Below are 68,838 nucleotides of genomic sequence, written 5' to 3'. Positions count from 1 at the left end.
AAGCCTAAATTCGAAAGGGATGATGAGAAGAGAAGGAATGAGCAGAATAGCGTCAAAGAAAAAAAGTTGAAACAGATCCAGCAATGCACCATGAAGGTGTATAACAGACACGCAGGTGTATCGTTTAAGGAAGCTCTTACAGGTGCTAAAGATGATAAAGAACTTGATGACGAAACCTTACAGTTCCAGACGAAGGAAGAAGACCTGGTTTGGCTTAATGGGGCTTTTACAGGTTACATTAAATCTGAGTTTCTCTGGGAGGAAGTTCGAGAGGAAATAAATAGTGAATGCGCAGGTTGTTTTAAGTTGAACTCCCTCGGTGGCAACATGGTCCTAATCCAAAGCAGCAACGAGCAGACGACCGAGGAAAATCTCAATAAGCTCAACGAATGGAGAGACTTCTGGTTGCAGTGGTGGAGGCCTTGGAAATCTGTGGATATCAACTATCAAAGAGTTGTCTGGACTAAATGGACCGGAGTCCCGCTACATGTTTGGAATTCCCGTTTCTTCAGTACGGCAAGCGCGAGGTTCGGGTTGCTTCTGAAAATTGAAGAAAAAACAAGAACGAAAGAGAGGCTGGACGCGGCTTATATAAAGATGTCTACTGGGTTCAACTCTATCGGAAACATCATGAAATGTAAAATCGACGGTGCTTCGTTCCAAATCCGGGTGGAAGAAATGCCCGATAATTTCGTTTCCCCGGAGGAGGAGGAGTGGTCTTTGGACGAAGATGCTGACTCAGAATGTTCTTTACTAGATATCTCACAGTCTCCGGCGAAGGCTTCCATCGTCGAGTCGGAAACAGAGGACGGTGAAGGAAATGATTCGGTTACTCAAAAAAAAGGCGTCTCAGAACTTGAGAGGAAGGTTGTGGAAACTAATGGCCCATTCCCACATTACTCTGGCACAGATAAAGGGAGCCAAGTACAGATGGTTTCCTCCAAAGGGACTGATAAATCACCTTCAAATGAGCCAGAGAGTAGAGGTAGAGAGATCAGCGAAGGGAGTAGAAACGAGAAAGAGAAGGAATTTCAAAATGAACTTGAGGGGGTGGAGTGCGATCCCTCGAGGGTATAAGATTCTCTCACTGCGGGGGTTGTTTATAAGAAAGGAACGGCGAACAGACGAGGAGGAGTTTCGAGGAAGAAAATTCATAAATCAAAAGCCACCGAAAATCAGCATCAAGTTTGGGGCAATTTCATTGCTGATATTGAATCAGAGGGTGAGATGGGCAAGAATGGAAGCGGTTCGCGATCTACTGAGGCGGATTGGGAGAAGTCGGACAGAGATGAAGATACAAGAACATGGCTCTTTGCCAAGAAGTTGGGTTTATCGAGCAATCACCAAGACGCGGTCATGATCGAGCAATTAAAGGAGCAAAGAGCGAAGGCAGGAGATCCGAAGGTCGTGGGTGATATTGAAGCAGGTTCTTAATGAATATTTTATCTTACAACATTAGAGGCTTGGGGAGTTCCATTAAACAGAGTGATATCGGAGAATTGGTTAGGAAAAATGCTTTAGATTTTTGTTTTGTTCAGGAAACCAAAATGGAAATTTTCTGTTCCCCAATGTGTGATAAGTGGTGGGGGATGAGTAATTTTGATTGGGCTGTGAGGGAGTCAGAAGGCAGATCGGGTGGAATACTATCGGTCTGGAACAAGGATAAGTTTGTGGCAACTAGTAAATGGAACGTGACGGGGGCTGTTATTGTTAATGGGATTTGGCTACAAGGAGGCCTGCATTGTTGTTTTGTTAATGTGTATGCGCCCATGGGAACCACCGAAAAGGAATCTTTGTGGGATACATTACAGCTTATTGCTCTTCAAAACAAAGACTCGTGCCTGTGTTTTCTTGGCGACTTCAACGCAGTGCGTGATTCGGGAGAAAGGGTGGGGAAAGGTGCTGTCTTTAATCAAGCAGATGCAAGGTCTTTTGACGCTTTTATTAGGCAAAGTAATCTGCTGGAAATCAGAACACAGGGAAGAAAGTTTACGTGGTATCAACCTGGTGGAGGATGCAAGAGCAAACTAGACAGATTTATGGTCAACGAGAAATGGATGCAGGAATGGCCGGAAACAGTCGGAAGGGGGCTTCAGAGATCAGTGTCGGACCATTGTCCGATCTTCCTGACTTCAAAAACCAAGAACTGGGGACCCAAACCTTTTAGGTTCCTTAATTCTTGGCTCTCCCACCCAGATTTCTGCGCGTTGGTAAGGAAATCTTGGGATGAAGCTAAGATTGAAGGATGGAGTTGCTTTGTGTTCAAAGAGAAATTGAAATTGGTGAAGAGTGCGTTGAAAGAGTGGAATATGAGGATTTATGGCAACATTGAGCACGGCTTGACAGATCTTAAGGATGAACTTCAGGAGCTGGACATTTTTGATGACACCTTTGGTCTTGAGGAGAGTGAGACAATCAGGAGAAATGAATTACGAGCAAAGATTTTCCTTAAATCCAAAGAAAAATGTAGTCTTCTCCAACAAAAGGCGAAAGTCAAATGGGTCAAGGAGGGCGATCTGAATACTACTCCCTCCGTCCGCCAAAAGTATGGCACTTTGGCTGGGCACGGAGATTAATAAAATTGGTGATGATGTTGATGTAGTGGAGAAAGGGTCCCACCACTTTTTGAGATGTGTGGTGGAGATTGAATTTGGGATGGGTTTTTTGTAAATAAAGAGTGTTTGTAAGGATAAAATATAAAGGTGGATGGTGGGACCATGGCTTAAAAAGGAAAGTGGAATACTTTTTGCGGACGCCAAATATAGTAATTGTGCCATACTTTTGGCGGACGGAGGGAGTAGTTTTTATCACAAAGCAATTGTTGGGAGAAGAAAGAAGAATGAAATTGCAGGGCTTGATGTTGGGGATTGCTGGATCGAGGATCCAAAGATCATTAAGGAGAACGTCAAAACGTTCTTCGAGAATCACTTCAAGAAGACGCCGCGCGTCCTACCTATGATACCGGGAGATTTCACTGCTCGGAAAATTTCTGCAGCAAATAATGCGGAGCTGATCAAACCTTTTTCAGAATCAGAAATTAAAGAGGCCATTTGGAGCTGTGACGGTGACAAGAGCCCGGGACCGGATGGCTTTAACCTCAAGTTCTGGAAAGCGTCATGGGAGATTATCAAGAAAGATTTTTTAAAGGTGATGATTGAATTTCACTCCAATGGCAAAATCCCTCGTGGATGTAACTCTTCATTCATCGTTCTCATTCCTAAAAAAGAAGGAGCTTGCTCACTTGAGGAGTTTAGGCCTATTTCACTTATTTGTAGCCTCTACAAAGTCATTGCGAAGGTTTTGGCGAATAGGATGAAACAGGTCATGGATTCAGTTATTTCGGATAATCAGAGTGCCTTCATTGGCGGCCGTTACATCCTAGATGGGGTGGTGGTTCTAAATGAAGCAATCGCGGAGGCTTCTAAGAAGAGAAAGGGGAGGATTATCTTCAAGGTGGATTTCGCGAAAGCCTATGACTCCGTTGAGTGGGATTTCTTGGATTTAATGCTTGAAAGAATGGATTTTGAGCCATTATGGAGGAAATGGATCCGAGGTTGTATCTCCTCGGCGACGACGAATATTTTGGTAAATGGATCTCCATCTGGTGAGGTGTGTTTAGAAAGAGGATTACGGCAGGGGGATCCGCTTTCCCCGTTTCTCTTTCTTGTTGCAGCGGAGGGGCTCCACTCTTTGATTACGAGAGCTGTTGAGAAGGAGCTGATTAAGCCGGTAAAGGTAGGAAATGATGACATTTCAATTCCGCACCTCCAATACGCCGATGACACGGTCTTCTTGATGGAGGATGATGAAAGAAATGCAGTGGCAGTTAAAATGATTCTCAGAGTGTTCCAGCTACTATCAGGGCTTGCCGTCAATTTCAAAAAATGCTGTCTCTTCGGAGTTCGGGTCGAGGAGGATACGATCGAGAGGATGGCGGCTGTTTTGGGTTGTGATGTGGGCTCCTTACCTTTCAATTACCTCGGTATTAAAGTGGGCAGCAAGGGCAAAAAGGTTGCTGATTGGAAATACTTGGTTGAGATGGTGAGAAAGAAAATCGATTCGTGGAAAAATGGGAAGTTCTCTCTCGCGGGCCGTGTGACCTTGGTGAAGGCTGTGCTTCAATCCATACCGATTTATCAGCTCTCTTTTACCTGTTTACCAAAATCAATTGTGAGTTCTCTCAATGCTTTACTTGGTAATTTTCTGTGGGGAGGGGGTGCTAGTAAAAGTGCGATTGCTTGGGTGAAGTGGAAGGTGCTTTGTGCTTCAAAAGATGAAGGAGGCTTGGGGCTTAAAAATATTGAGTGGTTTAATCAGGCACTAGTCGTTAAATGGTTGTGGCGGTACCTTACTGGAAGGGACATGCTTTGGGCAAAAATTGTTAGGTCCATTTATGGTGAGGTTGAGTGGGGAGAGACAGGTATGGAAAACGCGGGGAAAGGTAGATTTAGAGATGGGTGGTGGCCGAAGATCGTTTCTGCGGCGGGAGGGGCGAGCAATTTTTGGTTTGTTCAAAATTTGAAGCCAAAGGTGGGGGATGGGAAGACCTTTAAATTCTAGACTCAGTGGTGGGTTGGTCAAAAGCCGTTGAAGTTTACTTTTCCTAGACTTTTTCAGTTGAGTGCGAATAAAGAAGCTGCAATCTGTGAAGTTGGGGAATGGACTGATACCGGATGGTGTTGGGATTTAAGGTGGAGAAGAGAGCTGTTTGAGAGAGAGAGGGAAGGAGTTTCGGAGCTGCTTAGCCTTGTTTCTGGTACTAATCTGTGTGCAGGTAACAAGGACGGATGGACATGGAATGGCGACACTGGGAGAGGCTTTACAACCAAGTCCGCTTATGAAGCTATTAAAGATCAAGCAAACGAGACTACGGAGGCGGTGGAGGAAACTGATACGAGTACGAAGGTGTGGAAGATCCCTATTCCAAACAAAGTCAAGCTTACCGCATGGAGAATTTTGAAGAACAGAATTCCGACGTGTGACAACCTCTTGAGAAGAAATGTGATGTTGTGTGAAGTCGAGGTGGGATGTAACGCCTGTTTTCATCGGCAGGAATCCACGAACCACGTGTTGATCCACTGTCCAAAGATCTCAAAGGTATGGGAAGCAATCTTTCAATGGCTCGGAGTTAGCATGGCGCAGCCATATGACGTGCCCTCGCACTTTCAGTTCTTTACTAGTTTGAGTGGCCGAAAAAGAAATAAGAAGCTCTTGATGGCTCTTTGGTGTTGTACTACTTGGCTTATTTGAAAAATACGGAATGAGAGTAGATTTGAGAACAAAATATGGGAGAGTGCAAACTTGTTTGGAGAAATCAAAGCTAGAGTGTGGAGTTGGGGTAGAATTTTTGGTTTTGTTAATGATGGAGTTGAGTTTCATAGGTGGATGTCGAATGATGAATCCCCGATGATTTTGTAATCTTCTTGGTACTACTGGTGCCTTTTCGTTCTATAATATTTACTTTCCTTATAAAAAAAAAAATTCAACCATGAATGAAATTTACTCGAGACTTGTCTACGACCAAAATGTAGAAACTATATATCCAAGCTTATAATGTACTCACTCCGTCCCATGAATCTTGACACGTTTTCCTTTTAGGGCCGTCTCATGAATCTTGACACATTTTCAAATAAGGTAATAACTATTACCTTCTCTCTCCTATTTTATCACATTTATATACACTCTTTCTCCTACTTTATCACTTTTATTACCTTATCTCTCATACTTTATCAATCTTATACTTTATTAATTACACACTTAAAATACTAATCTACAACTTCTTAATTCTCGTGCCAAAACCAAACATGTCAAGATTCGTGGGACGGAGGGAGTACTCACTACCATAATATACTAGTATATCACAATGAAGTGCATATAATTAAGTTGGTAAGACGTTCTCCCTCTAATTAATAAATCGGGAGTTTGAGTTATCAAGATGAAAAATGAGAAATTATTATTGATCCTCTTTTTTTTTAAAAAAAAAGAAACAAAAAAATAAAATAAAAAATTATAGTGCTATTGTCTACATCATCATAAATTCATGTGAGCATTTCATTTTTCTTTATTTATTAAAATATTCCCCATGTGTTTTGACATGCTTCTTCGGGGTCCCCCACACTAAATAATTCGATAGGTGAAGGTGGCTTTTTTGAAGTGGACAAAAAAGAACAGATATAGATGTGATGTGTGAACGTGTGAGTGGTCAAGATTGAGTCTTCTTATTTCCTACCTTCCCCAAAATAAAAATAAATAGTCTTCCATTCAAGTCATGCTTCAAAATCATTGAGTCAAAAATTTCGTGAACTATGTTTGATTTTTCACTCCCTCTCGCTGTATTTCATTTTTTTTGAAGTCTATACATTAATCGTATTTTTCTTATTGAATTGTAGTAGATGAAATGAGCACCAGGTAGATTAAGTGAATCGGGTCGATGTTAAATTTTGTACAGATTTGTAAATCCAAAAACATAGTAGATAAGTGGAGTGCTTTATAACTGCAGACTATACGAAATTTCGTAAGAAATCGATCAAATCAAAGCATGAATTCAAACTTGTAATAATCTCAATAGTTTGAGATAAAAGATAAAGAGGCAGCGTGGAGCCCAGGCAGCGACGTCCACTTTCACCACTGGGAAAATAATTCCCACGTGATGTATGTGCAAGTCAAGTTAGGCGTGTCATTAAATAATCGAAAAGCAATGTAATAATTGCCACTCTTTTTTTGCTTCCGCCAAAGAATCTCACCACATTCTTTAGTGCCCTCCACAACGAGAGCGTTTACATTGCGGAAAGTCGTAAATACGTCTCAAAAGGAAGGGCATTTTGGGAATCGAGAGTTATATATAAGAGGATCGAAGTTGCAGTCATTCTCCACAGCCAAAAGCAAGTTTAGTAGCAACACAACACTTAGTGAAATCTGCAGAGTGAATTGAAGAGAGAAAAAAAGAAATAGAGGATTAGAGAGATGGAAGGAGGACGCAGAGAGATGATGAATCTGAACATCAACGGCGGGAACTCGGGGCGGAGGACGGAGTACGGCCGTCCGATCCCTAAAAGGGGGCAGGTGAAGGCGGCGATTGTGTCGGGCTTGGCTCACTCCTTGTCGTCTATGTTTTCTTTGAATTCTCGCTCCCAATCCTGATTGCTGCCTCACGCCGATTCTCTAGTGTCAGAGATCACCAAATTTTGCCGGAATTTATTTGCGAACCATTGCAGCTTGTTTTGTACAGTTTTGCCTTAATGAAGATTTTTCTAATTTGCCCTTTATTTTAAGGTCTGACGCATCATGTTCACTGTAAATTTAGTTTTGAATTTGAGTTAATTTAAATTTAAAAATTACAATAATTAAAATATCATAAAATTACAATAACAAACATAAATAAAAAAATTACATAAATTTAAAAAAATCCTTCATCTTTATACATATACTAGTTTAGAATTTCAGTACTTCAAAATCTAGACAAAAAAAAAAGCTACATAAAAAAAGTTAAAAAAAATAAGGAAAACAAAAAGAATATTTTAAAAAATAATCAAAGCAAGTATGAACATGAATTTAACTTTAATTTTTCCCCCCTCCTACAAGAACGTGCCATTTTCCAAAAGTTTGTCCTCTCTCCCCAAACCGCCTGCAACTCCCCAAAACTCCATTTTTTACTTTTAGAGTTTCTGCAAATTGCCACAATACTTGCACCTTTTTTTTTTTTTTTCATTTTCTTTTTTGTTGGGTATCTTCGCCTAACCAGGATTACACCACTTGGTTCCCGAACCTCCTGTCTTTCCCACTTCGTGCTCAAGCACTTGATCTTCCTTTGTGCTGAAGCTTTGATCCCTCTGCTCTGCTCCTTCGACTTCTCTGGCAGCAGGAGCGCCTCGATTCCTCTGGCACTTGGCAGAGAATTCACGACTTCTCTGCTCTGCCCCTTAGGACTTCTCTGCTCTGCCGGGAAGTGATTTCTCTGATCTTCGATCCCTCTGCGACTCCTCCTTCCCTCCTTCAGATCTGCACAAAAGGGAATGAAAGGAGTAAAAGAGATACAGGAAAGATAATGAGAGAAATAAAGAGAGTTAGGGTTTAGAGGAGGGGAAAAGTGTCCTCGGGACACGGTGGGGCTCAGATTTTCCCCTTGAACTCGGCAACCCTTTCGGCAGCAGTTCGATCAAGACCAGGTGGTGGATATGGAGCAGCTTCTCAGATCTCAGCAGAGCCACCAACAGCAGGAGCCAAGTACAGAACTCCGGCGGCTCAGATCTACTTCAGGTAACCACCAATCAGGGCTCCGATGGTCTGGAAAGCCCGGTGATACCTCCACTCACACAGGGAATCCCGTACTACCAAAGAAACAACAACACTTGAAAGGAATAGCAGAGCCTTTCTCACTTTGATAATAACGGTACACCCAGCATGAGGAAGCATCAGGGTTTTAAGGGGAGCAGTAGCAACGGTAGGGTGGAACGCCATTGAAGGCGCTGGAGAAATCAAGGCAAAAGGGCGGTGGGAGGGTGGAGGAGCCGAGGAGTTGGGGAGAGAGAAGAAAGGGAAAGGGAAGCGGCGCTGAGGGAAGTGAGAGAGAGAGTGGGGCTCGGGTGGGGTATATCAGAGGGGTAGTAGGCTAGGGTTTGGGAATGGGCCGGGAGAAAAAAGAGAGGGCTCGGTTCTGGGCTTAAGTGATAGCCCAGAAAAAGAATGAGAAATGGGCCAACCTCACATTTTTCAATTATAGCGTGTATGAAGAAAAATGAGTATTAGCCCGACTCATTATCAAGCCAGAGCTCAAGACGCCGCCCCTCTTCGCATCAGTTGACTCATAGCAAAAGCTGACTCGAGTCAGTCTTATGAGCCGACCGATGTGAATGCTCTAAGAGCACTAATAAAATGAAAAAATTGTACAAGGACTAATAGGAATATAAAGTTAAAGTATAAGAATCTCTAAATGCGGTTTGCTTAATTAATACTATTTAATAGTAGTACAAACGAGTGAGCTTTAAGAGATTTTAAATAGAGTTAATAGGTAAAAATGCTTATACTTATAATTTTGAATTAAAAATGTTCATATTTATTAAAAAAATTGATTATATGCCTAAATTAAAGTGAAGGTTTATATTGCCCTTGAATGTTAATGATTTTATATTATTTTTTGTGTAAAGACTTATATTTTTTTATACAAATACAATTATGTAAGAAAAATGTAAAAAAATTATGCAATTATTGACTAAGGATGTTGATGTCAGTCAATTCAAAGTGATATTTGAGATTTTTATTTTTTTTCTTTATTAAACAATACATTAAAATCTGGAAAGCAAAATTACTAATTATGAAAAAAAAATCATTTTCGCAATGATATTAAGCAGCTACTTCCTCGGAGACTACTTTTCCAACCAACTACCTATTTTTTTTTGTAGGAAATTAAATTTCTTAATTGAAAAAGTAGCCTTTTGGGGAGGTAGCCTCTCGGGCGACTACCTAATTCTCCGACCGACTACCTACTCTTTTTTTGTTATATTATCAGTTATTACTATAATATTTTTAAATAAAACACTTATTAAGGGAAAAAATAAAATAAAGTATGACACATAAAAAAACTCTCACGCACTCGAAATACCGAGTCCGATTGACATCAAGAAACAAGGTCCATAATTGTATATATAGTGAATGCAAATATGCAATAACCCCAAATCATCCTTGATATTCGGCGGGATTCACAGACATCCCACAATTCCATGCTCACCTTTATTCAAAAATTAGTAAATAAGTGAATGAATAAGATATAAATCCCCTTGGAACCCACAAACAAAAATCTGTTTCCGGAAAAAAGAAAAAAAACAACACAAGAGGTGGTGGGGAGAGAGTCCAAAGCAGCGAGGAGAGGAGAAAAGAAGAATGGGATACCAAAGCGGAGAAGAAGAAGAGGGAGTCATGGCTACTGACTTTTTCTGGTCTTACACAGACGAGCCACATGCCTCCCGCAGAAAAATCATCCTCTCCAAATACCCTCAAATAAAACAACTCTTTGGCCCCGACCCCTTTGCTTCCCTCCAGGTTAATTTCAAAATTTGGATTTTTTTCTATTTTCTGTTGCGTGCATTGTATGTCTTCTGATGCAGAATTTTTTAGATTGCTGCGGTTGTATTGATTCAACTATGGACCGCAGCTTTCCTCAGCAATGCATCATGGTTGAACATCCTAATCGTAGCTTACTTCTTTGGCTCTTTTCTCAACAACAATCTCTTCTTAGCCATCCACGAACTCAGCCACAACTTAGCCTTCAGCACCCCCCATTACAACCGATGGCTCGGCATATTCGCTAACCTCCCCATCGGTGTGCCAATGTCCGTCACCTTCCAAAAGTACCACCTCGAGCACCACCGGTATCAGGGCGTGGACGGCGTCGACATGGACATTCCCAGCAAAACTGAGGCCTTTCTCGTTCGAAACGCCTTCACCAAATCAATCTGGGTGATGCTGCAGCTCTTCTTCTACGCCCTTCGCCCTCTGTTTCTGAAACCCAAGCCCCCGGGGCTGTGGGAGTTTGTCAACTTGATTGTGCAAGTAGGGCTGGATGTTGGCATGGTGTATGTGTGGGGGTGGAAGGCATTGGGTTATCTGATACTGTCTACATTTGTTGGGGGTGGGATGCACCCCATGGCTGGCCACTTCATCTCCGAACACTACGTTTTCAACCGGGATCAAGAGACGTATTCGTATTACGGCCCTCTGAATCTCATGACATGGAACGTGGGCTACCATAACGAGCACCATGACTTCCCAAGGATCCCCGGGAAGAAGCTTCATAGGTTGAGGGAGATTGCACCAGAGTATTATGATACCTTGGATTCCTATAAGTCTTGGAGTCAGGTCATCTACATGTACATTATGGACACGGCTGTCGGCCCGTATAGCCGGATGAAGAGAAGCCTATCGGTGAAGACCAACACCAAATCTCACTAGCTTGGAACTACTCATATGCTTTGATGAGATATGTGGTCGTTTTGTTTTAGCTCTCATTCTTTTAAGTTTCTTTGGAGGATTAGTGTTTGTTTAGCTTTTTAGTCGTTTGTGTTGAGAGACAGAATGAGTCGGTGGAGAAATGTTTCCCCAGCCCGGCCTCCATTAATCTTGAATACATACATATACTTGATTTCGATCTCAATGTTGACTGTGATGTGTATGGAGTAATTTTCAGACGATATAACGCTCCGAGTGTTGCCATCGAGCTACGGAGTACAAAAGTGGTTGCTCATCTTGGTCTTGGTATTCACTTTCATAGCCATCAACCTCCTCGTCTGTTATATTATCATGAATGCTTAGAGCTGCCAATAAGACGCAGATAGCCTGCACTTGGAGAAAACAAATTAAGTAGCATTCAATTCTCACCCAAATGTGACCACAACTTTGTTATAATGATTTAGTCTTTTTGAGGTACGTACCTGTAGTAGGAAAACCATGAAAGCCAGATATTTCAAGACATACTCATCCAATTTGCCAGATTGGTTTACTGGTACTAGTAAGTCCTGATTAGCAAGAGAGCAAGTCAGACACTCAGGAGCGTTTATTTTGAAAGATTAGCCTTGATAAATAAAAATTGTAAGGCTATCCCTTGTTTACTAATTATTTTGATGAATTGAAACTTTGGCATACCTCAAGACTCTTAATTATTTCTATCATTTAAGCTAGTTTTACTTAATTCTTATCCCATTGAAATGATGAAATTGAAGAAATTCTACTCTTGAGGATAAAAATATTCAATCATGCAAAATAAACGTAACCTTAGTCTAGAGTAAATTCTACTCCAGAGGAATATGAATATTGGAGAGTGATAAGGTACGTACCTTTATCCACTTAGGATTGAAGAATGCATCTGTCATCATCACAAACTCCAATGTGAGCAGCACTAGGATAATACCTACGTACTGCTTTTGTGTTAAGCCCCATTAATAAATCAAAATATATATACTCCCTCCGTCCCACGAATCTTGACACGTTTTCCTTTTTGAGCCGTTCCACGAGTCTTGACACGTTTTCTTTTTGGGTAATAATTATTACATTCTCTCTCCTACTTTATCACATTTATTATATTCTCTCTTCTACTTTATCACCTTTATTATATTATCTCTCCTACTTTATCACTTTTATTATCTTCTCTCTCCTACTTTATCAATTTTATACTTTATTAATTACACACTTAAAACACTAATCTACAACTCCTTAATTCCCGTGCCGAACCCAAACGTGTCAAGACTCGCGGGACGGAGGGAGTAGATATACAAAACTAGTGGATAAGATGAAATAAACAAATAAAAGAATGTAATGTTGAATGGAAAGATACAGTAGAGAGGCAACAGGTATTTGCAGTCTTTGCAGCGAAATGGCCTAAGCAGCTTACTGCGCACAACACAATACCCACAAAAAGAAACGCATGAAAAAACCTGCAAAACACCACAGATTAAACATACAATGCAAAAACACTACCTCTCTCTATTCTCTACCATGCATTCACTTTGCTTCTTCAGACCAATCAACATAGAAATAGTCAAGAAACACAGAGACTTGACTTAACTATAGTAATTACCATGGTATAGTAATATGGTGAGAAGACGAACTTTGTGCTCCAGCAGCTCTGAAGATCAAAATGCCATAAAAAGTTGTAGCAACGCCGCCCAGCCCCATGCCCGAATTCCACACTTGCAGAGATAATCTCAGGAGATTATTAGCCATTTCTGCTCATCTATGCTTCTCTCTTTATGGGTTTTTGCAAACCAAGACAAGAATAATTGGTAGGTAAGGTTTGTTGGTGAGACTACTATAACTAGTCTCGCAATAGTTCGACGATTATATGCATGTTTTGCTTGGGTTACTATTTTTAAAGGGCTGCAAACTGCAGAGTTTGAGGTAAGGTACCATTTTTGTTGCAAGAAATTATAGACATGAATAAGGCATCGTAGCCAGGAAATTTCCTAGAAATTACTGTTGGTGTTTGTATCTGGAAAACGAAAGGTGGTTTGGAATCGCCACAGTCCAGCAACTGATCATAATCATTCATTAATTGTCTGTCTGATTAAACTCTATAGAAAAATCTAGAAATAACGTTCGTGTGATGCTGTGGTGTAGTGGTTATCACGTTAGTCTTACACACTAAAGGTCCCCAGTTCGATCCTGGGCAGCATCATAGTTCATCTCTGCCTTTATATTTTTTCTTTTCTTGTATTTGGTTGTTTCGATTACGTTTTTGGGCTCGGACTACATAAAACATGGCCTACACAAAGCTTCCAACATTATAGGTAGCCCAAGCCCATTCGATAATAGTTTTGGGGTCAGATTCGATAGATCATGGCCCACAGAAAGCTTCAACTTGCACACAGCCCAAGCCCATGTCCGCTAAATTTTTATTACTAATATAGTATAGATTTGGATAATTTTTTTTTGCAGATATTAAGTTGTATGTAAAGCTTTCGGAGGACCGACAATTAAATTGAGTGAGAGGATTTTTTATATAAATTAATAATTAAATAAATAAATTTAAAAATCACATTCCAACTCGAAATATTTGATCTTAAATATTATAATTAATTTACCACTAAATCAAGATATGCACGTCCTTTCAAACTGTGTCATGTAAAATAAGACTAAAAATCAAAACTGTAGCTAACTACGATGCAACATTAAATATGGGACATACTAATAATTTAGACGTGCTCGAATTGGGGTAAAGACATCGGTATCGGTTATCCGTGATGCTTAAATTTACTCTCTTGTTGGGAATTTGTTGATAAATGGAGCAAGGCAACTGCTTCGTCACGTGAAATGTTAATTATCAGACTTTCACAAACAATAAATTTAACTCTTTTGCTTGGTGTGGAATTTGTCACCTCCACTTGCCCAACACTATCAAACTCAAATCTCACAATTCAGACGTCCCATTATCTTTTTCAAAACCTAGTCAAAAAACAATACTCCCTCCGTCCCAACGAAAACGATGCGTTTTTTTTTTGCTCGAGATTTAAGGAGAATAAGATTGTAGTGTAAAAATATGTAAAGGTGTGTGTGGCTACATTATTTATAGTGTAAAATTATTATTGAAAAATGAAATGCACCACTTTCATTGAGATGACTCAAAAAAAAATATGCACCGCTTTTATTGGAATAGATGGAGTATAAATCAAGTGGCCATAAAGTATCATGTTAGGGATGTGGACCTACCTACTTCAATCAAATTTATCATACTCGATAAGATGTAGTATATACTAATGAGTACTGCTAAACACACATAATATGTGCGTACATAATACCCTTGAAAATTTATTACCTAATTTGAATTATGATTATTACTAGATCACCCTTTATTTATATGGGAAAATTTCTAAAGATTTTTTTCCTTTTTTCACTACAACAATTTTCGGAAACAAAATATTGATGTCCACTAATCAAGATCATATCTACTTAAATATGACCACTTTATTTTAGAAATTATATGAACCGATTTTATTATTTTTTATTTAAAATACAAATTTCAGTCTTCACAATCTTATGTATTGATATATTTTTTTAAAGAATGAAATTCATGGATAAGGTAATACTACAATTTTTTTTAAATATCCTTTATAAAATGTCACAATATTCCTCTAATATTTAATTGTACAATGTACTACTAATATAGGAGTAATACCTTTTGTTTTGTTTTACCTTTTTTTCTTTTTCATTTGTATTTTGTTTTTTCTTTTCAATATGTTTACTTTTTTATTTTCACAATTATAGTAATTCATTTCTATTTTATTTTTTTTGAGTTCATTAAATTTATACTCCCTCCGTCCATAAAAAAATTCATATCTTTTCTTTTTGGGTTTCTACCTATTTTTGGACTATACCCCACCACTTATAATTACTCTTACTTTCACAACTCTCAATATTAATTATAACACATTTTTCTCACTCTCAATACATCTAACAATCTTTTTTTAAAAATGCGTATCACTCCCTCCTAGGAAGTTTTTTCGTGGATGGGGAGAGTAATATAATTTTATTGAATAATTGATTGATGTACTCTACGCATGATATTATTACTATAATCATAGTCAATTTTTTTATATTTACTTTGAGTTTACTAATTTATTACTATAATATAATGTCCTATAATACATTTTAATTGAGTTATAGATCGATGTGCTCAACCTATGACATTATTCTCACATTTATAGTAATACATTTATGTTTTAAAAGTTTTATTTCAATTTCACTAATTTGTTATGATTTATTCATTAATCTATACTTTTATGAAATAATCAAAGAATGTACATAACATATGATATTATTCTAAGCATTTTAGTTATTCTTTTTTATTTTTTATTTTTTATTTCAAGATCACTAATTTATTGTAATATAATGTCCTATAGCATAATTTTATTTAGTAATTAATAGATGTGTTAGTGTATGACATTATTTTTGCTACTATAGTAATTTATTTCTATATTTTTACTTATTTCGAGTTCACTAATTTATTATGATATATTGTCCTATAGTATATTTTTATTAGTTATCGATCGATGTGCTCAACGTATGACATTATTCTCATAATTATAGTCACTCATTTACACTTTTTTAATTTTACAATTGTTATGATTTTTTTATTAACTTGTACTTTTATGAAATAATCAAATAATGTAACTAATATATTATATTATTCTAATCATTTTAGATATTCCTTCATATTTTCTATTTTTTATTTCAACGTTACATTAACGTGTCAATAATCTCAACTTTAAAACAATATTTTAAAAAACTAAAAGAAACACAAAAAAATATTTAACATATAGAAATTTTAAATTGTCATAACTTGCTCAATTTAAATTGATTTATACCTTTCATGTATAAATGAAGATACTCCCTCTATCCACCATTTATTGACTCATTTCATAGTGACACTAGTTTTAAGAAATGGGTGAGTTATTGTGAGTGGAATGAGGGTCACACTTTATTGTTAGTGAAAAAATTATTAAAAATGAAATGGGTCAAGAATTGGTGGATGGACCAAAATGACAAAATGGGTCAAGAATTGGTGGACGGATGGAATACATAATTATATATTGAATGTTTTATCTCGACACCAGTTTTTTAACTGGTGTCTGTTAGCACACTTTTTAAATTACTATAAATTATGTATTAATAATAATCTCATCTAATTTATTAGTATAACATAATCATATCACTATAATTTATTATAATATTTAAAAAATATTGCGTATTATAATTTGTCACTCAATATAAACTACAATCATTGGTTGATAAAATCACTATTGCTACAATAATCTCATTTCACTAGGTTTTCTTTATAATAATAATAATAATAATAATAATAATAATAATAATAATAATAATAATAATAATAATAATAATAATAATAATAATAAGTTAATTTGATGGGATATTTACTTAATCATCATCATCATCATTATTATTATTATTATTATTATTATTATTATTATTATTATTATTATTATTATTATTCCTTCAATTTTCTATTACTTATTATCATTCAAAAAGATACAATTAAATTAACCATCCAATTATTTGGCATCCACCTAATCGGTGTTCATCACGAGTACAATTTGACTAACAGTCATGTATCTGTATGTAGTGCAAAAGAAAGGTAGATGATTTGCTAAATATAATCGAGCGTCACAAATCACAATAATGATTTTATGAGTGGAATTGGTTCGCTTAATTGAAGGAAACAATATTTTATTATTGTGCAAAGATTATATGCAATTCATTCCTTAATTATTGTTGGGGGTGATTACGTAAATTGTAAATTCAACTTTTTTTTTTTTTTGATAAGGAAAGTAAATATTATAGAACGAAAAGGCACCAGTAGTACCAAGAAGATTACAAAATCATCGGGGATTCATCATTCGACATCCACCTATGAATCCCAACTCCATCATTAACAAAACCAAAAATTCTACCCCAACTCCACACTCTAGCTTTGATTTCTCCAAACAGGTTTGCACTCTCCCATCTTTTGTTCTCAAATCTACTCTCATTACGCATTTTCCAAATAAGCCAAGTAGTACAACACCAAAGAGCCATCAAGAGCTTCTTATTTCTTTTCCGGCCACTCAAACTAGTAAAGAACTGAAAGTGCGAGGACACTTCATATGGCTGCGCCATGCTAACTCCGAGCCATTGAAAGATTGCTTCCCATACCTTTGAGGTCTTTGGACAGTGGATCAACAAGTGGTTCGTGGATTCCTGCCGATGAAAACAGGCGTTACATCCCACCTCGACTTCACACAGCATCACATTTCTTCTCAAGAGATTGTCACACGTCGGAATTCTGTTTTTCAAAATTCTCCATGCGGTAAACTTGACTTTGTTTGGAATAGGGATCTTCCACACCTTCGTACTCATATCAGTTTCCTCCACCGCCTCCGTAGTCTCGTTTGCTTGATCTTTAATAGCTTCATAAGCGGACTTGGTTGTAAAGCCTCTCCCGATGTCGCCACTCCATGTCCATCCGTCCTTGTTACCTGCACACAGATTAGTACCAGACACAAGGCTAAGCAACTCCGAAACTCCTTCCCTCTCTCTCTCAAATAGCTCTCTTCTCCACCTTAAATCCCAACACCATCCAGTATCAGTCCATTCCCCAACTTCACAGATTGCAGCTTCTTTATTAGCACTCAACTGAAAAAGTCTAGGAAAAGTAAACTTCAATGGCTTTTGTCCAACCCACCATTGACTCCAGAATTTAAAGGTCTTCCCATCCCCCACCTTTGGCTTCAAATTTTGAACAAACCAAAAATTGCTCGCCCCTCCCGCCGCAGAGACGATCTTCGGCCACCACCCATCTCTAAATCTACCTTTCCCCGCGTTTTCCAGACCTGTCTCTCCCCACTCAACCTCACCATAAATGGACCTAACAATTTTAGCCCAAAGCATGTCCCTTCCAGTAAGGTACCGCCACAACCATTTAACGACAAGTGCCTGATTAAACCACTCAATATTTTTAAGCCCCAAGCCTCCTTCATCTTTTGAAGCACAAAGCACCTTCCATTTCACCCAAGCAATCGCACTTTTACTAGAACCCCCTCCCCACAGAAAATTACCAAATAAAGCATTTAGAGAACTCACAATTGATTTTGGTAAACAGGTAAAAGAGAGCTGGTAAATCGGTATAGATTGAAGCACAGCCTTCACCAAAGTCACTCGGCCCGCGAGAGAGAACTTCCCATTTTTCCACGAATCGATTTTCTTTCTCACCTTCTCAACCAAGTATTTCCAATCAGCAACCTTTTTGCCCTTGCTACCCACTTTAATACCGAGGTAATTGAAAGGTAAGGAGCCTACATCACAACCCAAAACAGCCGCCATCCTCTCGATCTTATCCTCCTCGACCCCAACTCCGAAGAGACAACATTTTTTGAAATTCACGGCAAGCCCTGACAGTAGCTGGAACACTCTGAGAATCCTTTTAACTGCCACTGCATTTCTTTCATCATCCTCCATCAAGAAGACCGTGTCATCGGCGTATTGGAGGTGCGAAATTGAAATGTAATCATTTCCTACCTTTACCGGCTTAATCAGCTCCTTCTCAACAGCTCTCGTGATCAAAGAGTGGAGCCCCTCCGCTGCAATAAGAAAGAGAAATGGGGAAAGCGGATCCCCCTGCCGTAATCCTCTTTCTAAACACACTTCACCAGATGGAGATCCATTCACCAAAATATTCGTCGTCGCCGAGGAGATACAACCTCGAATCCATTTCCTCCATCATGGTTCAAAATCCATTCTTTGAAGCATTAAATCCAAGAAATCCCACTCGACGGAGTCATATGCTTTCGCGAAATCCACCTTGAAGATAATCCTCCCTTTTCTCTTCTTAGTAGCCTCCGCGATTGCTTCATTTAGAACCACGACCCCATCAAGGATGTAACGGCCGCCAATGAAGGCGCTCTGATTATCCGAAATAACTGAATCCATGACCTGTTTCATCCTATTCGCCAAAACCTTCGCAATGACTTTGTAGAGGCTACAAATAAGTGAAATAGGCCTAAACTCCTCAAGTGAGCAAGCTCCTTCTTTTTTAGGAATGAGAACGATGAATGAAGAGTTACATCCCCGAGGGATTTTGCCATTGGAGTGAAATTCAGTCATCACCTTTAAAAAAATCTTTCTTGATAATCTCCCATGACGCTTTCCAGAACTTGAGGTTAAAGCCATCCGGTCCCGGGCTCTTGTCACCGTCACAACTCCAAATGGCCTCTTTAATTTCTGATTCTGAAAAAGTTTTGATCAGCTCCGCATTATTCGCTGCAGAAACTTTCCGAGCAGTGAAATCTCCCGGTATCATAGGTAGGACGCGCGGCGTCTTCTTGAAGTGATTCTCGAAGAACGTTTTGACGTTCTCCTTAATGGTCTTTGGATCCTCGATCCAGCAGCCCCCAACATCAAGCCCTGCAATTTCATTCTTCTTTCTTCTCCCAACAATTGCTTTGTGATAAAAACTAGTATTCAGATCGCCCTCCTTGACCCATTTGACTTTCGCCTTTTGTTGGAGAAGACTACATTTTTCTTTGGATTTAAGGAAAATCTTTGCTCGTAATTCATTTCTCCTGATTGTCTCACTCTCCTCAAGACCAAAGGTGTCATCAAAAATGTCCAGCTCCTGAAGTTCATCCTTAAGATCTGTCAATCCGTGGTCAATGTTGCCATAAATCCTCAGATTCCACTCTTTCAACGCACTCTTCACCAATTTCAATTTCTCTTTGAACACAAAGCAGCTCCATCCTTCAATCTTAGCTTCATCCCAAGATTTCCTTACCAACGCGCAAAAATCTGGGTGGGAGAGCCAAGAATTGAGGAACCTAAAAGGTTTGGGTCCCCAGTTCTTGGTTTTTGTAGTCAGGAAGATCGGACAATGATCCGACACTGATCTCTGAAGCCCCCTTCCGACTGTGTCCGGCCATTCCTGCATCCATTTCTCGTTGACCATAAATCTGTCTAGTTTGCTCTTACATCCTCCACCAGGTTGATACCACGTAAACTTTCTCCCCTGTGTTCTGATTTCCAGTAGATTACTTTGCCGAATAAAAGCGTCAAAAGACCTTGCATCTGCTTGATTAAAGACAGCACCTTTCCCCACCCTTTCTCCCGGATCACGCACTGCGTTGAAGTCGCCAAGAAAACACAGGCAAGAGTCTTTGTTTTGAAGAGCAATGAGCTGTAATGTATCCCACAAAGATTCCTTTTCGGTGGTTCCCATGGGCGCATACACATTAACAAAACAACAATGCAGGCCTCCTTGTAGCCAAATCCCATTAACAATAACAGCCCCCGTGACGTTCCATTTACTAGTTGCCACAAACTTATCCTTGTTCCAGACCGATAGTATTCCACCCGATCTGCCTTCTGACTCCTTCACAGCCCAATCAAAATTACTCCTCCCCCACCACTTATCACACATTGAGGAACAGAAAATTTCCATTTTGGTTTCCTGAACAAAACAAAAATCTAAAGCATTTTTCCTAACCAATTCTCCGATATCACTCTGTTTAATGGAACTCCCCAAGCCTCTAATGTTGTAAGATAAAATATTCATTAAAAACCTGTTTCATATCACCCACGACCGTCGGATGTCCTGCCTTTGCTCTTTGCTCTTTGCTCCTTCAATTGCTCGATCATGACCGCGTCTTGGTGATTGCTCGACAAACCCAACTTCTTGGCAAAGAGCCATGTTCTTGTATCTTCATCTCTCTCCGAATTCTCCCAATCCACCTCAGTAGATCGCGAGCCGCTTCCATTCTTGCCCATCTCACCCTCTGATTCAATATCAGCAATGAAATTGCCCCAAACTTGATGCTGATTTTCGGTGGCTTTTGATTTCTGAGTTTTCTTCCTCGGACCTCCTCCTCGTCTGTTCGCCGTTCCTTTCTTAGAAACAACCCCCGCAGTGAGAGAATCTGGTACCCTCGAGGGATTGCACTCCTCCCCCTCAAGTTCATTTTGAAATTCCTTCTCTTTCTCGTTTCTACTCCCTTCATTGATCTATCTACCTCTAGTCTCTGGCTCATTTGAAGGCGATTTATCAGTCCCTTCGGAGGAAACCCGCTGGACTTGGCTTCCTTTATCTGTGTCAGAGTAATGTGAGAACGGGCCATTAGTTTCCTCAACCTTCCTCTCGAGTTCCGAGACGCCATTTTTTTGAGTAATCGAATCGTTTCCTTCACCGTCCTCTGTTTCCGACTCGACGATGAAAGCCTTCGCCGGAGATTGTGATATATCTTGTAAAGAACATTCTGAGTCAGCATCTTCATCCAAAGACCACACTTCCTCCTCCGGGGAAACGAAATTATAGGGCATTTCTTCCACCCGAATTTGGAACGAAGCACCGTCGATTTTACATTTCAGTATGTTTCCGATGGAGTTGAACCCAGTAGACATCTGTATAAAAGCCACGTCCAGCCTCTCTTTCGTTCTTGTTTTTTCTTCAATTTTCAGAATCAACCCGAACCTCGCGCTTGCCGTACTGAAGAAACGGGAATTCCAAACATGTAGCGGGACTCCGGTCCATTTAGTCCAGACAACTCTTTGATAGTTGATATCAACAAATTTCCAAGGCCTCCACCACTGCAACCAGAAGTCTCTCCATTCGTTGAGCTTATTGAGATTTTCCTCAGTCGTCCGCTCGTTGCTGCTTTGGATTAGGACCATGTTGCCACCGAGGGAGTTCAACTTAAAACAACCTGCGCATTCACTATTTATTTCCTCTCGAACTTCCTCCCAGAGAAACTCAGATTTAATGTAACCTGTAAAAGCCCCATTAAGCCAAACCAAGTCTTCTTCCGTCGTCTTGAACTGTAATGTTTCATCATCAAGTTCTTTATCATCTTTAGCACCTGTAAGAGCTTCCTTAAAGGAGACACCTGCGTGCCTATTATACACCTTCATGGTGCATGGCTGTATCTGTTCCAACTTCTTTTCTTTGACGCTATTCTGCTCATTCCTTCTCTTCTCATCAACCCTTTCGAATTTAGGTTTATAATCCCTTTGGAATTTAGGCTTATAAACTCTAACCTTATAACTGCCAATCCAAAGTTTGTTCAGGTCCACCAGTAAAGTCTCAGACCTCTCCACCTTTTCAAATCGAACAAAGCCAAACGGTCTTCCCCAAAGATCTCTCTTCCTTGGGCAGTATACATCCACCGTCTTCGCAACCGTCTCGAACTTACGTCTGAGAAAATCAATGCTGCAATCCTCTGGGATGTTGTTAAAGAAAAAGGTTGTAGTGTCATCACGTTCATTCGAACTCCAATCTCTCCTCCCATTCAAACTGCTCCGATTCCAGCTTCTTGCCTGTTTTCTCTCGACATGTTTTGGACCAATCCCTCTTCTTCTCACCACTCTCCACTCTCTCTCACTCTGTCTAGGCTCCATTGTAGAGAAAATCACCTGTTTTATGAAGTAATCAACTACAACGAACAATACATCAATCTAACCGAACATCTGTAAGATAAGCTCTGTCCTTAAACTTTGCTAATTTCAGTTCAAGTCTTGTCCATTCGTTTCAACATGGCACTTTCAATTCATTACAGTTATCCTACAATACATTCAACCCCAACAACAACCCATCTGCTTGAAAACCTTCAAGGTAATTTGCTGTCTCAAGTACTAAATTCAGTTCGCATCCATATCAACTGCACATCACCCGAGATAAGGAAGTAGAACTTAGCTTTTGAATAGGAAGGGCTGACTTGCGGATCTGGACGCTGATCTTTCAAAAAGAGTCAAAAAATGCGCGTTCTCGCCGGACTTGAGGGCTGCGTTGGGCCTGGAGACGTGTTCTCGCCGTAGTGGATAGTCTCGCTGGTCTGGAATCGAAGGTAGCTACCGCAGGTTTCGTCGGAGAAAGGTGTCGCCGATCTGGAGACGAAGGCAGACTAATTCTGGGCGGCGGATCTGTGGGCGGATCTGGCTGATAACTGTGCGCGGTAGGGGAGGCTCGGCTAAGATGACGTGGCCGGCAAAGGCCTCAGGGCAGCGGATCTGTACGCTGATCTTTCGTAAAGAGTCGGAAGGCCTGGCTGAAGCGCGATCTCGCCGGACTGGAGGGCTGCGGTGGGCCTTCTTTAGTCCGACATCAGCGGCAGAGCTTCTTCAGTGGCAAGGGGTGAGACCGGCAGTGGCGGTGGCAGCCTGGCAGCGGCAGGGAGAATACGACGGCATTCGGAGAGGGAACTCCGGCAAACTCCAGAAATGGCGCAGCAGGTCAGTGATTAGATTTGGGAGGGGAGGAAAATCACCGATTTTTTTGACAAAATTGAATCAATTTGCAGATGGAGGCTGAGCCGAAAATCAAATGGAGACGGAGGACGGCGGAAGTGAGGCCGGGGCGCAAGGTGGAGGCAGGTGACTAGGGGCGTGCAGGAGCCAGATAGCTAATCAAAGCTTCTAAGATCTGATCGCCGAACGCCGGAAACGAGGCAGGTGAGGCTGGTGTCGACGCCGGAGATGGAGCTGCGCCTGAGACAGAGCGCGGCGCGGGTGAGAAAGTGTCGAGCGACTGTCGACGACGCGGGTGAGCTCGTCGGCGTGATGGCGTCGGAGGACGGCTCGGACTGCGGGTGGGTGGGAGGCAGAGAGACTGCTAATTTAAATTGTAAATTCAACTAAAATAGAATTAATTCTATAATTCATAAAAATATATAAAATGACGTAAATATCCAATTATGTGCGCACATATTATGTGCGTTTATCATTTCCCTATACTAATATACAAAGTTGAGATTTAAAAGATACACATGTTGAGTTGAATCCTACTAGATATCTCGATCAGAATTATTTCGACTTTTATTAAATTGTTGTTAAAATATTATTAAGGGACAAATACGAAAACACCCCCCAGCGCTTATTCTGAGGACTTATCATATCTGAATTGTTTTTCCAACAATTATTCCCTAACACAATTATTCTCTAACACTGACCACGGTATTACAGATTGTTTTTGGCATTTTTTTCCTTCTTTAAAATACTTTTTTAGACCTAAAACCATATATATTCTGCATATGTAAAATTAGTATCACTGGTTTCGTCGATAGAATAATGTAACTAATATACTCTTAACATTTCATTATTGCTTAGAGTTCAATAATGTTAAATAATACTAGTAATTAGAATAATTTGCAACAATTGATAAAACATTTTAAATCATAATTAGTTTATTTTATTTTAAGTTATACACACACACACACACATATATATATATATATATGTATATATATGCATGATTTAATATTTCCTTTATGATTGAGATGTATTAATTGTTTTAATAATTTTTCTAAATTGATAGTGGTTAATTGTCTGATATTACATCTTTTCACTTTATATTTCAATTTTTCTTTTGAGGGGAACTTTATATTTCAATTGAAAGTTACTTTTATGTACTTGATAATTTTTCTAAATGTATTATTTTAGATATTTTTTAAAATTTCTAGATGATATCAATTATGAGATTTACATAAAAATTCTATTTGTTTTCATCTTTCATCGCTACATTAAGAAACATATTTGTGGTTTCATTTCACTTTTCTACTCAGGATGCATTTATGTTTTGGTTGTAAATTAAATTTTCATTGGAAAATGATGGATAAGAAAAGATGAGAAAATATTATATTTTCATCATTTTTTATCATGTGTTTACTAGAGATGAAAATATTGAAAAATATTTTCACACCTATCCGACATTGGAGAGAAAGTGAGCAAAAATGAGTTGTCTGAGAAAATATTCCACCCGATCGAATTTTTTTTTATATTATAGGAGTAGTAAACATGTGAAAATGGTGGGAAAAATGAAAATATACTTTTTCTCTCTTTTTAAATCAAAGTAAACGCACCCTAAAAACGAATTAAATCCCAAAAGTACTATAATAATATACTCCCTCCGTCCATGAAAGAACTTCCTATGAGGGAGTGGCACGGGTTTTAATAAAATGTTGTATAGTGTATTGAGAGTGTAGAAAAAGTTGTAAAATGTATTGGGAATTGTGAAAAAGTATTAATAATTTATTGTGTTGTTTTAATTAATGTTATTTGAGTGGTGGAATTGTCTTAAAAGGGGAGTATTTTTTAAGTGGTGGGGTATTGTCCCAAAATAGGAAAAAGTAGAAAGTTCTTTCGTGGACGTCCCGAAATAGAAAAATAGGAAGTTCTTTCGTGGATGGAGGGAGTATTAATTTATTAAATTTACATTAAAAATCTATATGATTATATCTTTCATCACGACATTATTTAAATATCTATCTTCGATTTTATATTAACCATCAAAAGAATAATTTTTTAATTTTGTAAAAAATTTATTATAATTATTTAATTTTAATAATTTATTAATATAGACTTCATATAGATTGTCACACTTTCTACTAGTAATAATAAAAGAAGGAAATTTAATTATGAACCGAAAGATACTATCTCGTCCCATCTCATATCATACAATATAGTAAAAGGCAACCATGCATATTAACATACAATTAACCTACCACAAAATTGCGTTTCAAACAAAAAATACCTAACACAAAATTGAAACGGAATCTCTGATTAGAGAATGATAAAGTGAAACGTTTTGTAGTCACAATCGGGAAATGGAATCTTGCAAGTTGGAAATATGGTAAGGTGTGAGTCACGGGCTCTATCGCTGCAACTAACGAGCGATTTCATTGGTCTGTGATGCAACGGTGTGCAATACTCGATACAACGTTTAAAAACCACAATTTTTTCTCGAACCGGCGTCCGACCGCGCTTCCCTTATTGGTTCCACAAAATGTGGACTTGCTTTTTATTGGATGTATGTATTTTCTATTTTCTTTTGTATATTTCATTATTATTGTAGAATATATCGTGTCATAGGTTGCAACATAGGTGATCTAGAGAAGTGACAGATTCAAAAAACTTAGTCGAAATTTAAAATAAAATAGGATAAAATATAATCATAACTTCATTTAAATTACATCATAATTTTATTAAGAAATAGATAATACGACAATGTGTCCTGATTTTTAATTTTTTAAAATTGGCTGAATTTGAATTTTAGTTCCTCATCGTGCATTATTATACTATAATTATAATACATATATTTTTTTAAATTTATAACACATCACAGATTCACAATAGACAATGATCAAATGCAAACGTAGCATAACATTACTAGTACACAAAGTTTAAATGATGTTCCAATGATCCAATCTCATACTACATATTACCTTAAGATATCAAGCTTCTCATATTTAGAAAATAAAAACTATACAACTTTTATATTTAAGTAAAAAATATTATTGTATTGGGTAAATACATTATTCTATTATAAAATTTAATACTACCAATAATAGCAAAAAGAAAACCAACCACTCTTTATCAAACAAAGATCTACCTCACTATTTTGAAAAAATAGATTTTTTAATTATTAAATATATAAAAAAGATCTATATACTCTTATTTTTTGTTTTTTGTATTTTTGTGAATTTCAGTGGGCCCAACGCTCTCTACCCCAGTCCGGCCCTGATCCAGACTGATACAAAACATACATACAGCAGAGAGAGGGAGAGAGAGAGAGTGTGTGGCAGCTCACATGGAGTCTGGGAAATTGAGGCTTCTTGCTCTGCTGCCAATTCTTGCATCACTCCTTCTACTCTGTTCCGATAGTCTTCCGCAGGTTTGATTCCTTCACTCTTTGTGTTCTAAGAGTCTTGATGCTTCCTGGAATTCTTGGTTATATGGAGATTGTTATTTGTTAAGCAATAGAATATGCAGGGATATGGTTTTCTTGAAAGCTTTTGGGCCTGGGCTATCAAAAAACAGAAAAACTAGTAAAAAATGGTGCATAAGTTTTATTGGGATTATTTTATCCCAATAAAACATTTCATGATTCTTGTTGCCTCCCCAAAAAAAACGAAAGCAGAGACATGTGTTGATTGTGCATGTTGAAAAGCATGCATTTTTGAGTTGATATGATTACCATTCAAGCAAATCACTGGACGAATGTTTATTATCCCGGAGAATTTCAATTACCTCTGCCACTCAAGTTGTGAAATTGTATGTTTCGGTGCAAATTATTGGACGAATGTTTATTTCTTGGATATAGAAATTAAAGGTCCAAAAACAAAAGAGTGGTTTTAACGTCAGTGCACACATATTGTGTTGTGCCAAGAATCCAAGAACAAGTATATTCTACTTTTTGCCAGTTGTAGTGGTAGATTTCTTTGATTTCTTGGATACAAGAAAAGGCCCAAGTGAAACGAAAAAGAGTTTTTTTCTTGGAATTCTTTGATGCCAAGAATCCAACAACAGTGTCGTGTTGGTTGCTTGCTAACGGATTTCTCAATTCAATGTTCATACATACAATTGATCACTCATGCAAGTAAATGGGTTAACAGAATCAAAAAGCATTTGCCCTGCTTAGATGTTCTAATAATGCTTCATTACCTATCAACATGCTTTCAAAGGGATAATTACTTTGTCTTGTCGAAGTCCCCACACAGATTTCTACTTCTCTCTGATATTGCTCCTCTTCTCTTCCAGTAAAATTGGATATGATGTTAATTTTCATTGTAAGATTACATATGTTAACGCTTCCACTGTAGTTTGTTCGACAAGCCAAGCGAATCAACTGCAGCCATGTACAGCAAAGGCATTACTGGATAGCTAGCAAGCGTATTGTGACGCCAAATGCAATTGTTTCTGGTGCAGGTGTGTGGTAAAGATGATCATGTATAATCATGGAAAATCATATTCAAGTTTTGCAGCATTGCTCTTTTTTGGATAATATTCTTATAAGCAGTTTAATATATAAAAATCTTTTACTTTTTGGGTCATGTACTCATTTCTTAAATTGGATAATTGACAGTTGAAGTGAAAGACGGAAAGATTCTAGCTGTTGTTGAGGGAGATGACTGGCGTGGGAATGCTTGGACTCACCAAATCATTGATTATGGGGAGGCTGTTGTTATGCCCGGATTGATCGATGTGTAAGATGATATAACACTATTTTCCTCCCCCCTTCATGTTTCGTTCCTAATAGCAATATCATGGAAAGAACCACAACAATGTTATGCATTGTCATCATCATCATCAGAGATTTCACAAGATAGAGGTTTAACAGTCGAGGAAAACCACAAGGGATTGTAAAATACACCTTCCATCTAAATGGCAGAAAACAAAAAAATTTCCCTGATTTTCCAATGATTTGATATTAAAGATTCCTGATCCAAATAGTATTGCTTTTATTTTGGCAGGCACGCACATCTTGATGACCCTGGAAGAACAGAATGGGAAGGATTTCCTTCGGGTACAATGGCAGCTGCTGCTGGTATGCAGATTTACTTGTTTATTTTACTCTTTTAATTTCTTCAAGCCATGCACTTCGAGGTTGATTGGTGGTATAGTAACAATATAATGAAAAATAGCATATTGGTTGTTAAAAGGGCATATATATGGAAATAGGTGTATCATAGTTGTGCAAATTACATACAGAGATCATGATCCTTTCCTTGGGCTTTTATGTTTTGATTTTTCTTGATGGTAACTACCAAATTTATGCATTAAACTTTTTTTTTTGTATTTTGTTTTTCTCTGACAGGTGGTATCACGACATTGATTGATATGCCTTTGAATAGCTACCCTTCTACAGTTTCGGAAGAGACACTCAAACTTAAGGTACAGTGCGAGAGAAAATGTAGATTTTCCCCAATTACATGAATCTTTGTATGTCTGACTCTTGCTCTTTTACTTCCTTTCATGGACGTACATTCAGATCAAGGCGGCTCAGGGGAGGATCTTCGTTGATGTTGGTAGGCTTTCTACAACCAGTCTTGACTCTTTGGTGCCTTAAGTTTTAGTATGCGTGTGGTGACTTGTCTGCCTGAAAAGGTTTTTGGGGAGGTCTGGTTCCGGAGAATGCATTCAATTCAACGGCTTTGGAGCGTCTTCTCGAGGCTGGAGCACTTGGCCTCAAGGTTCACATATTTATTATTCTTGAGTTCAAACATATGATATATTTGCGTGCGTCATCTGAATATCGTGCTTTCTTATAGTCTTTCATGTGCCCCTCCGGGATCAATGACTTTCCCATGACAAATTCCAGCCATATAAAGGTATCCATATACTATGACTCCGAATGTTTTATGAGCATCTTCAATTTTTTTCGCCCATGTAAAATTTTATGGTATCCATCTCATATATATGTAGCCATAAAATTAATGTGTGTCTGTGTGCTCGAGGTCTTTGATACATGTAGCTTCGTGTAGGAAGGATTGTCTGTACTGGCAAAATATGGAAGACCACTCCTCGTGCACGCTGAGATTGAACAGGAACCTCAAGGGCTGGTTATGGCAGATGCAAATCCTAGATCGTATTCCACGTATCTCAAGACTCGCCCTGCTTCATGGTATGAGTTATTCATGGAAGACTTGTACAAGTTTCTGAGCACTAATTTTCATTTTGTGGAAGAAGAAATAAAAGCAGATGTGTTATATTTAGAAATTTGGTTTCATTTCGAGAGGAATGAAGTTAATAAAAGGCGGTGCTCTACTATTGTGCAGGGAAGAAGGCGCAATAAGAGAGCTCTTAACAGTAAGTAAAAACACTAGAGCTGGAGGTGTTGCTGAGGGTGCTCATCTCCACATTGTTCATTTGGCCGATGCCAGATCCTCTTTAGACCTTATAAAGGTAGTTTCTTGGTTCCGTTTACGGTTTAGACCTAAAATCAATCCTCTCTTATAGCAGCATGTTTGGGTAGGAAGCTAAGCGTAGCGGTGATAGCATCAGCGTTGAGACGTGCCCCCACTATTTGGCCTTCTCAGCTGAAGAAATTGCAGATGGGGATACTCGCTTCAAGTGCGCTCCACCAATCCGCGACGCTCAGAATAGACACAAGCTGTGGGAAGCTTTGCTGGTACTATATGATGATGATGATAAGTGGTTCCTTGTTTGTCATTACTCATTAATGGTGTAATTGTTTCAGGATGGAGACATCGATATGTTGAGCTCGGATCACTCGCCCTCAGCTCCGGAGCTGAAGCTCTCGGAGGAGGGGGATTTCCTGAGAGCATGGGGCGGCGTATCTTCTCTGCAGTTTGTTCTGCCGGTGACATGGTGGTACGGACGCAAACACGGGATGAGTCTCCATCAGTTAGTATCATGGTGGAGCGAGAAGCCCGCGCAACTCGCTTCCCAGCATCTCAAGGTTGCATCTTCTTCTTCTGCTACAATTGCAAACAAGGAATTCCTATGTTAATGGATGGGTTGGTGTGCAGGGGGCGATCGCAGCTGGAAATTATGCGGATATTGTGGCGTGGGATCCTGATGCGGAATTTGAAGTGGATGAGCATCACCGCGTGTACCATAAGCATCGGAACATTTCGGCTTACATGGGATCCAAACTGGCGGGAAAAGTGTTAGGTACGTTTGTGAGAGGCAATCTGGTTTACCAAACAGGGAAGCATGCTCCCGCCGCCTGCGGCCTCCCAATCCTAGCTTAGAATTCCTCTCTTTGATTTCTTGGTCTCCAACTGTAAATGATGAATTGTAACAACCATATGTATTCAAACTCAAATAGATCATGTTTTCATGTCATCCTATCCTATGCATACAATAGATATGGAAATTTATTAATTTTGTCATCATAATATTACTCTGCGCGTCTCCCATAATTTATAACCAAGCGTTTAAACTAAATTATACATTTTGGTTTTTTTTTTTTTCAAAAATTAATAGCCGTAAACTTAGGAAGGCTTTGGAAAGTGAAGTGTGAGTGATTAGTGAGAGTAGGAAGTTTTGGCATTGTGGATAGGAAAAGAAATTGAAATCGCGGCTGTGATTCCTTTCCATGATACTCGCTCACTCCCTCCTTCTCTCCAACACACCTCCGCCCTCCCGCGCTACCGACCGACTCCAATTAGCCGACTCGCTCCAATCGGAGACCCTCAAGATTCTCGAATGGCCGTCCCTCTGCAACCAGCTCTCCGCCTTCACCTCCACCTCCATGGGTCTCTCAGCCGCCCAATCTGCAAGGATTCCTCTTGGCCGGACCCCAACCGAGACCCGCCGTCTCCTCGACCAGACCTCCGCCGCACTTGCAATGCCCCGACCCTTGGATTTCTCCGGAATCGAAGACGTTTCTCGGATTGTTGATGCGGCCGTCGCTGGTAGAATTCTCATGATAGGGGAGCTTTGTTCCGTACGTAGGACGCTGAGGTCGGCTAGGTCATTGATCCAACAGTTGGAGGAGATTGCTTCTGGCAGTAGCTCGCACGATAGGTCTGTGTAAGTTACTGGTTGTTGATTGATTGGTTGTGATTTTTGAGGCTTCTACGTGATTTTGCTTGGTGAACTAGAGGTTGTCTGTTTCATTTAATTCTCTCTACCTTATTGCATCCAATCAGGTGCTCCCCGCTACTTGAAATTCTCCGTGAGTGTAATTTTCTGGCCGAATTGGAGCGGAGGATAGAATTTTGTGTGGATTGTAATTTTTCAGTAGTCCTCGACCAAGCTAGTGAAGATCTGGAAATGATAAGGTCAGAAAGGAAGACAAACATGGAAAATCTAGAGGCAATGCTGAAGAAAATATCTTCTCAAATTTTTCAGGCGGGTGGAATCGATAGACCTCTGGTTACCAAACGTAGATCACGGATGTGCGTTGCTATCAGAACTACACATAGATCTCTACTTCGTGATGGCGTAGTTTTAGACTCTAGCAGCTCTGGAGCGACTTACTTCGTGGAACCGAGGGAGGCAGTAGAGTTGAATAATCTGGAAGTGAGTCTATCAAATTCAGAACAAATGGAGGAGCAAGCCATTTTAAGTTACCTTAGTTCTGAAATTTCAGAATCCAGTGGAAAGATAAGATATTTGTTAGATAGAGTGTTGGAAGTAGATCTTGCTTTTGCAAGAGCTGCTCATGCTCAGTGGATGAATGGGGTCTGTCCAAATTTTAGTGCTGTAGGTTGTGAGAATTCTGAGCATAACTCATTATCAGTAGATGTAAGCAGCATTCGTCATCCTTTGCTTCTTGAGTCTACGTTGAGAAATATTTCAACTCTTTCAACATCTAGTAGTTCCTCTTCTTCTAATCAGGAAACCGGCATAAGAAAATCTGACATGCTGCCTGGTGATCTTGATTTTCCTGTGCCTGTTGACTTTAAAATTGGAAGTGGAGCAAGGGTGGTTGTTATCTCAGGACCTAATACCGGAGGTAAAACTGCTTCCATGAAAACTCTAGGATTGGCATCTATAATGTTAAAAGCTGGAATGTACCTCCCTGCACAAAATCATCCACACCTGCCGTGGTTTGATCTTGTTCTTGCAGATATTGGTGATCGTCAGGTAATTTGATTTTCTCACCTCACCTTTGTTGTTTTGAGGTTGTACTGCTTGTTTCTTTGGTGATATAGAATGCCTATTGATATAAAGTTTATTGATTCCAATTGAAGTCTCTAGAGCAAAGTCTTTCAACCTTTAGCGGACACATCTCACGAATTTGTAATATCCTGAAAGTGGCCACTGAAAGATCTCTTGTCCTTCTTGATGAACTTGGAAGTGGAACTGATCCATCAGAAGGTGTGGCTCTATCAGCCAGCATATTACACTATCTCAAGGAAAGAGTAAACTTGGCTGTTGTGACAACCCATTATGCAGATTTAACTCGGTTAAAAGAGAAGGATGCAAGGTTTGAGAATGCAGCTATGGAGTTCTCCCTGGAGAGTCTACAGCCTACTTATAGGATTATTTGGGGAAGCATGGGTGAGTCAAATGCATTAAGTATTGCAAAAACAATAGGCTTTGATGGAAGAATAATTGAGCGGGCACAATCTTGGGTAATGAAGCTAACACCAGAGAAGATGCAGAAGCTTAATACGTTGTTGTATCAGTCTCTAGTTGAAGAGAGAAATAAATTAGAAATCCAGGCAAAAAAAGCTGCCTCTCTTCATTCAGATGTATTGAGAATTTATCATGAGGTAAGGTTTCATATTTTTCTTGAGGACTGAGACCTTATAAATCTATATATGTATTTATATAAATATCAATCAGTGTTCTGAAGCTTCTATGGTCAATTGTGGTGCCTTAGCCCATAACTATGTGAATACATTGTCTGCATTTTGTAAATAGAAGTTATTTGATGTTTTTTACTCAATATATGTATCTAGTTTTGTGGCTGATAGCGTTAGATCAGCTGCAGTCTGCAGATTTAGGATTATCTTTATTATATTAGTTTTTGTTAGTTTCATAGTTATCTTTTATTTTTCGCAGTAGTTCAATTATTTAGGGTTAAGTTATTTAGGTCAGACTCATGGGCTCCAAGTTATTTAATTGGGCTTAAAGTCATTAGGTCTATATATAGTTCTTTACGACTTAGGGTTAATTATCTTGGGATTATTGTTTAGGGACAGCAGTAGCTGTAGGGCAGAGATATTTTTCTCTGAGGGCCTCGCAGGAGGAGTTTATATATCGTATTTTTTATTTTCCTTCCCATTTCTTCATCTTCATACGCCTTTACTCTATCAAATTGGTCCGACCTGCCGGATCAGAGACGATGGTGGCAACTACCAGGAGTACCGAACAGCGACTGGACGGATTAGAGAAGGCGGTTGAAGAACTGATTACAGCGGTGGACGGGTTTCGTACGTATCAAGTTTCAACGGACTCGAAACTTGACGCGCTGCTGAAGAAGTTCAATATTTCCCCTACTGGCACCGGCGATGAATCAGAGGGAAGCCGTGACTCCGAATCGGAGACTGAAACGCCCACTCCTCTTCAGGTTTTTCAAAAGATGGATCTTCCCAATTTTGACGGGACAGATGCACTTGCATGGCTCGCACGTGCTGACCAATATTTTCTCGTGCATGAGACACCAAGGGACAAGAGATTGAAGACAGCCCTAATCGCTATGTCAGGCCCGGCCATGGCGTGGGTGCAACTGTTGCTGCGACGCTGTCCGACGCTAACCTGGACTCGATTCAGCCGTGAACTTCTGAATCGGTTTGGACATAATGCTGCAATTAATGGGTACGAGGCGCTGGGGGCGACAAAACAGGAAGGGTCTTTGGAGGATTACATCGCTGCATTCGAAGGGCGTGCGGCGCAACTTCCTGATTTCACGGATGAGCAGTACCTTGGTTTCTTCTTGAGTGGGCTCAAACCACACATTCGCAAACAAATCCAAGACCCTACGGTCACGGATTACTCGGCAGCAGTTTTGATGGCTCGAAAGGTTGAGCAGGAACCACCGCCAGTTACCACAGCAAATTACTCTACCAGGCCAGTGTTCATTCGACATTCTTCCCCGGTCAGACCTCACAGCGCCCCACCAGCGACGAACACATCGTCGGTTGTCTCCCACACGTCGTCCGCTTCCCCGGCTGCCTCCCTCACTTCGTCTGCCCCTCCCCGCAATTTTCGCAACATCTCCAATGAGGAGTACATGAAACACCGTGCAGCTGGCACTTGTTTTCGCTGCGGCCTGAAATATGGGCCATTGCATCGCTGCCCACCTAAAACACTACAGGTTTTAATCGGTGACATGGAAGATGACCCGGGCAGGGACCTAGAGAATTATGAGGATACCGGGCTGAAGGAGGAAGTCCCATGGGACCATGTGAATCAGCAACCGCCTTGAGGACAAGGCTGTTTCGACAGGCGGGCAATTGATAGCGTTAGATCAGCTGCAGTCTGCAGATTTAGGATTATCTTTATTATATTAGTTTTTGTTAGTTTCATAGTTATCTTTTATTTTTCGCAGTAGTTCAATTATTTAGGGTTAAGTTATTTAGGTCAGACTCATGGGCTCCAAGTTATTTAATTGGGCTTAAAGTCATTAGGTCTATATATAGTTCTTTACGACTTAGGGTTAATTATCTTGGGATTATTGTTTAGGGACAGCAGTAGCTGTAGGGCAGAGATATTTTTCTCTGAGGGCCTCGCAGGAGGAGTTTATATATCGTATTTTTTATTTTCCTTCCCATTTCTTCATCTTCATACGTCTTTACTCTATCAGTGGCATGCTACTGATTGATCGATATTTTTTGTCAACCACGACCTGTGAGCTATTTATTTCCTATGTGCAATGGCTGAGTTAGGATGATGAATTTTTTATAGCTTAGTTCCATATTTGGATAAAATATTTCCTGCGCTCTGTTCGTTCATCATTATGTTTCATAATTCGTGATCAGTTTCATCATTCTGTGTTGCATCATTTCATCCAATTTTCCTTTCCCCTATTGAAGATTCGTGATGAGGCAGTTGATCTTGATGTGCGTGAAGCAGCTCTTAAGGCAAATGAGACCAAGCAGATACTACAGCAATTGAAGGTTGTGAAGGCTGAGATTGATACTGTAGTGCAAGAGTTTGGGAAGCAACTGAAAAATACAGAGCCAAAGGACTTCAATGTTCTTTTGAAGAAATCAGAATCTACCATTGCATCCATTGTTGAAGCTCATCAGCCTTCTGCTAATGAATCTGTAGATAGAAATGCTAATAGTTTCTATGCACCACAGATTGGAGAGCAAATCCTTATAAAGGACTTAGGGAATAAGCTGGCTACTGTAGTTGAAGCACCAAGTGATGATGACACGGTCCTTGTCCAATATGGAAAAATCAGAGTCCGTGTAAACCTAAGCAGTATAAATGCTGTTGCAGCTAATGGTGCAATGACGTCAGCCCCACAACCAAGGAGAAAGGTATGTTATGATTAAGCTAAGTTTGGGATCTTTTATTTTCAAGTTCCTTTTATTTTGGTTGAGTCCTTCTTGTTGTAACTGTTACTACTCATCCGCTCAGTCGCCCACCAATGATACTTGACGCGGAGAGGAAAATTTGTTATCCACGACCACAGTGAATAGTTTTCTCCAGAAAGAGTTGTCTCATATTATTTTTTAAACTTCAATTCTTCCTCTTTTTCAATTATGAATATCCAAATCTTCCGAATCCGAAAGGCGTATTAAAGATATTCTTAATAATTGTCGTAATATTTTGTGTTTTTGAGAATGAACGTATCTCATGCATAAAGGATTCTTGTAATTGATATTGTAGGGTCGGCAGACGAAGAGACTCGAGAATCTGAAAAATCTTTCAGAAACCATGAAAGATGAGAAGGCTTCATATAGTCCTGTAGTGCAGACATCGAAGAACACCGTGGACCTGCGGGGAATGAGAGTCGAGGAAGCAACTTACAATGTTGAGATGGCCATTAATACCAGAGGGCCTAAATCAGTTCTCTTCATCATACACGGAATGGGCACTGGGGTTTTGAAGGAGCGTGTTTATGAATTACTAAAGAAACATCCTCGTATAGCAAAATTTGAACAGGAGAGCCCTATGAATTATGGCTGTACTGTAGCCTACATTAAGTGAAAGTGCTACAATCTAGCCACAAAGGAAAGCGTCAACTTTCTTTGAATTTCGACCACAACATGTATGTGTGTATAAATACTACTCTTAAATATAGTACATACTACATAGTAATATGTTGGAAGCTATTTCCTCCGAGTCTTTTATTTGACACTGAGAATAAGTTTGACTTAAGTTTGGATGCCCTTAGATGAGTGTTGCGTTGGGTGCACTGGGCCTCGCACCTCGGTACTAAGCGAGTGAATCCGTGTGATCACCAGGCATAAGAGCATGGTTTCAATTTATTTATTTATTTGCATGCGGCAGTGACGCAGAAGAGTCCATACTGGATAAGACTCTTCAAGCAGTTGCAGATTGTCATACTGGATAAGGCTCATTTTGCTCTTGATGATTGCATCAATTTTTGTCAGCCTAATTAATATACCGATGAGCAGAGGCTGTGAGGTGCTGCCACCTACACAGACTGCGTTTGCTGGTAGCACGTCATTTTGTCAGCCCTCCTCATTTGGATTAAGATTGCGGCAGCAACATCATTATCTTGATCTTGCTTGACTCAGGTTAGTTCATCTTCACATTATGTTGGCAGTTTTTGAGAAATCAGTTTCGAAGCCACCCAAGGAGCTGAGCCTGAGCCTTCCAGTTGCTGGGAGGAATTGCTTGAACAGATGGGAAGAAATCGCAGAAATCTTCCGATCATGGAGATCAGACTGCACCTTTTACCACCTATCCGGTGGCAACTTCCTGGCTTTGTCGCATCAAGATGAAAATCCAGCAATTCCAAGGTAACTCTGACTCCCCACTCTCTCGGTTCAAGAAACAGTAATTAATCCTCCTGTATCTGTGTGGTGCAACTCAGGTCTGTTGTAGTGATGGATGATATCTTCTGCATATTCTCCGGGGCGTTGCACAACACTTGTGACATGAGACGATACTACGGGCTGTCAAGGCAGGCCACGGAAGCCGTGATCGTAGTCGAGGCCTATAAAGTTCTACGTGATCGTGCACCCTATCCTACCGATCAAGTCGTCAAGGAACTCGATGGCAAATTCGCATTCATTCTCTTTGACTCCAAAGCTCCGACCCTTTTCCTAGCAAGGGTAGGATTCGTTTAATCCTCCTAGTCCTCCTAGTCATACCTCAACAACTGCACATTATTTTGTTCTAAATTGTAACTAGATCCAACATTTTTCTCCAGGATCGCGACGGCAGCGTGCAACTCTACTGGGGAGTAGCCGGCGACGGTTCTTTAGTATGCACTGACGATCCCAATGTCATATCCGCAGCATGTGACAAACATTACACTCCCTTCCCTCCCGGTGAGCACACCATGCAACAATCAACAATCTTGAAACGAGAAAAACTTCATTTTTTTTCTTTGTTTAGCAATAGGCAATAGCAATGTTTGTCTGAAATTTTGCAGGATGCGTATTCATGGATAGGAATGGTCTGATGAGCTTTGATCACCCTCTGAATAAGGTGAGAGGGGTTGTGAGGGAGGATGATGGTGGAGTTATTTTCCAAGTGGATCTATACAGTAGAATTCCCAGCATCCCCCGCAGCGGCAGCGCCGTCAATTGGGCCAACGCCGCCCAAGTTGAAGGAGACTACTGACCAACTTTGCTCTGTGCTTGTGTGTGCGTCAGTGCGTGTCTTCTGGAAAATAAGGCGCAATCAACTTTATCTGTTGTGCTAATACCAATGAAGCTTGATGCTTCAAAACTCGTACAACATTACTGGATAAGAATGGAAATTTGTGAGCCAACTGTGTGCGTGGATTTTCATTGTTTACATCTTGCGTTACACTTTTACATTGACGACACTCTCTAATAAAATTGGCTAAATTGATTCAAATCACCATAATAATTCAACCTTTTCCTTTTACAATTATTGTGTTCATTCAATTAGGGTTTATAATTAGTTGTTATATTAAATTTGGATTTTTAATATAAAAATAATTATTTATATTGATATTTTAAGATTAGGGTATAATTTTTTTTTAAATTTCAATTTTTTGTAATAAATGTTAATTAGAATTCATAATATTATAGTATTTTTTTATTTTATAATAAAAATTATTAAAATAGTAAAACTGATAATGAGATACAAACGATAGTGTAACACGAGACAAACACTAATAGCAAAATATTCACTTGAATTATAAGCATGAGACACAGTGACACACATAAGATTGTGGGACACTGGATCTTATCCCATTTTTGTTGGAATGAGATTCAGTGTACCACACTTTATGTCCCACTTTGTGTCCCATTTTCAATTTTATTTAATTTCAACTTTATATGTTTTAGTTTAATTTTGTGATTATTACCTAGGGTTTTATTCCATCAATTTAGGGTATATAATTATTTTTTATCATTTAATTTCATTTTTATTAGCTAATAATAGGTTGATAAATTCAAAGTCATGGTATATACTTTTTAAAAAAATTTAATTTTTTGAAATAAAAATTAAATATAATTCTTAGTATTATAATAAATTTTATTTTTATAAAAAATATTTTTAAAATAATAAATATAAGCATAAGACATAGTGACACACATAAGATTGTGGGACACTTGATCTTATCCCATTTTTGTTGAGGCGCACTCATAAATCTTATCTAAATTTGATCCATTTATTTTCGTATGCACAAATTGTCATTTTATTCATCAATGCAATTATTTTATTAAGATAATTATTACTTTTGCAATTGTCACTTTTAATTATAAGAATTGTTATTTTTATTCATAAAAACTAAGAATTGTTGCTTTTATTTGATATATCGTTGATTTTATTCAATTTATATAAAAATATTGTGATTTTATTCATGACAAATGTTACTTTTATACTATAACAATTGTTAATTTTATGGTGAGGCAGCCGCACACTATGTTTTTGTGCATTTTTAATGCATCCAAGTAATATACTATTATTACGATATACTCATGATATTGTATGTCTGACATTAATTATATCTATTTACATGTCTATCTAATTATAAATTCACAAAAGATAAGAAGCCCTTAGATTTCGATATTCGTTCTTTATCCATGAAGTGAACGAATATGGACGTGTGATGCCATATCCCATCATGTAGTATCAAATTGAATGCAAGAAAATTTGTAAAGCACTAAAATTATTCCAATGCTCCTTCTCTTTCAACATCTTTCTTTTCCTTCTCTCAAACAAAACAAATCCAAAAAAGAAAGGGGATCATCAATCTTTAATTTTCAACCTTAATTTTTATTTTTGTGCATATGATGTAGGATTCTTATGCATTTTATATATGTATATGAAGACACTAGAATAATATTTTACTCAAATATTTGATCGGTCCAAATATTATGAATCATAATATAAATATTAGAACATATATTATATAAAATCTGGTCCACATAAAAGAACAGACAATCTAACAGAAATTTATAGAGTTCCTAATTATTAATTAAAATTTGGTTCAAATTTAAAGTTCTGTGACATAATTACATAAACATGGCAGTTGGGGTAAGTTGTTAGTTTCCAAAAATAGGAAAGAGAAATCGCACTTGTCCACAATCTCCATCCATCTTTGATTGCAAAAAACGCGACTACGGGAAAGCAAATTGATTCTCCATCACTCAAATGTCAATAACGTTTTCATATTTATTTAACATTAAAATAAATATTTTGTTTAAGTAAAAAATATGCATTAACTTAATTCACCGATATAATCAATGACGGAGCAAGGAATTTTTATGGGGGACTGAATTTGTAGGGGGTTTGGGAGCGATAGCCCCCATGCCAAAAAAAAATGACCATTTCGTACATTTTTTCTTAAAAAATAAACATAATAAAAAGAATAATAAACAATATTTTCATGAATTATATAGTTCTAATATATTACAAATAACTTAAAAACACATATTTGGGTGAGCTAATTGTTTCTATTTAAAAAAACAATGACAATTGATTTCAATGTGCACTCACCAATTAAAAATGTTGTAATATCTTCTCATTATCAAGTATTAAGAAAAATATCATTTCCCCTCTCTCTTTACATATTATTACATTAAATGAAGAAAAAAAATTATGAAGCCCGCCCTAGCCCAATGAATAGCACTAAATACAATATTTATATATTCATCTTTACCAATGTTCATACGATATGCACCACTCACATATTTTAATAACACGCTTCCAAATATTTATTAAAAATATACTCCATATTATAGTCCACAGTGTGCCTGCATGAAAGACGCTCATTGTAAATAGTCTGTAATATTTATGTTCTTCTATGCTAAAGAGTAATTTTGCCATCGATATTATACTTAGTACTACTGTTATGAGATCGAAATCCAATTGATGATTTGTTACACACTATGTCACAACCTCTAAATTGCATATTGTTTTGTTACATATATTTATATAAACACCATTATTCAATAAATAAATAATGTTTATAAGTATTTCCTTTTCTTTTTGCTCACACACAATTACTAAATTCGTCAAGAACATCTAAAGTGTCAAATGAACATGTTAACAACGTTAAATCAATTTCTATGAAAAAAGTACATAGTCTAATTAATTTATGTAAGTGTATTAATACCTTTCTTAAGTAGTTAGCAATATATCAAAAATATATCTCCATCCCAATTCCCAAGACACTATTATTAGATGTAGTACAAATATTTTGTAGGAAACATCCAAACATGTAAATTTTTTTTGAAACAATCCAAACATAGTAAATTTTAATCTCTAAATAATACTCCATCCGTCCCAATTTTTAGTATCCAACTTTTCTTTTTTGGCCGTCCCATATTTTAGTATCCATTTCTATTTTTGGTAAAAGTAAGTGGGGGCCCTTACTCCACTTTAATTATTTTAACTCTCAAATAAAATGTGGGACCCTTATTCCACTCACAACACATCAATCATTTTATTAAAATTCGTGTCGTTCTCAATTGAATATCAAAAGCCGGGACGGAGGGAGTAAAATTTAGAGTTTAAATTTCATTGGACCACCAACCATTTCCCCTCTCGCCAAATCAAGAAAAAAGTAAAGTAAAAGAAACAAGATGTGCAAATGTGAACTCCAAGGAGTTAATCAAAAAATATAATATTCTTCGAATTGATTATACATAAATAATTATATTGTTTTTTTATATTTCTCCTCGTCTCTATCGTGGTCTATGCGCCGTGTATGTTATCAAATTATTTACTATAAGGGGGCAAGAGAAGGATTAAAAAATGTGTTAATAGGCAAAAGTGCCCCATTCCTTATTCATATTTTGAAAAATGTCCACCCTTATCATGCAAAGCTATCCATGCCCTAAATTACTAATTAACCCTTAAGTGGGTCAACATCAAATGTAATGATTTCGGTTCTCTTACACAATCTTACACATTTTTGAGTTTCAATGCATTTCTTTACAATAATGACCGAAATGATTTCAATCTGTGCATGCAATGATTTTGTAAGTCACTGTATATATATATATAGTGTTCATATCTTTAAATTGTAAATATATCGACCGGACACTAATTAACACTTAAACAATATATTAAATTAAATTCAGCAAAATAGTAAAAATTAATATAAAGATACAAATAGATAGAATACAAACTTTTATGTCGATATATCATCGATCCGGCCGGTAAAATGGCCAGAGAAATGTATCCGACCGGGTACATTTCAATTTACAAATGACCCGGCTGGATACATTTTTCCTTGACAATTACCAGCCGGATCGATGATATTTAGGCATAAAATATTCTATTTTATTCAATTTCATAAAAAAAAAAAATTAAGACGCTAATAATATATATCCATGCGTATCTATCTTAAATTTTTTATTTTTTTTCCCTTTAATATCTTAATTTCAATACATATATTCTTTGAAATTATTTGTATATATATATATATTTATATATATATATATATATATATATATTGTCACAGCCCGACCTAAGCTAGTGAATAGTTAAGTCGGGAAAAAGGTGTGACTGAAAATGAGAAAGAAAATAAATCTCAATAAAAATCACTAACCTGCTTAAACGATAATTTACCAAATATTTGGTAATCATAAGCAATCTTTTCTTAAAACTCCTGAGTAGACAACTTACAATAATATAAAGACAAGTTGTCTAAGTATCATGTGGGATAATCTCAAAGCTATTAGTTTGAAAACTTTGCAACACATCAATAAAGTAAAACGCACTAAGCGTTGCAGCGGAGTAACTTAAGTGGATTACATGTATGAAAACATGAAATCCTGAGCCTAATTTAGTACTTATGTTTCAAAGCTTCGCTCTGCTGACATCCATCTGCATCACAGCTTAACCTGCACATTTAGAAAACATATGCAGGGCTGAGTACTCAAAAGCACTCAATGGTCACATGCCAAAATAACTTGAAAGCTTGCTCTTAGAGCTATATATTGAACTTGCCATCTCAAGCATCACACAAGAGTTTTATTTAAATAACTTGTGCACGCCAAAACTGTAAAACTTCTATATATATATATATATATCATAAACTTCATATGCGTCTGCAGACATACTTCTTTGTACTCTATCTGCAATGATTACTGTGTGCCGAGAAGGTGGCCACCTTCTACGGTCACTGACCGGCCGATACGCTAAACCGGCTCACGGTCCTAGACCGGCCGATACGCTAAACCAGCTCACGGACCTAGACCGGCCGATACGCTAAACCGGCTCACGGTCCTAGGCCGGCCGATATGCTTGATCGGCTCACGGTTCCTTGTGTACACTAATCCTGTCTAACATCTGGATAGAACAGGATCCGAATTCGATTAACTTCTGGTGCCAGATAGGTATCATACAAGCTCATAAAAGTTTTGGCAAGTCAACAACTTTAATATAACTTCATTCATGTAAACATCATGAAATAGTGTGCACATCATATTTTGAGTTTAGAAAGCCCACCTGATCGTGGTCTGACGATCTAGGTAATTCTGAACTAATGCTTTACTTCTTTTCCCTTGTATTTGACCTTCAGTATAAATACTGACTAATAAATAATGAGAACATGATATGAAATTTATTTAGAGAATACTTATGTTGGTCTTAAGGTGATAGTTCTACTGAAATCTTGGCATGAAGACAAGTTGCTATTTTGCAAACTTATCAACAAATCTCAATATAGACTTAAACTGCGATGATCATAACTGTGGCATTAATCATAACTTCACTCGCCCTAATTTAATAGATAGCTATCAACTGAAAATAAATAAATCCCTTATCTCCTATTCTTTAAAGAACTTGATATGAAATAATATATATATCTAGGCCATTTAATAAATCAAGCCAATTATTAGCAAATAGCTAATAATCTTTTACGCATAATTATTAAGCTTAAACTAAATAATTAGGTCACTTAAATTAAATGAGGCCCAATTATATATATTAAATCCATTATCTGATTAGCTATCAAAGTCCAATTAATAAATTAACTGGCCCAACATAATTTATTATTACTAATCCCATTGAGATTAATAGGCCCAAGTACCAGCTTAAACCCAATTACTAGTTTGAGCCCAATTAACCTTTTTCAGATTTAAATAAATTAAAATTAATAACCTTCTTTAAAACATAAAACAAGTTAATCTCTCTCTGTTTTCTATTTCTTCCCCACGCAGACATCTCTCCCTCTCTTCGCTCCCTCTCTCGGCCGCCTCTTTCTCCCCCCCTTCTCCGGCGAGCGTCGCCGGCTCGCGCCGCTTCCGGCGCGGCGAGGCTGACGCATCTTCTCCCCTTCCGCTTTCTTCCCTCTCCTTCCTACATTAAATTCCCAAATTCTAAAATCAATTCAGCCTAGGGTTTTCAATCTCCCCCATCAATTTTACTCCTCTGGAGAATCCTGGCGAATAACGTCGCCGCCGCGCCAGCTCGTCGAATTTCCGCTCCTCCGTCGTTCTCCCTGCCTCAGGTAAGTCCCCTATCTCTCTTCATCTCTCTATATCCTCCCTCTCAGTCTCTCTCACTCTGCCCCTCTCGATCTCTCTCTCTGCCCTGTTCGCGGCGGCCGCCGTGAGCCGTGGCTGCGTAGCAGCGCCGTCGCTGCCCTTACTCTTTTCTTCCTCGTTTGCTCTACCTCCCCCTTGTCTCTCTCCTCTATCTCTATGTCTCTGTATCTCTGTGTCTATCTCTCTGTTGCCAGCCACCGTGGGCCGCCATACCATAGCGCGGGCAGCACCGGCGGTCATCGCCATCAGCTGCGCCCCGCCGTGGTGGCTCGCGACTGCCGCTGCTACCGTCCCTGTTCTTCTTTCCCTTTTATCCATCTAATTCTCAGATTTTTACTTCCTCAAACTAATAAGTCTCAAACTATTTTCCATTTCAGGAAGATTCAAGGGATCTCCAGTTCGTTTACTGCTCAAGATCCAATTTTTATATGTTATAAACCTATTTTCCTTTATTGCTTATTGTAAAACTGAGATTTTGATGGTGAGGAAACAATACTGTATCGTTACTATGCTTATGTGTAGCTATGTCTTTTCTGCTGTTCTTGATTGTTCCTTTTATACACAAGGAATTGATTGAATTGTATACAAGAAAACTACCTGCTTTGCTTGATGCTGCTATGAACTGCTGGGGATTGTAAATGATCGTAGTTGAGTCGGATTTTGGGATGGTATTTCCCTGGTGTATTTAAGATCTTGCAGAATGAGGAAAAATGGTCAAATTAATCCTGAGGAGAGATTTTATATGATTTGGAGTCGGTTTATGAAAAGCTGCGTGGAAAGTTGAGGGATACGTGTTATTCCAGTAGCTAATTTGGCTTAATAAAGCTATCTATCTAATTGATAAATTAACTCTAATTAGAAGCTCACTGATTTACTAAGGAATTGGGCTTGGGCTTCCTCATCCTTTCCATCATACTCTTGGCCCAAATAATTATTGGGCTTAACTCCACAAGTTCAAGTAATCACTTGCCCAAATAATATTAATAATATATAGTATACTATAATGAAAATGCCGGATGTTACATCCTCTCCCCCTTAAAGAAATTTCGTCCTCGAAATTTGACTACATCAAAAAATAATTCTAGATACTTCTCTTTCATATCGAACTTGTGCACTCCTTAAGAATGCGGAATATTAAGAAAAACGTTATCGCCTATTTCAAAAATCCAATTCAAATCAACGAGTGTTTGCAAAAAGTTTATATCGCTCTTGGGGTTCCTTGAGCAGTTGTCGAATATATCGGATAAACGTAATCATTTCTTTAACTGCATCAGGTCCTATCACTACCTACCTCACGTCAATAGAGTGGAGATCAACATTCTTTCCACAAAGAGCTCCATATGATGTCATACCAATTCTTGCCCGAAAACTATTATTGTAGGCAAATTCAATGAGTAGCAAAGCTTTTTCTCAATTCATTCTTCAATCCAGTGCATAATGCGGCTTCTGGTACGCGTGATGCACCTATAAATGGCCGGCTCCTTTCTTATCGAATCTGTACATTCCTTTAGAATGTAGAGCTTTAAGGAAATCTCTGTCCCCCAGTTTCAAAAATTTAACTCAAATCGACGAGTGTCTGTATAAAATTTCTATCGATCTTGATCCTTCTTGAACAGTTGTTGAATTTGTTGGATAAGTGTAACCGTTTCTTCAAGTGCATCAGATCCAAGCACCTTTTCTTCCACCTACCTCATCTCAATATAGTGAGGACTGACATTTCCTTACATAAAGTGCTTTATAGGTGTCAACAACTGTTGCCCGAAATTAGTATTCTAGGAAACTCAATGGGTAGCAAAGCTTATTCCCAATTTGTTCCTCGATCTAATACAATAGTTCATATCACATCTTCCAGGGTCTAAATAGTTCTCTCAAAGTGACCATCTATTATTTGTGAATGAAATATTGTTTCAAAATTTAGCTGAGTTATGAAAACAGAAAGATCATATGAAATCTGGGTTGAGGTGTCAAAAAGGGTTATGAAACTTAGGCTGCAAGAACTGAATTATCCAACACACAAGTTGGAACTAGCAGCAATGATATTATGGAACAAAGTGTAAAATTTAGACAAATCACGAAAGTTTAAAATGCTTATTCGAGCAAAAGATCTAAATATAAGGCAAAAGATAGCTCGAATTAATAAAAGATTATGATTGTGAATAAATTATCATCCACGAAAAGCTAATAAAGTGTGGATGCTTTGAGTAGAAAAATTTAAGTTAACTAAGGATTTCTCCTTACCCATAAAGAAAAATTCTCATCAAGGATTTTAAAAGGTTGAATTTAGAAGTGGTTTTACCACCACAAACCATAGAAGCTGTAACTGCAATGTTAACAATGATTTCTGATTTGAGAACCAAAATTGTTAAAGTACAAGGGGAAGACGAAAAGGTAGAAAAATTATGGATAAGGATTCTGATAGAAGGGATCAATACTTGCCAAAAGCTAGGGGTACTACTATCATGTTTGAGAAAAGGTTGTGTACCCAATACTGAACAATTGAGAAATAAAACCATGAGTAAAGCTCACGATACGCAATATGGTGTCCACCAAAGAAGCACTAAATTATATCAAGATCTCAAACAAAACTTTTGGTGGAAAGAAATGGAAATAAGATATAGCTTTGGTTGTAGAAATATGTTTGGCTTGCCAACAAGTAAAGGCGCTACCTCGAAAACCCTATGAGAAGTTACAACCATCATCTGTGTCGACCTTATAAGGTGCATATCAAGATATGTCACAAAAACTCTCAATCATATTCAATCATGGTCTTCTTCCCTTGCTTTAAATCATTAAATTACGTATCCTTTTTGCTGACGACGGCTTCTGAAAATATACTCTTAATAGAAGATTCTATGAAGTGGCCCTAAATAAGATTCTCTAATCGCTCAACTGTATATATCTTCTGCTTCGTCTCCCACTAATAATCAGTTGATCCTTGTAGTTGAAATAACATACAAGAAGACACTCTTGATCATTGCATCTAAGGAAGCGAAACTCACGAAACTCTACTATGAATAGGGGGATCTTGACGATGAAAAACTTATGCAATTCTTCTTTCATGTTGATGGGGACGAGTAGTTTTCTAAATTATCCACATGGCGGATGACATATTTCCACTGCTTCTTTGAGACATCATGCCGAGTAAATACGCAAATTCCCCAAAATTGAGCTTTCATCCCATCAGTAAAGCAATCACTGCTAATTAGCTATAAATCAACTAAGTTATAAAACTAATGCCCAAAAATTAAACCATCTAAGCCATTAAAGCTCAACGGCCTAGTAAATGACCACTTTGATCATTTCATATAATGGGAAAATTTGCCTCAACGAGTTCCCATACAAAAGATGGGAATATACGTTGCAAAAAGGCTCTTAGTACTAATTGTGATGCACTAACTGTATAACGTCACTACTAGTACTAGGTTACAGTGCCACTGACATAACTCGCTACTGTATCATCAAACTGTCTATATATGCATCTATCCAATGTATAGATATACGTACACACCATCATCACAAAGATTTTCATTGCTATACAACAAATGAAAATCCCCCACATATCAAGATACAAGTATTAAAATATGAACAACACTTTTATTCATTCAAGAAGTTCATACTAGTAGAGGATACTCATAAATAAACCATGTTATTCATATTCACTCACTTGTAAACATGTAAACTTCTCCAAATACTAGTTTCTTGCAAAATTGCAACTCATACTCAAACTTGTTTAAAACTATGACATGATACTTTAAAATTCTGAAAATTCATACCTGGCTAGGCTGGATGAGATGGAGCGCAGAGCTTTTACTATATTACTCATACTAGTCCAAAGATTCAAATTTAGACTAGACTCAAAGGAATATTTAGGCTCAGAGCAAACGATCTGCTCTGATACCACTTTGTCACAGCCCGACCTAAGCTAGTGAATAGTTAAGTCGGGAAAAAGGTGTGACTGAAAATGAGAAAGAAAATAAATCTCAATAAAAATCACTAACCTGCTTAAACGATAATTTACCAAATATTTGGTAATCATAAGCAATCTTTTCTTAAAACTCCTGAGTAGACAACTTACAATAATATAAAGACAAGTTGTCTAAGTATCATGTGGGATAATCTCAAAGCTATTAGTTTGAAAACTTTGCAACACATCAATAAAGTAAAACGCACTAAACGTTGCAGCGGAGTAACTTAAGTGGATTACATGTATGAAGACATGAAATCCTGAGCCTAATTTAGTACTTATGTTTCAAAGCTTCGCTCTGCTGACATCCATCTGCATCACAGCTTAACCTGCACATTTAGAAAACATATGCAGGGCTGAGTACTCAAAAGCACTCAATGGTCACATGCCAAAATAACTTGAAAGCTTGCTCTTAGAGCTATATATTGAACTTGCCATCTCAAGCATCACACAAGAGTTTTATTTAAATAACTTGTGCACGCCAAAACTGTAAAACTTCTATATATATATATATATATCATAAACTTCATATGCGTCTGCAGACATACTTCTTTGTACTCTATCTGCAATGATTACTGTGTGCCGAGAAGGTGGCCACCTTCTACGGTCACTGACCGGCCGATACGCTAAACCGGCTCACGGTCCTAGACCGGCCGATACGCTAAACCAGCTCACGGACCTAGACCGGCCGATACGCTAAACCGGCTCACGGTCCTAGGCCGGCCGATATGCTTGATCGGCTCACGGTCCCTTGTGTACACTAATCCTGTCTAACATCTGGATAGAACAGGATCCGAATTCGATTAACTTCTGGTGCCAGATAGGTATCATACAAGCTCATAAAAGTTTTGGCAAGTCAACAACTTTAATATAACTTCATTCATGTAAACATCATGAAATAGTGTGCACATCATATTTTGAGTTTAGAAAGCCCACCTGATCGTGGTCTGACGATCTAGGTAATTCTGAACTAATGCTTTACTTCTTTTCCCTTGTATTTGACCTTCAGTATAAATACTGACTAATAAATAATGAGAACATGATATGAAATTTATTTAGAGAATACTTATGTTGGTCTTAAGGTGATAGTTCTACTGAAATCTTGGCATGAAGACAAGTTGCTATTTTGCAAACTTATCAACAAATCTCAATATAGACTTAAACTGCGATGATCATAACTGTGGCATTAATCATAACTTCACTCGCCCTAATTTAATAGATAGCTATCAACTGAAAATAAATAAATCCCTTATCTCCTATTCTTTAAAGAACTTGATATGAAATAATATATATATCTAGGCCATTTAATAAATCAAGCCAATTATTAGCAAATAGCTAATAATCTTTTACGCATAATTATTAAGCTTAAACTAAATAATTAGGTCACTTAAATTAAATGAGGCCCAATTATATATATTAAATCCATTATCTGATTAGCTATCAAAGTCCAATTAATAAATTAACTGGCCCAACATAATTTATTATTACTAATCCCATTGAGATTAATAGGCCCAAGTACCAGCTTAAACCCAATTACTAGTTTGAGCCCAATTAACCTTTTTCAGATTTAAATAAATTAAAATTAATAACCTTCTTTAAAACATAAAACAAGTTAATCTCTCTCTGTTTTCTATTTCTTCCCCACGCAGACATCTCTCACTCTCTTCGCTCCCTCTCTCGGCCGCCTCTTTCTCCCCCCCTTCTCCGGCGAGCGTCGCCGGCTCGCGCCGCTTCCGGCGCGGCGAGGCTGACGCATCTTCTCCCCTTCCGCTTTCTTCCCTCTCCTTCCTACATTAAATTCCCAAATTCTAAAATCAATTCAGCCTAGGGTTTTCAATCTCCCCCATCAATTTTACTCCTCTGGAGAATCCTGGCGAATAACGTCGCCGCCGCGCCAGCTCGTCGAATTTCCGCTCCTCCGTCGTTCTCCCTGCCTCAGGTAAGTCCCCTATCTCTCTTCATCTCTCTATATCCTCCCTCTCAGTCTCTCTCACTCTGCCCCTCTCGATCTCTCTCTCTGCCCTGTTCGCGGCGGCCGCCGTGAGCCGTGGCTGCGTAGCAGCGCCGTCGCTGCCCTTACTCTTTTCTTCCTCGTTTGCTCTACCTCCCCCTTGTCTCTCTCCTCTATCTCTATGTCTCTGTATCTCTGTGTCTATCTCTCTGTTGCCAGCCACCGTGGGCCGCCATACCATAGCGCGGGCAGCACCGGCGGTCATCGCCATCAGCTGCGCCCCGCCGTGGTGGCTCGCGACTGCCGCTGCTACCGTCCCTGTTCTTCTTTCCCTTTTATCCATCTAATTCTCAGATTTTTACTTCCTCAAACTAATAAGTCTCAAACTATTTTCCATTTCAGGAAGATTCAAGGGATCTCCAGTTCGTTTACTGCTCAAGATCCAATTTTTATATGTTATAAACCTATTTTCCTTTATTGCTTATTGTAAAACTGAGATTTTGATGGTGAGGAAACAATACTGTATCGTTACTATGCTTATGTGTAGCTATGTCTTTTCTGCTGTTCTTGATTGTTCCTTTTATACACAAGGAATTGATTGAATTGTATACAAGAAAACTACCTGCTTTGCTTGATGCTGCTATGAACTGCTGGGGATTGTAAATGATCGTAGTTGAGTCGGATTTTGGGATGGTATTTCCCTGGTGTATTTAAGATCTTGCAGAATGAGGAAAAATGGTCAAATTAATCCTGAGGAGAGATTTTATATGATTTGGAGTCGGTTTATGAAAAGCTGCGTGGAAAGCTGAGGGATACGTGTTATTCCAGTAGCTAATTTGGCTTAATAAAGCTATCTATCTAATTGATAAATTAACTCTAATTAGAAGCTCACTGATTTACTAAGGAATTGGGCTTGGGCTTCCTCATCCTTTCCATCATACTCTTGGCCCAAATAATTATTGGGCTTAACTCCACAAGTTCAAGTAATCACTTGCCCAAATAATATTAATAATATATAGTATACTATAATGAAAATGCCGGATGTTACATATATATATTGTGTTATTCTTGAATGTTGATATATAGTACTATATAACACTATATATATCGTGTAAATCAATTGATATCTTTAAATTTAAAATATACTCAATATCCGTCCCAAATAAATGCATGCTTGTTACCCAAAAAAATCATGCATGTTACCGATACATAAAGGTAAAAATATCTTTCTTCAAAATTTGATTCCCTTTTGATAGACATAAAGCCGATACAATCGGCTTCTTCACTTTTACCCACTTACTTTAAAATACTAGGGTTTTTTACTCCACCACACACCTCTATCGGCTTCTTCACTTTTACCCACCGAGAGAGAGAGTTCAAAAGATTGAAGCACAGAGAGTTCAAAAGATTGAAGCACACTCGGACTCATCCATGGCATCTTCTTCACAGGTATTTATTTTTAATTTTCATGAAATTGAATAGAATAATGTATGCTAAAACACGATCGGTCCGGCCGGTGAAGTGGCCGGATAAATCGATCCGGCCGAGAACATTATTTAAATGAAACATACGGCCGGATCGATTTATCCGGCCACTTCACCAGCCGGACCGATCGTGTTTTAGCATAAATTATTCCATTTTAATTAGTTGTATGTTTATATTAATCATTAGAAATTTACTGAATTTAATTTAATTATATTTGTTTAAGTAATCATTATTGAATTATTATTGCGAGTTTTGCTGGGTATTACACTGCATTGTTTGTGTGGTTTTTGTGTAATTTAATAAAATAAAGTATTTTATGCCTATATAGAAACTATCCGGCCGGCACTATGCCCGGAATAATGCGTCCGGCCGGAACAGTTTCAATCTGAAATGTACCCGGACGGATTCATTTTACCGGACACTTCACCGGCCGGATAGTTTCTTTTTAGGCCTAAAATACGTTACTAAATATATCTGTATGTTTACGTTAATTATTGAAACTGTTATTTTACTGAAACTGTTATTGTTTAATTATTGAAACTGTTATTAAATAAATATATTTAATTGTTTAATTATTAATTATTGAAACTGTTATTGCTTGGTAAAATATTAAATTGCAGTTTTTTAATATTTTACTGAATTTAATTAAATTGCTTGGTATTAATTGCAGTTTAATATTACTGAATTTAGTATTAAATTGCTTGGTATTAAATTGCAGTTTTTTAATATTTTACTGAATTTAGTATCAAATTGCAGTTTAATTAAATTGGTTGGTATTGATTAAATTGTAGTTATTTAATTATGCCTATTTGTATTATTTTTTAATTTTTATACTGAATTTAATATGGTATTCATTTTGTAAATGAATAGGCGAATGTCCCATATCTTCGTCGCGACACTATAGACCAGACAGAGGTTGCTATCAGCACCTACTATAGGGATTCACATTTTCCGGAGCTGGTTGAAACTTTAAATGTGGTCGGCGAACAGTGCAATTCAGATTTATTGGGAAGATTTAGAGCATCATGTTTTGGGCATTTCACTGATTGGAGGCCCGGCGCGAAGAGCAATAAAGCATTACACCAGATTGTATCGAGGCAGATTGTGTCAGAAGAAAATGAGATGTGCTTCTTTCTGTGCGGAGCACGAGTCAGATTTTCCCCTGCGGACTACGCATTAGTGACTGGGCTCAATTTCGGGGGATCGAGGTTCGATGCGACGTTACAGCACGACTGCAGTCGCGTGGAGGCATACCAACGATTCTGCGGTACGCGAAGCATGACCATACAGTCGCTCATCAAACGCGTGTGCGATTTGGATCGTCGAGTGGATGATGAGGATGGGAGCCTGTACCTTCGTGCTGTCCTCGTGTGTGTGGCTCACACCCTTGTTCTTGGGTTGGATACGCGGGTACAGCCGTGGCTTTGGGTTTTGGTGGATGATCTGGCTACATTTGATAGATTCCCCTGGGGCGCGTATTCGTATAAGATGTTATGTCATTATACGAGAGAGACAGGAAAGGGCGAGAAGTATCACTTCTACGGTCCTTCGTGGGCTTTATATGTCTGGGCATTGGAGCGCGTCCCGGGCCTCGGACACATGGTCGCAGCATCTAGCGGTGATCCGACAGCGCACCCTCGGTGTTTGAGATGGACTTTCAGGGGTAAGCCCCGGCTTCATGGTCTGCGCGATCTATTCGAGGGACAGGTAATCAGTTATTTAAGATTTAGTGTTTCACCGTTACTGGTTTTACTTATGTTCTAATATATTATCTTTGTTGCTTTCTAGGGTGGTGTCCTGCCCCTGGAGCCCGATGATGACGATCTGTCGAGTCACTACTTCATATCAGCGCTGACACCGGGCGAACTCTCGGTGAGCTTCAGGCCCCCCGACAACCCATTAGCTCGGGGTGTCCAATTTCCACAGCAGACCGGAGCCCGTGTTGTGGAGAAGCGCGGGGCCGAGGAGAATGTACCTAGTCAACCTCGTATGACTCGCAGTCACAGTGTTCGGGGCCCTGTGAGGGATGCTCGACCCCACGAGCCGGCTCGTCATTCAGTAGATCCGGGCAAGCGCCCAGCGCCGCATACTTCTTCATCGTCGAGCGGATCTCGGTCTGTATCCAGTCCCAGCGAGGGTGAGGTGGACCGTAAGTGGGTGAAGAAGACGATCCGTCAGGAGATTAAGAAGGCCTTCGGCAAATTCGTGGATAAACTGAAGGGCAAGGGTAAAAAGGATAGGTGCAAGAAGAGCAAACATTTCCCAGTGCCCGACTCCCCTGATGATGATGACCAGCGACGGTCCCCTGATGATTACCAGCCACGTTCTCCTCCACAGCGACGGTCTCCTCCACCCAGTGCTTCAGGGCCCGACGCTTCAGGGCCAAGCGTTTCACGTTCCTGCGACGACGACCCCCGCGGTGAGGAACCATCCAGTATCCAGACCCAGGATTACAACGAGCAGTGGCGGGCCATGAATCAGTCTGTTCAGGGCGACTACACACCGGCGGAGCAGACTTTTGACTGGTCGACCCAGGTCTACCCTCATTGGTCTTCCCCATTCCTGAAGCCGCAGTATAGAACAGAGACCCCGATATTCTTTGCTGAACCGCTCACTTCTATTGCACCACATGAGTGGGGACAGTCCAGTTCTGCAGGACAGGCTCAGACGGAGGAGCCTGAGCCACAGGCAGAGCAGCCACAGGTACTGCTGCTGCAGCACCTAGAGCAGCCGCCGGCAGAGCAGCCACCAGCAGAGCAGCCGCCGGCAGAGCCCCCGCGTCGCAGTCAGAGGGTGAGGCGTCCGTCTAACTTTCAGAGATCGCCTTGGGTTAATAGCCGAATGCCACGTCCAGTGACACAATACTGCAGTGACCATTATGAGAAGTGGATGGCTAGGTGTCGAGAGGGTAGGGGTGGTGAGATTTATGTCAAGGCAAGTGGTGGTTTGCGGGAGTACGACGACTTCGCGCGGGTGGATAATGTCAGCCAGGAATTCACAACTGGGGTAAATAATCTATTGATTTTAACATTGTTAAATTACTTTCTACTAACTTATTGATTTTAACTTTGTTGCAGGATATTGACTTGTATTTCTTAAGCTTGAGAAATAGACTTCGAGCTTCAGCAGATTTACTGGATGACGTAGATATGAATAACACAATCATATTAGACACGGATTGGTTTGTAAGTAAACTTTCATATTTGTATGTTTTCATTGGTGCGAATATAAATTATTAATTACTTCTATTGATCTGTAGATATACCTCCAGGGCGAGTGGGACGCTCTATTGGAGAAGTGGGCAAGAAGTGAGTTTACTCCAGAGGAGTATCATATATTGACGCATGGAGCAGTAGCTGATGGTTGGCTGCCCCGGATAGACTGGCTCTGCCAAATACGTGGAAAAGCCGTTAAGGGCAATGAACTTCCTCCTGGTCATATAGGATGGATGGATGCCACACAGGTAATCAGTTAAACAATTATTTGTCATTAGTCATTTGTGCTTTATATGTTGTTTCTTATCAATTCATTGTGGTTTGTCATAGGTTCTCATGCCAGTCATAATTGGCCACCATTTTGTCCTATGTCGGATCCGGTTAGGAGAATTGGTTTGCGAGGTCTATGACCCAGTATTCCACAAGCTATCACCTCGACAGCAGGATGGTCGAGTTGGTGAACTACTGCCTTTACTGAGATTGTTGCCAATTGTCCTTCAGTTGGCGAGGTGGCTAGACGACACATCCATTGATTCGACAGTGGCAAAGGAGAAGTACCCACTTATGACGCCGGTGTTTGCTCCAGCGGAGGTTCAGTTTCACCAGCAGGACTCTGTCAGCTGCGGGCCTTTCGTCTGCATGTATGCAGAACGACTGATATCTGGCTCTCCATCCATTGAGTGGGGTAACCACAACGTGGCGGCATACAGGGCCAAGATTGCTAGATCTATATTTTCGTTGTGTGAAACTAGGAAAGCCCGTATCACTAGACTTGGTTCTGCATAGTTTTGTATATTGTTACATTAATGTGTGCTTCTATTTGGTTATTCAACGAGCATTATTTCCTGTAAATCATTCCAGCTTATCGAATAATAAGATAATTCAATCAATATCATTAACTGTTACAGCACACAAATACATCCCACTACTCCCTGGGCTCAGTCGCCCTGCCAGCGCACGTTCTCTTGCTGTGTCCTTCTTCATGGCAGATGCTGCACTTCTTTGGTTTACGACGCCTGATACTAGAAGACTCATCGGCTTGTGTGCTGGTGCCTTCACCACCACCTCGATGTCTACCTTCTTTTGGGCGCCCCGCTTGACCTTTTACAATCAGAGGTAATACAACCTGCTCAGCGATGTGCTCGGGAACCAACCACTGGCGTCTCGGCGGGAGATTATTAACTTCGCGAGAGTAAGTATCGATAAGAAAGTCATTCGTGTAGTACGAGTCTACATACTCCGCGATCGTATCACCGGCTTCACTATAAAAACAAACAAACTCGATAGTAATCAATATAACGAACATTAGAACATATTTACATTTCAATGAACCCGACAGTAATCATTTCATGATCGTACCTTATTGCAGCGATTGAATGAGAACATGGCAGTTGGTCTAGCTGAAATACTCGACATTCGCATTTTTTCTTCTCCAGATCCACCTTGAAGCTTCTGTCAGCAGTTTGCACCTTATACTTCATGCCACTCAACCTTTGTGCAGTGTATCGACGACTTTTTTGGACTTCAATAGCTACCCTTTTACCAGCCTCAGCAGTCAAGCCTTGCTCGATTTGCTGACAGAAAATTCCTTGCCCTGTTTCATGTTCCACAGACCGATTGCAACGATCAGATCATCTTTGCTATTGAAATACATATTCTTTGACAACTCCCGAGGCAGTAGCTGATAATCTTCAATATCCACAAGTGCCGCTGCGGCGTCCAACGGGATAACCGGTACTAACCAATTAGTTAGTTCATCTGCTCCAGGAACCTGTTCGTCATCATCCTCGTCGATCTGCAAATTCTGCCAACCTGCATATTCAATCCCCGCCCTTCTCACGTTCTCTGTCTCCGACAAGTCTTCAGAGGCGCTTGTATCAGTCTCGGCTTCAGACGATGGAACATAATCTTCATCTACATTACCAACATCCTCCACAAACTGAGGCTCGTACGTATATTGATCATCAGCTGGACCCCAACAACGATCAGTTGTTAGGCGATCGTACTGGTACGGATTTGGCTCATCCCATGAAGGCCAACCCGTTGACTGATCATTACCCCAAGTGACCGACGGTTCAACACTTTGTTGCGCCGGTGAATCTCCGGCTGATAGGTCTAAATAAGCATATCTTTGGATTGCTTCCAATCCGTCCCCACCTTCGAATGTTGCACTGGATTCACCTCCATACCCGGAAGATTGAGGGAGATCGAACGAAGGAACATACACTCCTCCACTGTAATCGTCTTCAACAACATAAATCTCAGGAAAATGTGGCTGCGACGCCAGCAACTGAAGCAAATCATTGTCATCGGCAAGAATATTTTTACTGTATACCCTGCCATTTAATCTCTTCGTCAAATAATACAAGCTGTAATTAGTGCTCAATGAATTCTCCATCATCAGGTAATTTATCATGTACACCGTACTGGCCATTGTGTCTCCGAAAATATGCAAATTCTTAGAAGAGCCGCCGATGTACTCATAACCATTGAAGGCACCTCCATAATTAACCACAAAGTATCTCCCATATTCATTCATCTATAGAAAAAATAATAAATAAATAAATATATGATGTAAATTTAATACAATGTTAAAATACAACATATAACATGTTAATACACTCGAAAAACATCTATCCGCCCGGGGAAGTATCCGAGGAAATGTGTCCGGCCGTGTATTACATGATATATAATTACACACGGCCGGACACATTTTCGAGGACACTTGTCCGGGCGGATACATAATTTTCGAGCATATTAACATGAGTTATGTAGCAATATATATGTATAGAACTAAAATGCAACTAATAATTACTAATTAATACTCCCTCCGTCCACGAAATGAGTACTCATATTTCCTTTTTCGTCCGTCCACGAAATGAGTACTCATTTCCCCTTTTGGCAAGTGTACCCCACACATCCCTTTAATTAATACACTCAAAAAGTGGGACCCTTAAATTATTCACACTACACTCCATACATTTCTTAAAACCCGTGCCGTCCACAAATGGGTACTCATTTCGTGGACGGAGGGAGTACTTTAAAACATGATAGAATTTGCTCTAATTCACATGTATTTCCTTCAAACGTGGCTTTAAATCATAGTATGCTATAATATGCTAATAATTCACATAAGCATATAGGATCAAACAAAACATTGAAAATAAACAATAACCAACTTAAATTACATTTCAAACGTAAAATGACATACCTTTAAACGTTCGGATGAGAGAATTCACAAATAATAGCTTCACCACTTGGAAAATATTAGAATTTCTAATGAGTTTTGAGTGTTTTTTCACTTTGAGTGTTCGGATGAGAGGATGAGAGAATGAGAGAATTCACTCATATATAAACAAAGATTCCTTCATTTCACGTGAATTTCAATGAAATTAGAGTGTTTGACATGAATACTTTACTGACAAAGCTATTTCACATCATATTTGTCGTTTATCATCAATTAAAAAAAAAAATTATGTCCCTTAATTGAAGGCTAATTAATCGATGGAATATAAATACAAAAAATTAACACAATCCATATTAGCACTCAAAACACACATCAGAACCAAAAAAACATCTATCCGATCGGAACATATATGCGTCCGACCGATGAAACCTTATGTCCGGTCGGACACTTTGTTTTTACGGTCGGATTGTTCTTTTTTTTTTTCCAATGTGTGTTTTGAGTGCTAATATCGATTGTGTTAATTTTTAGTATTTATATTCCATTGATTAATTAGCCTACGATTTACTTGTAAAACCTTCGATTTTAATTCAAAAATAAATAAATAGTATTATTTTTTCTGTCAGTCTTTCACATGTTCCAACACTTATTTGACCGATTTGCTTCTTTAAATTGATGAATTGATGTTTTTCTTACACTTTAACAACTTTTGTCATAGATGTGTAAGAACTTTTGCGGAAAACAATGCACATCCATCACATTCAAAGGGCATTTTCGGTTCTTCACTTATTTAGGGCATGTAGTGCTTGGTATAGTAAGAGAGGGCATTTTTCAAATTATTGATAAGAGAAAGGGCACTTTAAATTTCGCCCCTTAAAAAATTGTGTAGCAAACTTACGGCACCCAAAGATATTATTTTATAAGAGATTTTGAATTCAATTTCATCTGCATGCGATATATGGATAGTAATTTTATCTATGTGTAATTTAATTTTCTGACCTTAATTTACATGGTGTAGAAGTCATGTTGGATGTAGATACCTTATTTGATTAGATAATATCATAATAGATTCTTTTGTAATTATTAAAAAAAAATTGTTGGAAAATTGAAATGAATATTAGCAAAAAGTAATTATCAAACTCCACGAAAGGTACCTTTAATAATAATAATAATAATAATAATAATAATAATAATAATAATAATAATAATAATAAATTATTGGTATAAATAAATGAGATGAGAGGGCAATAGCGAATAAACCAAATAGCCAATTCCGCATTCGAAACAGTCACTCTTTTACCGGTGAAGTCTGTGCAACATATATCATGGCGGCGGCCGGCGGAGGAACGGTGAAGGAGGTCAAATCCAAGGCGGAACTCGACAATATTCTCGGCGAGGGCGCTCCCGTAGTTCTGCACTTCTGGGCGTCGTGGTGCGAGGCATCCAAGCACATGGATCAAGTCTTCTCGCATCTCTCCACCGATTTCCCTCTCGCCCGCTTCCTAAGAGTATGCATTATCTCACTTTTTTCTCTATGTCAGACTCATCCTTCACTGCAATTTACCCCTTACATGTGATTCTGCACTCACTTTGTTGCTTTTGTTTAATTAGGGTATCGGCGACGTACAAGTATGATAATAAAAATATTGACTTTGCTGATTTTTTTTTTTTTTCTGCGAGATGTTTATTACTCTTTTGCTTTTTTGATGTATGCGGAGTGTGGCTTTCGAGTTTCATCTTCTAAACAAGGAACCAAAAAAATTTACCTCTGCTTGAAGAAATTGGGCTTGTCATTTGTGTTTTTGATTTAGTGACTGACTGGCGGGATGAAATTATTGGTTTAAGTGGCAATAGCTTGAAAAATACCATAATTTTCGTTAGATACTGTTGAAGCTTTCTGTTGACAATTTCATGTGAAAAGAATTTATTCAGCTCAGGAAAGAAATTGGATGCTTAAAAAGGAAGAATGAATTGCTGGGGTTTTAAAAGTGAGGGTTCTGATTGTTTGCTGTAATGGGAGAATTTTATTCTTATTAACCCTGTCTCGAAAGAATATAATTCATGTTTGTCGTGGTAGTCTGAAAACTAACATACCAAAGTGGAAGATAAAAATAAGTGCTTGGCTGAGCCTTGGTTGCTAGATCAGGTTTCAACCAAGAAATAGGGCTTTTGATCTCATATTCATGAGAGCTATTGTAATTAGAGGCTGAAAAATACGGTGTAGATGGCCTTGGTAGTGCTGGTGGAACGAAGGTTGATAGTGTCTTTAGCTAATTCTCATGATAATGTCATCTTTTATTTACTACTTTGGAACAGGTGCTCCACTTTTCATTGTTTTTTGGCACCTTGGTCTTTATGGTTTTGTATACAATTCGGGAGCAAAAATTGCTCTTGGGAAGCAGTTCAAGTATTTCATTCCTGCCTGACACGATTTTCTGTTATTGTTATATTTATAGGTGGAAGCTGAAGAACAACCTGAAATTTCTGAGGCATACTCAGTTTCTGCCGTACCATACTTTGTATTTTTAAAGGTACTGTAATGCATATATTACTATTTCTTTTTGTCTTTGTTGAACGGAGGAATAGTTGCTAGCGAAGGTCTTCAATTGTCACTTACAGACATTGTGATTGTGTGGGTTAAATTTGTGAAGAGACTTCCCTTGCACCAAGATAAACCGTTTTAACAAATTCTTGCATACCTTCCAATATCAAAGTCTTTGCAAATTGTGAGAACATGTTCGTTGTAGTTGATGGTTGCTTCTAGACCATGACAAAGTCAAACAATTTGGACTCTTCCAGTTTCTTTTAGATTCCCCCAACCCTTTTCCTTCCCTTCCGGTATATTGAAGAAAGAAGTTTTCTTTACTTGTGTCAGCTATCTAATTTAGAACACGTTTGAATCTCTTAGGATGGCAAGGCCCTTGATACATTGGAAGGTGCTGATCCATCTAGTCTGGCCAACAAGGTTGCCAAAGTTGCGGGATCTATCAGACCTGGGGAACCTGCAGCTCCTGCTAGCCTTGGGATGGCTGCAGGGCCCACTATACTTGAAACGGTACAGGAGCTTGCCAAAGAAAATGGTGCATCTCAGCATATCAACCAATCACCTCCTAGTATGGGCGACAATCTGAAGAAGAGACTCCAACAGCTTGTTAATTCTCACCCAATCATGCTCTTCATGAAAGGGAATCCAGAGTCCCCCAAGTGTGGATTTAGTCAAAAACTAGTTGATATCTTGAAGAAAGAAAATGTCAAATTTGGAAGCTTTGATATCTTAACAGATAATGAAGTTCGTGAGGGATTGAAGAAGTTTTCAAACTGGCCAACGTATCCTCAACTTTACTGCAAGGGAGAATTGCTTGGTGGTTCCGACATTGCAATTGCTATGCATGAAAATGGAGAACTTGGTCAGGTTTTCAAAGATCATGATATTGAAATAACTGACTTGGAGACGGGGAAAGCAGAACCTAATGAAGGAAAGGGTGGCATCTCTGATTCCTCAGGCTTGAGTGCTGCTACTAGTGATCGTTTGCGTGGCCTCATTAATTCAAGTCCAGTTGTGTTGTTTATGAAGGGAACGCCTGATGAACCAAAATGTGGTTTCAGCCGGAAAGTGGTTGATATCCTGAGACAGGAGAATGTCAAGTTTGCTAGTTTTGACATTCTCACAGATGATGATGTTCGTCAAGGGCTGAAGGTGTATTCAAATTGGTCAAGCTATCCTCAGCTCTACATAAAAGAAGAGCTTATTGGCGGATCAGATATCGTGCTGGAAATGCAAAAGAGTGGAGAGCTTAAGAAGGTTCTAGCTGAGAAAGGAATCTCTTCTGGTGAGACTATTGAGGATCGCTTAAAACGGTTGATAAATTCTTCTCCTGTGATGCTTTTTATGAAGGGCACGCCAGATGCTCCAAAATGCGGTTTCAGCTCTAAGGTAGTTAACACCTTGAAGGAGGAGGGTGTGGAGTTTGGTTCTTTCGACATTCTGACTGATGAAGAGGTGAGGCAAGGAGTGAAGACCTTCTCAAACTGGCCAACATTTCCACAGTTATATTACAAAGGAGAACTAATCGGAGGCTGTGATATCGTGCTGGAGCTCCACAACAATGGCGAACTTAAGAGTACCTTGTCTGAGTAAATTATTGATAGATTTTTATATCAACTTTACGTATTGTCCTTGCTCTATATCAGCAGTGCTTGCGTGATGTTTTAAGAAATAGTCATTTTCTGGACCTATAGTTGGTTATATTTCCTACTCTCTGAACTATTATATGCATTAAAATGGTTACTGCCACAGTTTTGTCGAGATATAATTGATGTTTGTTGACTGTTTATGTTAATTTTGAAGTAATCTCTCTTATCTTGCTTCCTAGTATTGAACCCATGGACGACGCTTCATTGTGTTTCCCAGGATATGTATGCAGTTGTATCGCTTCTGCACAATGTCTCAATAGAATTGTGCAAACAGATAACTGTATATTACTACTTCAGATTGAAGGGTAAAGGAAGGGTACATATATAATTTAAATTTACTGTAAACAGGTGAAGAGTTTAACATCTTGGAGACAGCTACCCTAAATCCAGAATTTACAGAAAAATCAGATAGCATTCTGCTGCAAAGAAAGGATCTTGATCGTTTCTTCATCTTCTTCATAATCATCAGATCTCATTATCTCTAGTAGCCGATTGACGTCTTTACCACTGGTGATAAAGGATTTCATCAATGTATGATACACCTGCCTGTCCAACCGATCTACCGATCTCAATAAATTTATCACTCTTTCTGCATCATCACTGCTGCCTCTCTCACCAGTCAACCTCACTACTCCTGCAATTACCTTATTGTTAAGCGTAAGCTCTTTGCTTGGATCATGTAAAGAGAGGGCCTTTTTGAGGGATTTCAAGCCATTTTTAATGTTATCCTTCTCAATGTATCCTTTTGCCAGCATGCCCCAAATATTTGGCGTCGATTCCTTACTCGTTTCTGTCAGGTGGTTAAGTAGTGCTTCGGCATTTTCGCATAAACCCTTCTCTATATATCCATTAATCACCACTTTTGGCACTCGAAAATCATAGCAGTTTTTCGTGGTTTCCCACTCCTTGAGCACTTTCTCTGCTTCTTCAAGATCGTCCAGCCTAACCAGTGCCTCCATCGTGTTTATGTACTCCCGGTTGAGGCACCTCTTACAAGCATTCTTTTCATCATGCCACAACCTGATAACATCATCTCTGTTTCCCAATTGAGCATGGAGTGAGATGAGATGGTTATACCCTAATCCATCTTTATTATCTAGCCTCTTCTCTGCTTTTTGAAGATAAATGTTTGCCTTGTAGTTGAGGCCGGCCTTCACATAGAAATTCGCCACAACAGCATACGTGTTCCAATCCATGGTAATGTGGGCATCATTTTCCATTTCGTTTAGAACCCTTTCCAATCCCTCAATGTCGGATCTCACTCCAAACGAATTTATACAGATCCGATAACTCAAATTATCAGGCTGAACCCCGTCTTCCTTCATTTGTTTAAGGACTTCAGGAACCTTGTCAATCTCATCGGTAGAGGCATGCAGGCACATAATGTCATTGAAAGCTAGAGAAGACAAAGGAAGACCTTTATCTCTAATGGTCTTGAGAAGTGCTAGTGCTCTTTCAGTTTCACGCTGTCGAGCATAACAATGAAGAAGAGCACCGTGCACCTTATCAGTCTTATCTTGCTCAGTCAAGCTATTGAAATAGCTCTCAGCATGCAGAAATCCATGAACCTTACCAATCAGATCCAACTGGACGGCATGCTCAACCGGGGTGAAAGTATAAACACCTCTACCTCTCATCCACTCAGAAACCTGCAGGAAATAAACACAGATTCAAACTACTGCATATGAAATCCTTTGTGGTCTACACTTTGCTACTTCACCTCAACTAAATTAATCATGTGGATACAGTAAGATGCACAAAACAAGCAGCTCACACAAAGTTATACATCCATTTATGTATGTCATTCATGTTGGATCGTCGAGGTGAATATATAAACACAGAATTTCACCACGCACCACACATTATCAAGGGCGGGAAAGATGAGTAACAACTAACAAGGTACAATGCTAAATTATCCAAATTCAACTAAGGTACACGCGAAATCATAAAATTCAGCATCTTACTTGGAATGCATTATCTTTTAGTCGCACGATCATACGTTCTTTAACAGTAGCAATCCAAGCAAATAGTAAATCACAAGAAATAGTGCGACCGGCTGTTTGCATAGCAATCACACACACGCACCTGGAGAGCTTGACCGAAACGTTTGCGCCTACGGAGATCGATAATAATGCGCTGAAGCTCGGCGAATCGGACTTTTTTCCGGTGCCAACCCATTTATCGAGCTCGGGAGTGACATTGGTGCTAGGGTTTCCCAGGGGACTGATTTTGGCGTACAGTGAATTGTTGCTGTTCGCGTGGTAACATCGCCTGCTGATAATGTAGGTATCAATTAGGGATTTGAAAGGGTTTCTACGCGATAGCATTTCGGATTTAATCGACTCCCGTTCCTTTCGATTGACGAAAGAGGAATTTAATTAGGAAAGAACAGAGTTCGTTGAGAGGGTTTTTGGAAGGGTTTATGATTTTGGGGAGGGGCTGAAACAGTAATAAGAGAAATCCCAAAGGACTAAAGTCTAAAGAAAACGATAATTCACTAAGCTCCATTTAGTAAGCTGAGGTTCATTTATTTTTCTTGATTCCAAATTTCCAATCCATGCTCATCAACTGCGCTCTACAGAAATACTAGTATTATTTTATACTATCATGTAGTTCAAGATAATTTTGCAAATTTATTTTATCATGCTACGTTATGTATACATATTTCTGCTATAGTTGTATTAGGGGTAATTTGTTCAAAATACAAAATTTGCTCTCAAACACAGATTTTAGATTGTTTGCAATTTTCTTATGATTTCACTTTTCAACAAATTAAAGCTAACTTAAATAATAATTTCATGCATGACTTGAAAAATGTAAAATAACGTCGTTAATTGCATAAAACAAACAATTCCAAGTGGTAAGTGAGGTTGAATTTAGGGTGGTAATTGAGTTTGTTGTTGGTTAGAAAGGCATTGGAGCAAGCTGAGTTGGAGCGCTTTGAAATGAGCAATCTGCATTTCCAATTCTCTTTTTTCGTTAGTGAGCTTGTGGTTCTCCTCCCTCAGCTTATCCCTTACAATTTGAGCGTGGCGGCGGTGATCTGGTGAAGCTGCTTTCAGATAAGGCGGAAAGGCGGTGGGCTCACATTTCTTGCGGCTGATTTCCAAGAGAAGCTGCCTCTTTCCTCGTTGGAATTTTTCATGCAGGAATTCCCATCGTCTCGATGATGTCTTCTTGAATCCCTGTCTACATTTATGCTTATATTAAAACTAAATACACATTATTAGGGATGTAATCCACTCTTAGCTTGAATAGGCCAATAATTCGAGAGGACTAGAGCTGAAAATTTCCAGCACGATAAAATTTCAGTTCGAATAGCTGGTAATAACCGAATAATTTGCAATCTGATATGATTGGCACAAAAATATGTGTCTGGTTATATGAAATTTTTCTTGTTAATTGATTTTCTAACTTCACTACTTTACTTCTGAAAGTTAGTATAATAATTTTTTTTTCTTTTCAAAAGGCTTATGAAATGTATTTTCATTCAATACTTGAAAGTTTACTCATCATTCACTTATCTATGTTTTTAATATAATACTCCCTCCGTCCCAACTTTTTGTATCCACTTTTAGTACTCCCTCCGTCCCAATAATCTTGTCCCACTTTCCTTTTTGGGTTGTCCCAATAATCTTGTCCCATTTCCTTTTTAGGAAAGTTTTAGGAACTAATTAATTTATAATTAAACACTATCCTAATTAATTTCCCCCTCTAAACCCTAATTTATCTCTCTCTCTCTCCACACTCTCTTGCCTCCCCCTCTTCTCTACCCTTCGCCCCTCCCCCCCCCCCCACCTCCGTCCTCTCGCCTTCCCCACCTTCCCCCTCTGTAAATCGGCCTCCCCCTCCCCCCTCTGTTCCGCCGGCACTGGCGCCGGCGCCGCCTCCCCCCTTCCCTCTCTGTTTCGCCTGCGTCGCCTCCCCTCTCCCCCCTCTGTTTCGCCGGCGCCGCCTCCCCCCTTTCCCTCTGTTTCGCCGGCGTCGCCTCCCCTCTGTGTACCGGCGCCTTTTAGCTTGTCCGCCCTCTCACCTCCGCCCTCCCGCCTCCGCCCTCTTCGCCTCTCCTCTGTTTTCTTTTTTTCTTCAGAAATTAGTGCTCGCCTCCGCCGCCCTCTCACCTCTTCGCCTTCGTCCTCCCGCCTTCGCCACACAGAGGCGCCGCCCAAGCCTCCCTGTGTTTTTCTCTCCCCTCAGACGGTGGCAACTCACCACCACCGCCCTTCGCCGACATAGAGCCCTTCGATTCCGGCTACGCCAACAACAGTACAACCCTTCGATTCCACACAAAGAAGCCCCCCTCTTCCAGCCGCCATCCGCCCCCTTTGGACCGCCTCTCTCTCTCTCTGGGTTTAGATTTTTGTTTCTTTTCTTTCAATTTTTGTTTCTATTTTCGTTTCTCTCGTCTTGAATAACTGGGCATGAAGGAGTATAAATGGTGATGAACGACAATTTGTGTAGAAAATTTTGTTTCAAAAATTGGGCAGATCTTGTGTAGAAAATTGTTGTTCATTAAATGGTTTCTGATTCACTGTTCTTGTGTAGATCTTGTGTAGAAAATTGTAGAAAACCGTTTCTCTCTCTGGGTTTCAATTTTGGTTTCAGAAATTCACTGTTCCGGCGGCTCTCAGAAATTCACTGTTCCGGCGGCTCCGGCGGCCCGCCACTGACGGCAGCAACAAATTGAAGAGGAGACTGTTAACCATTCTTAAACTTAATTAACATATGTGGCCATACAACTTTTTTTCCTAATACAACTTTTCTTAATACCCGTGCCGAAAAGAAACGGGACAAGATTACCGGGACGGAGGGAGTAGTATTTACAACCAAAAGTGAATACAAAAAGCTGGGACGGAGGGAGTATTACTTATTATAAATATTTAGATGTAAAAATTAAAAAATAATAATCATTTAAGAAAAATGTATGCATCTCTATCCCTCTAAGAGTTCATATTAGTTATACGTAAGTCGATGTTGAAATATCACTTATTTATGTATGCATTCGTTTGTTACAAATATAAAACTATCAAGATAAATATATTAGTTATTTTTTTTATATAAATTATTTGAAACCGACTAATTGATGGGTTAGTCCAAAATCCAAAAAAAATTGATTAAGGTTGATAATTTATTGCCCACAAAAATTTCAACCTGAGTGATACGTAGTCAATATAACCCGCAAGGCCGCAACTAGTTTTAACTCTAGTATGATATAGTAATTAGTTTTAGGGAGAGGTTCAAATAAGAACCACTAAATAAAATTAGAACGGAGAACCATTTTAAGCCATTCGATCATCAAGATCTAAGGTGGATGCATCATCTTGGTGGATGAATGCAGATCCTGGGTTCGAATCCTGAAGGGAGCAAAATTTTTATTATTTTCGGATGCATTAAATTTAATAGCGAATGCATTGATTTTAATGGTTCTTATGTTCTCACTATAAGTGTGATTCTCATTATAACCACACCCATTAGTTTTAACTTGTAATTAGTTAGTAATTAGTTTTAACTTGTAAATGCAACTCTAGTCATGATTCATGACCAATTAATAAGCCAGTCAAAGTATCTTTTTACCGAGAAATACATACTATAATCAAAGGCGGTAGCGCCATTATTTTGAGTCTCATCAACGCTAAATCAGATTAGTCCATAATCCACTTAAATCTTCTACTAATGATGGTTGTTTAATCGTAATAGAGTATGTAATTAGAGTGATAAAAAAAATAATGGATGAGAAATGTTGAGAGAGACTGACATAGGTGTTAAGCTGTCGAATGAAGCTGGAGAAGTTATTGTGCTTGAAATAGTTAGGCAACATGAGCTCCGAAAACTCCGCCGGCGACCACACCACAAACCCATTCCCTTCCGAATTCCACGAAACTATCTTCTCCCCGCCGCGCCGCTCCTCCGCCTCCGCCTCCAATAGATCATAAGTCTTGGACACAAATGGAGCGGGGCTCTTCATTTTGCGCCTCATCGATCCTTCAAATATATTCTTCTTCTTCATAATTTAAGTGAAGCAGACGCTCAAAAACTCACGCTTTCTTGTTCTTGTATTTATAGTGGGAACAAAGTGGCGCTGCATTTTTGGGCTTTCTCGACTCTTTTTCAACTTTTTCAATGCCCTTCCACTCTGGAAGCTGCGTCCAACTTTTATTTCGATTTTAAATATCTTCTAATTTAAATTTGTAACTAATTAAAAAAATATATATTTATATATAAAATTCGAAAAATAGTTTTTCAGTAAAATTTTCTGCCTCAGTTATACCTACATCATTAGATTATGCAGATACTCTGTAGCTGTCGATATTACATTTCGCATTTTCGTAATTTCATTAGGGTGCGTTTACTTTCTTGAATAAATTTACCCATGAAAAATGATGGATAATAAAAATTTATGTTTTGAAATGTCTCATTTTTTTTTTAATATTTGACACAAAAAAAATATTTATAATTTTTTCTTCCTTATTTTCATTTCAAGGGTGAATAATATTATTCATTATTAAATT

At 38.8% G+C, this 68,838-nt stretch overlaps 9 protein-coding genes, 2 long non-coding RNA genes and 1 other non-coding gene across 14 annotated transcripts; 9 read left to right on the top strand and 3 right to left on the bottom strand.

The window, feature by feature from the left end:
- The first annotated feature begins 9,766 nt into the window (after positions 1–9,766).
- LOC130985526 (sphingolipid delta(4)-desaturase DES1-like) lies at positions 9,767–11,146 on the top strand. Its single transcript, XM_057908528.1, has 2 exons — positions 9,767–10,035; positions 10,111–11,146. The coding sequence occupies exons 1-2, from the start codon at positions 9,877–9,879 to the stop codon at positions 10,942–10,944; spliced, it is 993 nt and encodes a 330-aa protein (XP_057764511.1). The 5' UTR covers positions 9,767–9,876; the 3' UTR covers positions 10,945–11,146.
- Positions 11,069–12,902, bottom strand: LOC130985527 (tetraspanin-19-like). Its single transcript, XM_057908529.1, has 5 exons — positions 12,566–12,902; positions 12,323–12,422; positions 11,826–11,906; positions 11,424–11,507; positions 11,069–11,328 (listed from the first exon to the last, which is right to left on the bottom strand). Exons 1-5 carry the CDS (start codon positions 12,709–12,711, stop codon positions 11,176–11,178), a joined length of 564 nt encoding a protein of 187 aa, XP_057764512.1. The 5' UTR covers positions 12,712–12,902; the 3' UTR covers positions 11,069–11,175.
- A 187-nt stretch (positions 12,903–13,089) lies between these two features.
- On the top strand, positions 13,090–13,162 carry TRNAV-UAC (transfer RNA valine (anticodon UAC)). The gene has a single exon. It is a non-coding gene; the product is annotated as a tRNA-Val (tRNA).
- A 13,230-nt stretch (positions 13,163–26,392) lies between these two features.
- LOC130985524 (allantoinase) lies at positions 26,393–30,658 on the top strand. The gene is made up of 13 exons (XM_057908526.1): positions 26,393–26,686; positions 27,615–27,720; positions 27,878–27,998; positions 28,266–28,339; positions 28,610–28,686; positions 28,784–28,820; positions 28,900–28,985; positions 29,064–29,123; positions 29,277–29,416; positions 29,571–29,697; positions 29,768–29,923; positions 29,993–30,214; positions 30,285–30,658. The coding sequence occupies exons 1-13, from the start codon at positions 26,603–26,605 to the stop codon at positions 30,507–30,509; spliced, it is 1,515 nt and encodes a 504-aa protein (XP_057764509.1). The 5' UTR covers positions 26,393–26,602; the 3' UTR covers positions 30,510–30,658.
- LOC130985523 (uncharacterized) lies at positions 30,640–36,508 on the top strand. Of its 2 annotated transcripts, none has more exons than XM_057908525.1 (5): positions 30,640–31,287; positions 31,413–32,352; positions 32,460–32,984; positions 35,250–35,702; positions 36,055–36,508. In XM_057908525.1, exons 1-5 carry the CDS (start codon positions 30,857–30,859, stop codon positions 36,373–36,375), a joined length of 2,670 nt encoding a protein of 889 aa, XP_057764508.1. In that variant the 5' UTR covers positions 30,640–30,856; the 3' UTR covers positions 36,376–36,508. The 2 variants fall into 2 exon arrangements, with proteins under 2 accessions (XP_057764508.1, XP_057764507.1); XM_057908524.1 differs by having other exon boundaries at positions 30,640–31,293.
- Positions 36,509–36,928: 420 nt separating this feature from the next.
- LOC130985525 (stem-specific protein TSJT1-like) lies at positions 36,929–38,134 on the top strand. The gene is made up of 4 exons (XM_057908527.1): positions 36,929–37,154; positions 37,229–37,469; positions 37,568–37,688; positions 37,793–38,134. Exons 1-4 carry the CDS (start codon positions 36,949–36,951, stop codon positions 37,981–37,983), a joined length of 759 nt encoding a protein of 252 aa, XP_057764510.1. The 5' UTR covers positions 36,929–36,948; the 3' UTR covers positions 37,984–38,134.
- Positions 38,135–43,863: 5,729 nt separating this feature from the next.
- On the top strand, positions 43,864–44,929 carry LOC130985522 (uncharacterized). Its single transcript, XR_009088990.1, has 2 exons — positions 43,864–44,299; positions 44,714–44,929. It is a non-coding gene; the product is annotated as an uncharacterized LOC130985522 (long non-coding RNA).
- A 4,973-nt stretch (positions 44,930–49,902) lies between these two features.
- LOC130985521 (uncharacterized) lies at positions 49,903–50,886 on the top strand. Its single transcript, XR_009088988.1, has 2 exons — positions 49,903–50,239; positions 50,654–50,886. It is a non-coding gene; the product is annotated as an uncharacterized LOC130985521 (long non-coding RNA).
- A 3,676-nt stretch (positions 50,887–54,562) lies between these two features.
- On the top strand, positions 54,563–55,846 carry LOC130985520 (uncharacterized). Its single transcript, XM_057908523.1, has 4 exons — positions 54,563–54,742; positions 54,814–54,921; positions 54,996–55,199; positions 55,282–55,846. Exons 1-4 carry the CDS (start codon positions 54,578–54,580, stop codon positions 55,735–55,737), a joined length of 933 nt encoding a protein of 310 aa, XP_057764506.1. The 5' UTR covers positions 54,563–54,577; the 3' UTR covers positions 55,738–55,846.
- A 3,533-nt stretch (positions 55,847–59,379) lies between these two features.
- Positions 59,380–62,429, top strand: LOC130985518 (monothiol glutaredoxin-S17). The gene is made up of 3 exons (XM_057908521.1): positions 59,380–59,643; positions 60,592–60,666; positions 61,044–62,429. The coding sequence occupies exons 1-3, from the start codon at positions 59,461–59,463 to the stop codon at positions 62,271–62,273; spliced, it is 1,488 nt and encodes a 495-aa protein (XP_057764504.1). The 5' UTR covers positions 59,380–59,460; the 3' UTR covers positions 62,274–62,429.
- Positions 62,430–62,630: 201 nt separating this feature from the next.
- LOC130985519 (pentatricopeptide repeat-containing protein At4g21705, mitochondrial-like) lies at positions 62,631–64,874 on the bottom strand. Its single transcript, XM_057908522.1, is given in 3 exon segments — positions 62,631–63,978; positions 64,415–64,485; positions 64,488–64,874. Coding segments are annotated over 3 exon segments (1,485 nt in total). The 5' UTR covers positions 64,657–64,874; the 3' UTR covers positions 62,631–62,733.
- Positions 64,875–65,101: 227 nt separating this feature from the next.
- On the bottom strand, positions 65,102–68,455 carry LOC130985517 (heat stress transcription factor B-1-like). 2 transcript variants are annotated; one of them, XM_057908519.1, is made up of 2 exons: positions 68,085–68,455; positions 65,102–65,514 (listed from the first exon to the last, which is right to left on the bottom strand). In XM_057908519.1, the coding sequence occupies exons 1-2, from the start codon at positions 68,334–68,336 to the stop codon at positions 65,206–65,208; spliced, it is 561 nt and encodes a 186-aa protein (XP_057764502.1). In that variant the 5' UTR covers positions 68,337–68,455; the 3' UTR covers positions 65,102–65,205. The 2 variants fall into 2 exon arrangements, with proteins under 2 accessions (XP_057764502.1, XP_057764503.1); XM_057908520.1 differs by having other exon boundaries at positions 65,102–65,518; positions 68,085–68,434.
- Between the last annotated feature and the right edge of the window lie 383 nt (positions 68,456–68,838).

This window comes from Salvia miltiorrhiza, chromosome 5, assembly GCF_028751815.1.
Source record: "Salvia miltiorrhiza cultivar Shanhuang (shh) chromosome 5, IMPLAD_Smil_shh, whole genome shotgun sequence".
Lineage (NCBI taxonomy): Eukaryota > Viridiplantae > Streptophyta > Magnoliopsida > Lamiales > Lamiaceae > Salvia > Salvia miltiorrhiza.
The sequence above is the reverse complement of the archived record's forward strand: the minus strand, read 5'-3'. Positions and strand labels throughout refer to the sequence as shown.

What these genes read in the sequence shown, in the direction of transcription:
- LOC130985524 (XM_057908526.1), top strand. Translation starts at nt 26,603, where the DNA reads ATGGAGTCTGGGAAATTGAGGCTTCTTGCTCTGCTGCCAATTCTTGCA. An exon ending in TACAATGGCAGCTGCTGCTG is followed by an intron (nt 28,340 to 28,609) that starts GTATGCAGATTT and finishes TTTCTCTGACAG; the next exon opens with GTGGTATCACGACATTGATT. An exon ending in CCTCTTTAGACCTTATAAAG is followed by an intron (nt 29,698 to 29,767) that starts GTAGTTTCTTGG and finishes ATGTTTGGGTAG; the next exon opens with GAAGCTAAGCGTAGCGGTGA.
- LOC130985527 (XM_057908529.1), bottom strand. Translation starts at nt 12,711, where the DNA reads ATGGCTAATAATCTCCTGAGATTATCTCTGCAAGTGTGGAATTCGGGC. An exon ending in CACCATATTACTATACCATG is followed by an intron (nt 12,423 to 12,565) that starts GTAATTACTATA and finishes GGTGTTTTGCAG; the next exon opens with GTTTTTTCATGCGTTTCTTT. An exon ending in TCATGGTTTTCCTACTACAG is followed by an intron (nt 11,329 to 11,423) that starts GTACGTACCTCA and finishes CTCCAAGTGCAG; the next exon opens with GCTATCTGCGTCTTATTGGC.
- LOC130985523 (XM_057908524.1), top strand. Translation starts at nt 30,857, where the DNA reads ATGATACTCGCTCACTCCCTCCTTCTCTCCAACACACCTCCGCCCTCC. An exon ending in CAGATATTGGTGATCGTCAG is followed by an intron (nt 32,353 to 32,459) that starts GTAATTTGATTT and finishes TTCCAATTGAAG; the next exon opens with TCTCTAGAGCAAAGTCTTTC. An exon ending in TATTGAGAATTTATCATGAG is followed by an intron (nt 32,985 to 35,249) that starts GTAAGGTTTCAT and finishes CCCCTATTGAAG; the next exon opens with ATTCGTGATGAGGCAGTTGA.
- LOC130985517 (XM_057908519.1), bottom strand. Translation starts at nt 68,336, where the DNA reads ATGAAGAAGAAGAATATATTTGAAGGATCGATGAGGCGCAAAATGAAG. An exon ending in TTCGACAGCTTAACACCTAT is followed by an intron (nt 65,515 to 68,084) that starts GTCAGTCTCTCT and finishes AAATGTAGACAG; the next exon opens with GGATTCAAGAAGACATCATC.
- LOC130985518 (XM_057908521.1), top strand. Translation starts at nt 59,461, where the DNA reads ATGGCGGCGGCCGGCGGAGGAACGGTGAAGGAGGTCAAATCCAAGGCG. An exon ending in CTCTCGCCCGCTTCCTAAGA is followed by an intron (nt 59,644 to 60,591) that starts GTATGCATTATC and finishes TTATATTTATAG; the next exon opens with GTGGAAGCTGAAGAACAACC. An exon ending in CATACTTTGTATTTTTAAAG is followed by an intron (nt 60,667 to 61,043) that starts GTACTGTAATGC and finishes TGAATCTCTTAG; the next exon opens with GATGGCAAGGCCCTTGATAC.
- LOC130985520 (XM_057908523.1), top strand. Translation starts at nt 54,578, where the DNA reads ATGCCACGTCCAGTGACACAATACTGCAGTGACCATTATGAGAAGTGG. An exon ending in GCCAGGAATTCACAACTGGG is followed by an intron (nt 54,743 to 54,813) that starts GTAAATAATCTA and finishes ACTTTGTTGCAG; the next exon opens with GATATTGACTTGTATTTCTT. An exon ending in TATTAGACACGGATTGGTTT is followed by an intron (nt 54,922 to 54,995) that starts GTAAGTAAACTT and finishes ATTGATCTGTAG; the next exon opens with ATATACCTCCAGGGCGAGTG.
- LOC130985526 (XM_057908528.1), top strand. Translation starts at nt 9,877, where the DNA reads ATGGGATACCAAAGCGGAGAAGAAGAAGAGGGAGTCATGGCTACTGAC. An exon ending in ACCCCTTTGCTTCCCTCCAG is followed by an intron (nt 10,036 to 10,110) that starts GTTAATTTCAAA and finishes AGAATTTTTTAG; the next exon opens with ATTGCTGCGGTTGTATTGAT.
- LOC130985525 (XM_057908527.1), top strand. Translation starts at nt 36,949, where the DNA reads ATGTTGGCAGTTTTTGAGAAATCAGTTTCGAAGCCACCCAAGGAGCTG. An exon ending in GAAAATCCAGCAATTCCAAG is followed by an intron (nt 37,155 to 37,228) that starts GTAACTCTGACT and finishes GGTGCAACTCAG; the next exon opens with GTCTGTTGTAGTGATGGATG. An exon ending in TTACACTCCCTTCCCTCCCG is followed by an intron (nt 37,689 to 37,792) that starts GTGAGCACACCA and finishes GAAATTTTGCAG; the next exon opens with GATGCGTATTCATGGATAGG.